The sequence below is a fragment of the Hordeum vulgare genome, chromosome 1H (assembly GCF_904849725.1).
Source record: "Hordeum vulgare subsp. vulgare chromosome 1H, MorexV3_pseudomolecules_assembly, whole genome shotgun sequence".
NCBI classification, from domain to species: Eukaryota; Viridiplantae; Streptophyta; class Magnoliopsida; order Poales; family Poaceae; genus Hordeum; species Hordeum vulgare.
In genome coordinates, this window is record NC_058518.1 from 77907194 (window position 1) to 77979282 (window position 72089).

The window sequence follows — 72089 nt, forward strand, 5'->3', positions numbered from 1 at the left end:
AGCACTACTGGCTCGTATAGGCAAATGGCTTCCTTTTCTTTAGGCTGGTCACAATGAAAGGTATCATAACCTAGTATCGTCTATATGATACAAGTATATGATATTGCCTTTAAAATGCATAGTATGATAACTCAATATCATATTAACATAATTTATTGATATGATGATACAAATTAGTACATCATTTAATATGATATTGTATCGTATTATGATACTTAACCTTCTTTTTTCTTATTTAATCGATTGGCATCTCAAAAAAAATTCTTAATTGACATACATGATACTATTTATGATACGTTTATTGTGACCAGCATAAGGCTAACTCGTCCATGCAGAGTGCGACCACCTTAAGCAATCGCAGCAGCCAGGACTAGGTTCTTCTGTTGTCGTCGTTGTTGTTGTTTCGTTTTTGTTACTACTCCTACTTGTTTGCAATGATTTGTACTACCAACAAAGAAATAGATTTTTTTTCTTCTCTTAGTGCAATCATCCTGCGGATACCAACTGTTCGACAAAAGTATAAGTCAATTGTAAATTTTACTCCGCTAAACTTAGTGGATCATCTAAAAACGATCAAAACTTAGTGCGTTGAAAATAAACCCACTACGGTTTACTTAGCCGTTTAGTCCTCTATATTTTAGGAGATTGGCTAGAGATGCTCTTAGGACTTAATTTGAGGCAGGGCATGGGGAGTTGCGTATTGGGGGGCTAATCACGACTCCATGAGCCCAATTTCCTGTTTAGGTATTTGTTTTAGATAATTTTTATTAACTTAAAATTTGGAGTCATTAAATTTTTGAGATGAGGAGGTTTTTGCTTTATTGAAGTGTTGGAAATGTGAATGTAAATGTTGTGCAACCGGAGGCAAAATACGTTTCTGGATTGAAAGTTTAGTGCTATTTTATACGTTGTATATCTGAACACATGATTTTAATTTTTAGATTAGACACTTAAGTTCAAACTTGCCTAGGCTTCATAAAAATCCTGGCTCCGCCACTGGTTGTTGCTTTTTATATAAAACGGAACGAAAGCCTGTTTTGAGAGAGTTGATGCACCACTAGTGGGGACAGGGCCTATAGCCCCGGCCCGTAAGGGGCTTTAGTCCCGGTTCATCAACCGGGACTAAAGGAGCGGGACTAAAGACCTAACCTTTAGTCCCGGCCCTGTTCCTAGCCGGGACCAAAGGTGCTCCACGTGGGCGCCTCGGAGCGCCCTCAGGGGCAGTCCTTTAGTCCCGGGTATTAACACGGACCGGGACTAAAGAGTTTCTGCAGATTTTGTTTATTTTTTGGTTTTAGGGTTTTAAGGTTTAGGTGTTCGGGAGATTAACGTGATGCCTCGTTTGGTGTTCGGGAATTAGTTTTCATATAATTCTAAATAGAAATAATTATGCATATATATAAGATTAACTTATCTTACAAGCGAGCATATATATACAATTATATGGAGATCTGAATTATCGGGACTAGAGCCCGTCTATTTGATTACATGGACCAACATCAGTAATGGCCCCTAGCTACACTAAATCGTCCTTTGTCATCTATAGCTTCCGTCCTCAGAAAGGTCGCAAGCTTCTCTGCAACAGCAATCGCGCGTTGCTCTGGTAGGGACTTCTCCCTCATGGCCGTGTACTATATAAGAAGAGGAGATGAATATGAATATCAATCATGATAACAAAGAATGACGGGTAAAAATAGAGGTGTGAATGTTCATTGCTTACGTCGTATCTGTGATCCTTGTGCTCAGAGGTAAACGTGCGAATGGTCTCGCAAACATAGTATCCGCATAGATGCGTCCCTCGTGGCTGCTGGTCGCACATTACGAGAATAGAATATATATAATCAAAATAATAATCTAGCATCATAAATGTATTGAAAATAGAAGTATATCATACTACTACTTACCTGAGCCGCTCTAAAGGTCAGCTTCTCAGGCTCGATACCGGGAGTCACGCACTTGAACCGCTTCCAAACCCTGCCCGATAAGGAAAATGATTTGCTAAGTTTTTCATTAATTGATATATCAGAAAATCATCGAAAGAGACCGATAGAGCGCAAGAATGATTGAAATTACCCTTGTAGCATGTCCTGCGGGCTTTGGAACTGTTCCAAGGGTCTCGATAATGGGTCGAAGGCATCAACTCTTCCCTTATCAATTTGAATGTCCAACAGAATCCAATGGAAGCTGCACATGTGTGTGTATATATATATATATATATATATATATATATATATATATGTCAGTAACTTATCAATTACACTTATAAGTGAATGGACACAACAGAGTAAAGACCCTCACCTGAAGTTGTATGGAAACAGTATGTGGTCACAGAAATTTTGATCTGTTAGAAACCTTACAAGGTTTTCCTCCGTCTCCTTGGGTTTATCAGTTAGCGTCGCTATATGTATTTTATCTCGGTCAATAAACCCAATATTTAGGATGTTCCTATTTTTACAATCCAGAATCTTCATTCTGCATAATAGAGTACAAGTTATATGTAGACAATGAATTGAAATAACTAAACAAGTTATATGTAGACAACGAATTGAAAAACTTACAGACAATAGCAACTCATAAGCGATTTGTCGAGGGCGTCGGAATTGTACATCTGGAAGAGTTCATCAAAGTCGATATGGATTTCTTCGGGGCGGCCGTAGTACTCCCGTGGGACACTCACCACGATCATCGTTGTCCCATTCTTTGATTCACTTAAGTACCATGTATGCAAGTAACGCATATTTGTTGGGAGATCATCTTTGCTGACCAAAGGCGCTCCCATGACAAACTGTGGCTTAGGGGCTACCACAGCCTTGGGTAACCTGTCGTCTTGGGAAGCCAGAACGTCTTCAACCGGGATACCCCATTCATCCGCCCACTTCTTTGCTAATTCCAAATCTTGCCCCTGCACCAGAGGGGGGAAATTCTCGGGTAACACCCTGAGGGGTGGGATCGACTGTTTGGCCTGTTGTCCAAGCTGAGGAACGTCTAATCTTTTTTTTGCTTGTAGTTGAAATTGATTTGCTCCCACTTGCACTTGCACGTGATCTTCTCTTTTTCACTTCCTTCTGCAATGTGCGTGTATAGTCATCAGGCTTATGGTGTAAGTCATACTGTGATGGAAGGTTCGTGAAGTATTTTGCAAATGCTATTTGCTTCTTGGTGTATTCCGGACGGGGCTTGGGTTCCTTCTTTTTCATCTACGCATCATGATGTTCCTTTGCTATCCTGGCGTTTTCCTCGACGGTACAATCATAAGGTCTGATAGGAAGATTAGCATGAGTTACCTTTGGGAGGGGTGACAGTTTGCGCTTTGGGGAGCTCCGTCGCTTAGAAATCATCGGCGGAGCGTTCTTGCTGGCACGCTTCCGCTTAGTATCCGGAGCGGGCGGCGGCGGAGACGGACGACCCAAGTCCGGCGGTGGTGATCGAGATGGACTCGTGTTGTGCTGGCCGTCGTTATGTGGAGGGCTTGGAGGTGATGGAGGTGTAGGTGACCTGCGACGACTCAGAGGCGGTGTTGTCCTTGGGGCCGAGCCTGGAAGCTTGATGTAGTTCTTGTCCCATAGGATGACTCCACCCAGTACTTCTCCGAGTGTCCTCTCATCTTCGGGTCCAGCTATGTCGAGCTCCATATCGTGAAACCCCGCCATGATTTCATCCACCCCGACTTTAGCAAAGCCAGCTGGAATCTCACGGCCATGCCAGCGTGCATCAGGGCCAGAAGGTAAAGCTTGTCCGACGGCCACCTTCATGGATATGTTCTTGAATTTCTGATGGAGTTCACATGATGTTGACTCCTTGATTCCATCCACGGGGTAGCCGTGACCGCCCTCTATCATTCTTCGTGCATCGTCGGGCGGGGCCTCAGATTCAGCCACGCTGCTTTTCCGCTTAGATGGGGCACCGGTAATATCGAGTGCTGGATCTTCCTGGCGCGCTACTCCTCTAAGCTCATCAATCTGCTTCTGTAGCTCGTTAATCCTGGCAAGCAACTGGTTGAACTTGTCATTCTCCTCATCCTGCTGTCGCTTCTTTGCTCTCGCTCGGCTTCTGTAAGTGTCTTGGTCTCTGGCAAACCCAAGCCACCACGGGTAAGAAGGACCGAAGCCTCGCGTTCGTCCTCCATGTTCGTCATTGCCGAGGACCAGTGTGAGCAAATCTTTCTCTCTATCTACAGTGAACTGTCTTTTTCCCTCCTTAATTTCTTTCACTATCTTTTTCCAATTCTCCCTGGGTATCCTAAGACCGTCACTGCAGATGAGGTCCCCTGTTTCTTCGTCGTACGAACCACCATGCGCAAGGAACCAATTTCTTGCTCTCAATTCCCACTCATCACGGAGTGGTTCAGGTATGATGGCTTTAGCTAGCAGATCTTGCTCTTTCTTATCCTACTTTGGGATGGCAGTCTCATAGCCCCCTCGCCCCAGCTTGTGGTGATATTTCTTCTTGTCGGCATTTTTCTTGTTCTTTTCTGATAATGCCTGGGCATCTTCTGACTCCTTATACTCTTGAAATGCCTTCCAGTGATTCGCCTGCTTGGCTAGATACCCCTCGAATACTGGCACTTTCTTTGTCTTCAGATAGTTTTTCCATAGCTTCTTCTTCCAGCTACGAAACAGTTCGGCCATCTTCTTTAGAGTCCACTGCTTGACTTTGGCCCTCAGTTTTTTTGCGGCGTCTTCATTCTCACATTCTGGCAGGTTGAAATGTGACATGAGATCATTCCAAAGATTATCTTTGTACCTTTCGGCGACATAGTCACTATCGGTTGCCCCTTTGCGCTTGTTCCACTCCCGAACGCTGATCGGGACGTGATCCCTAATGAGAACTCCGCATTGCTTCTTGAATGTGTCAGCAACATTCTTAGGAAGCTTGGGTTCGCCCGTAGGCAATACCACCTCAAAGGTGTAATGCGTCCGTGCATCCAACTTTCTAGTCGAGCCTCGTTTCGTAGCTTTGCTCGATGTGGAGGCCTAAGAGGGAGAAACATTCGTCAAATGAATGTATATGTATACAATATAGAGCTATCTCCAATATTTTTCACATATTACAAGTGATTGTCGAACTTCATATGTATACCTCGCCGGACTTTATTATTTCTCCACCGGCTTCTCCACCGGCTTATCCATCAGTGGAGCTATCACCTTCTCCTTCATTGGACATATCTCCTGCCCCATCGGCTTCATCTTCGTGTCGGTCGACCTCCATTCCATATCCGGAGGGGTTTAGATATGACGACGGAGATTCAGCTGGTTCAACGTCGGGCCGTCTTTGATTATATCTTCGAGAAGTTCTTCCTCTTCGAGGTTCCTGATATGTGGATCCATAGTTCTGCAAAAAACGGACATTTGATTAACTAATAAACTAACAAACTATATAAGAGGGTTGGAAACTTTGAAGTGTCATTTTATATAGGAGGATCTTTAGTCCCGGGTCTTGGCTAGAACCTAAACTCTAAAATATGTCTAACGGATTCTCTTAACCTTTAAGGATTTAACAAAATGGCGACATTCTAGATGTGTAGAAAATGATCCTATTTTTCCTGATCTCATCTACCCTTCTATATGTCACATTGTCTAGTGTCAAAGGACTTTGTTGAACTTTGTACCAAAAAAGAATTATTCTATCAGGAACTCCGTTCCAAAACAACTTTAGTCCCGGGTCGTGGCTCCACCCGGGACTCCTAGATTTCTGCATAGTATTCAAAGTAGGAGTACTTTTCCAATTTGAAAATTCAATAAGCAAAACCAAATCGTAAAATAAAGTAGTATTCAAATTAGTATGCATTCAATTATAAGCAAAAATACATCATCTCTTTTGTCCGTACATCGTCGAATATTATCACTAATACTCCTCGAATACTATCATACATATAGCATCACTGATACAGCTAGAACCGTAGCGCCCGATGGGTATCGTCGCGGGCGGTGGACACCCAAAGAGAAGGAACCATCACAGGATCATAGCTCCAGTGAGATCCCTGAAGAACCTGCCAGGTATGCTCGAACCTGCCCTCCAACGCAACCATGTAGGGACGGACGTGCTCATCCTCCTCGCTGACACGGTGACGTACCACCTCCGCGGTGTCCGAAAGCCTCGGCACCGTCACTCGCCCACGCGACCGCCACCAAACAAGGATCGGGTCAACAATGGGCTGGCTCCTCACCAACCTACACCCCCCGGAAGGTAGCACCTCCCAATACCAGCCGGGCGGAGCCTAGTCCCGGACATGGCCCCTCTGATCAAGCAGGTGTCCTCCGCCGAGTCGACGACGAGGATGCGGGATAGGCATCTTAAAATGAACTAAAAAATAAACTAGTTCTATTAATTTTCTTGTTAAAAATAAACTAATTGTATATATAGTAAAATAAACTATTAACACTTAAGCATATACAATAGCAAAATTAAGCAATAATCTAAGAAACACTAATTAAGCATCTATATACGTAGAAATGTCTTCTTCTTCTTCTTCTTCTTCTTTCTTATTTTCGTCTCCGCTTCTTCTTCAACTTCTCTTCTTCTACTTCTCTTCTTCTACTTCTCCTCTTCTTCTATTTTTCCTCTTCTTCTCCTCTCCTCCTCTTCTTATTCTCCTTTTTCTTATTTTTTTCTCCTCCTCTTCTTATTTTCCTTTTTCCTAATCTTATTTTCTTATTTTTGTTCATCTTTCTTCTTCTTGTAACCCTAATAATCTAGCACAAACCTAATAACAATAGGAATTAAATGACAAAAAAAAATCTTTTCTTCTCCTTTTTCTTCTTTTCTTCTCCTTTTTCTTCTTTTCTTCTCCTTTTTCTTCTTTTCTTCTCCTTTTTCTTCTTTTGTTCCCTTTTTCTTCTTTTCTTCTCCTTTTTCTTCTTTTCTTCTACCGGCCAGAGTGTTGGGGAGGAGGGGGCGGGGGGCTTACCGGCTGGAGTGGGAGGGGAGGGCGTCGACGACGACGAGGAGGACGGCAGGCGACGGCGAGGAGGACGGCGAGGAGGAGGACGACGACGGCGGCAAGGAGGACGGCGGGCAGCCTGGCGGCGTCGAGTTCGTCGGTGCCGCGCCAGGCAGGAGAGTCCGAGGAAGAAGAACGAAATGGCGATTTGGGTTGGAAATTTCCAACTCCCACTTATATAGTAGGATCTTTGGTCTCGGTCCGGGGCTCGAACCGGGACTAAAGACACCCTTTAGTCCCAGGTGGAGCCACGACCTGGGACTAAAGGCCCTTTGTCGGCAGACCAAAAGGCGGGAAGCAGGGGCCTTTAGTCCCGGGTCGGGGCTCGAGCCGGGAGTAAAGACACCCTTTAGTCCCGGGTGGAGCCACGACCCGGGACTAAAGGCCCGTGCTGGGCAGGCGGCACGCGAGGGGCTTTAGTCCCGGGTCGTGGCTCCACCCAGGACTAAAGCCCCTCCGCTGGCTGCACTATAAGTTTAGTCCCACCTCGCCCGGCGAGGGGGACTAACACTAGTTTATAAGCCCCGTCGCAACATCTCCATCGAGCTCCTCTCTAAAGCAGGCTTACGGGTCTAAACTGACTGTAAATTTAAAAATTGAAACTATATTTGAAATTATGGAGAAAATTAAACTTGAATTCAAAGTGAGGTCACTTTGAATTTAGGTTTAATTTTCTCTATAAATTCTCATATAGTTTCAATTTTTTTCTATTTTCAAAATTAACTATTATGTTATTTTCAATAAAAAACTATGTTTATTAAAATTCTTTTTGCATATTTGAGAATTTGACAAAACTATGATAATGAAAAGTGTTTGAAATTGAATAAATAATTCAAAACTATTTTCTATTTTGAAAATTAATTATTTTGACTATCCAAACTATTAACTATTTTGTTATTTTCAATTAAAAACTATGTTTATTAAAATTCTTTTTACATATTTGAGAATTTGATAAAACTATGATAATGAAAAGTGTTTGAAATTGAATAAATAATTCAAAACTATTTTATATTTTCAAAATTAATTATTTGGACTATCCAAACTATTAACTATTTTTTTATTTTCAATTAAAAACTATGTTTATTAAAATTCTTTTTTCATATTTCAGAATTTGACAAAACTATGATAATGAAAATTGTTTGAAATTGAATAAATAATTCAAAATTATTTTCTATTTTCAAAATTAATTATTTTGACTATCCAAACTAGTAACTATTTTGTTATTTTCAATTAAAAACTATGTTTATTAAAATCCTTTTTGCATATTTGAGAATTTGACAAAACTATGATAATGAAAAGTGTTTGAAATTGAATAAATAATTCAAAAATATTTTCTATTTTCAAAATTAATTATTTTTACTATCCGAACTATTAACTATTTTGTTATTTTCAACTAAAAACTATGTTTATTAAAATTCTTTTTGCATATTTGAGAATTTGACAAAAAAATAATAATGAAAAGTGTTTGAAATTGAATAAATAATTCAAAACTATTTTCTATTTTCAAAATTAATTATTTTCACTATCCAAACTATTAACTATTTTGTTATTTTCAATTAAAAACCATGTTTATGAAAATTCTTTTTGCATATTTGAGAATTTGACAAAACTATGATAATGAAAAGTGTTTGATATTGAATAAATAATTCAAAACTATTTTATATTTTCAAAATTAATTTTTTTGACTATCCAAACTATTAACTATTTTGTTATTTTCAATTAAAAACTATGTTTATTAAAATTCTGTTTCCATATTTGAGAATTTGACAAAACTATGATAATGAAAAGTGTTTGAAATTGAATAAATAATTCAAAACTATTTTCTATTTTCAAAATTAATTATTTTGACAATTCAAAGTATTAACTATTTTGTTATTTTCAATTAAAAACTATGTTTATTAAAATTCTTTTTGCATATTTGAGAATTTGACAAAATTATGATAATGAACTCCATACTTTTTGTGTCTTCAAAATGCACCATTCAAAGGCACATCAAAAAATTTCAACAATTTCTGACTTCATTTGGTATTCTTCGTGCATTTACTTATCTTTTTTTGAGCTAGTTGACCCTGAAATTGAAAAGCACTACAAATGAACTCTGAAAATGTGGAAAGTTGGCATGCTATCATCCTTTCACCCACATAACATGTGTTAAAAAGTTGAGAGAGCTACGACAAAAACTGGATACACTTCCTGTACAAAACGGACAATCTCTCTCGAAGTATCACGATTTCGAACGAGAACTCATCTCTTACAAAGGAATTTCATTTTTTTGAACTTATTTGAACTCCATACTTTTTGTGTGTTCAAAATGCACCATTCAAAGGCACATCACAAAATTTCAACAATTTCTGACTTCATTTGGTATATTTCGTGCATTTACTTATTTTTTTTTGAGCTAGTTGACCCTGAAATTGAAAAGCACTACAAATGAACTCTGAAAATGTTGAAAGTTGGCATGCTATCATCATTTCACCCACATAGCATGTGTTAAAAAGTTAGAGGGCTACGACAAAAACTGGATGCACTTCGTGTACAAAACGGACAATCTCTCTCGAAGTATCAGGGTTTCGAACGAGAACTCATCTCTTACAAAGGGATTTCATTTTTCTGGACTTATTTGAACTCCATACTTTTTGTGTGTTCAAAATGCACCATTCAAAGGCACATCACGAAATTTCAACAATTTCTGACTTCATTTGGTATTCTTCGTGCGTTTACTTTTTATTTGAGCTAGTTGACCCTGAAATTGAAAAGCACTACAAATGAACTCTGAAAATGTTGAAAGTTGGCATGCTATCATCATTTCACCCACATAGCATGTGTTAAAAAGTTGAGAGGGCTGCGACATTATTACATTATTGCACCAATATTCCTATCTATTATTTCTGTTTTCTTCTGGGTCGTAGCCATGCTTGGGTCAGTTTTTACTTTGAAGGGCGAAATTTCATGAAACTTATTATAATCTACTGACATGTCTGTCTTGTCATCTACTCCCACGATGTTTCTTTTCCCTGAAAGAAATATGTGGCGTTTTGGCTCATCGGACGATATCTTCTTTTGCTGATTTCTTTTTCTCGTTTTTGTAGACATGTCCTTCACATTGAAAACCTGAGCGACATCATTGGCTAGGACAAATGGTTCGTCCATGTACGCAAGATTGTTAAGTTCCACTGTTGTCATGTCGTACTTTTGGTCTACAACCACCCCGCCTCCTGTCAGCTTCACCCATTTGCACCGAAACAAAGGGATCTTAAAAGTAGGTCCATAGTCAAGTTCCCATATCTCCTCTATGTACCCGTAATATGTTTCCAAACAGTGCCCATTCTCATCTGTTGCATCAAAGCGGACACCACTATTTTGGTTGGTGCTCTTTTTATCTTGGGCAACCGTGTAAAATGTATTCCCATTTATCTCATACCCTTGGAAAGTACATATAGTCGAAGATGGTGGCCTGGCCAAACAGTACAGCTGATCTCCAACGGTGTCGTCATTCATGAGATGTGTCTACAACCAACTGCCGAAAGTCTTCTCGTGTTCCCCTTTAATCCAAGAGTCAGCCTTCCCCGGGTTTTCGGAGCGTAGAATATTCTTGTGTATCACGATATACGGAGCCACCACGGTGGAATTGTGTAGAACTGTGTAGTGTGCTTGAGAGAAAGAATGCCCGTCCATACATACTTTTGCTTTCCTTCCTAGTGTGCCTTTTCCTGTCAGCCTACCCTCATACCAAGATTCAGGAACACCAATCGGCTTAAGGTCAGGAAGAAAGTCCACACAAAACTCAATGACCTCCTCTTATCCATAGCCCTTGGAGATGCTTCCTTCTGGCCTAGCACGGTTACGAACATATTTTCTTTAAGACTCCCATGAACCTCTCAAAGGGGAACATGTTGTGTAGAAACACAGGACCGAGAATTCTAATCTCTTCGACTAGGTGAACTAGGAGGTGTGTCATTATATTAAAGAAGGATGGCGGGAACAACAACTCAAAGCTGACCAGACATTGGACCACATCAATCTGTAACCCTGATAGACTTTCTCGATCGATTACCTTCTGAGAAATTGCATTGAGGAATGCACATACCTTCACAATTTCCAGACGAACATTTCCGATAGAATTCCCCTCAATGCAACCGGAAGCAATTGCGTCATAAGCACGTGGCAGTCATGAGACTTTAGGTTTTGGAATTTTTTGTCTTTCATATTTACGATTCCCTTTATATTCGACGAGAAGCCAGTCGGGACCTTGATACTGAAAAGGACTTCAAAGAAGATTTCCTTCTCTTCCTTAGTAAGAGCGTAGCTGGCACGCCCTTGAAACTGCCCTGGATGCATGCCATCTCTTCCTTTATGACGTTCCTGGTCCTCCCGTGCTTCCGGTGTATCTTTTGACTTCCCATACAAGCCCAGGAAGCCTAGAATATTCACGCAGAGATTCTTCGTCAGGTGCATCACGTCGATTGCCGAGCGGACCTCATGGACTTCCTAGTAGGGTAGCTCCCAAAATATAGATTTATTCTTCCACATGGGTACGCGCTTATCAGGGCCGTTAGGAACAGGTTGGCTGCGAGGACCCTTTCCAAAGATTACTTTTAAATCTTTGACCATCTCAAATACTTCAGCACCAGTACGGATCACAGGCTTCCCCCGGGGTTCTGCCTTGCCATTGAAATGCTTGCCTTTTTTCTTTAAGGGATGCTTGGGCGGAAGAAACCGACGATTGTACGGGTACACATTCTTCCTACATTTGTCCAGATATATACTTTCTGTCTGATCCAAACAGTGCGTGCATGCATTATATCCTTTGTTTGACTGTCCTGAAATGTTACTAAGAGCAGGCCAATCATTGATGGTTACGAAAAGCAACGCTCGAAGGTCAAATTCCTCTTGTTTGTGCTCGTCCCACACACGTACACCTGGTTCGGGCCACAGTTGTAAAAGTTCATCAACTAATGGCCTTAGGTACACATCAATATCGTTGACGGGTTGCTTTGGACCTTGGATAAGCACTGGCATCATAATGAACTTCCGCTTCATGCACAACCAAGGAGGAAGGTTGTAGATACATAGAGTAAGGTGTTGTGACTGCAACTCTGCTCCCCAAAAGGATTCATGCCATCTGTACTCAGACCTAACCATAAGTTCCTTGCGTCAGCTGCAAATCTCGGGAACTCTCTCTCGATTTTTCTCCACTGCCGACCATCAGCGGTGTGCCTCAACTTATCGTCTTCCATACGATCTTCCATGTGCCATCGCAACAAATTCGCATGATCTTTATTTCTGAACAGACGTTTCAACCGTGGTATTATAGGAGCATACCACATCACCTTGGCAGGAACCCTCTTCCTGGGTGGCTCGCCCTCAATATCACCAGGGTCATCTTTTCTGATCTTATACCGCAATGCAGTGCATACCGGACATTTATCCATATTCTCGTACTTCTCACCGCGGTAGAGGATGCACTCATTAGGGCATGCATGTATCTTCTGCACGTCTAATCCTAGAGAGGAGACAAGCTTCTTTGCTTCGTACGTGCTGGCGGGCAATTCGTTCTTTCTTGAAAGCATCTTCTTCATCAGTACCAGCAACTTTTCGAATGACGAGTCAGTCACACCGGTCTATGCCTTCCACTTCAGCAATTCCAGTGTGCTACCCAGCTTCTTCTGGCCATCTTCACAAGTTGGGTACAACAATTTGTTGTGGTCCTGTAACATCTGCTCGAACTGCAACCTCTCCTTTTCTGTGTCGCAACCTCGTCGTGCATCAGAAATGACCCGGCCAAGATCATCAGCGGGCTCATCTGGTTCCCGTTCTTCATCCTAATCTTCTTCTTCATTGTCTTCCATTGCGGTATCAGCATACTCAGGGAACATAGATCGGTAGTTGTCATCATCGTTCTCTTCTTCTTCATCGTCGTCTTCCATCATAACCCCTCTTTCTCCGTGCTTGGTCCAAACATTATAGCCCGACATAAAACCGGACCGAAGCAGGTGGCTCTGAATAACTCTTGAGGAAGTGTAATCCTTCTCATTCCGACATTTAACACATGGCCAAAACATATAGCCACCACCATGCTTGTTCGCATCGGCTGCATCTCGAAAAGAATGCACGCCTTCTCTGTAAGCGGTTGTGCGTCGATCACCGTACATCCATGGATGGCTCATCTGCGTTATACGATAGTATATCAAATACAATGACGATCCTAAAAATTAGTACCGCACGGTCTAAACGAGGAAATATAGTTGCTAACCTTTTAGAATAAGTAGAAATAAAGAGGAAGAGGTTTAAGCGTGGCTCGGGCATCTCATATCGTAGTTGTGTTCGCTGAACTGAAGCGGCATCGCTCTAACACACATTTCAACAAACACCTCTAGTGCATCAAAAAAAATGGAGAGCTAGCACGCACCCACACTCTTCCATCCAAGAAAAATGCAAGGAAGAGGGGAGAGGGGAGTTGTGCTACATATAGGCAGAGGACTTTAGTCCCGGTTTAAGACACAAACCGGGACTAAAGGTGGCGCACATGCGGGCTGCACACCGCGTAGCCCTTTAGTCCCGGTTTGAGACACAAACCGGGACTAAAGGCTCCTTACGGGCCGGGACCAAAGCCTCATGGGCGGCATTGCGATTTGGGGCGACGTGGCCGGGCCTTTAGTCCCGGCCCAGAGGGAGGCCAGGACTAAAGGGTCCAGGCCAAATGCCCGTTTTCCACTAGCACGTGTTTATGGGGATAAGTGTGTATGCAGGTGAGTTTATAGAGATAAGTGTATGATCTGTATTGTGTTAAGAAAAACATAATGTGCATTTGAGTCCAACATTTGACCTGATAGCTCGTTTAGGCTAGGCAGTTGGGGACTGTGTCCACAGTTTACTTCTTCGGACGCAAGCAGTGACGCCAAGAACACACGTACTACCACGGATTCACGATCAGCAGGCGCGCACCTATTTAATCATGAACTCGGCTATGTACCACAGTCAACTCCAAGAAGCGGACGCGAGCTATCTCGACAGGCAATGGCGCCGGCGCTGAAAGTGTACGGGTGGGCAGTCTCACCGTTCGTGGCGCGCGCGCTACTGTGCTTGGAGGAAGCAGGCGTCGACTACGAGCTCGTCCCCATGAAACGTGAGGCCGGCGACCACCTCCTGCCGGACTTCCTCGCCAGGAACCCCTTCGGCCAGGTCCCCGTTCTCGAGGACGGCGACCTCACCATCTTCGGTAATTCCATCATCGTCTCTTCTCTGTTTACACCACAGATCGTCAAGCAGAACCTGTACCAGTGATCAGAAATTTCCACGCAGAGTCGCGCGCAATCGCTAGGCACGTGCTTCGCAAGTACAAGCCGGAGCTGCTGGCGGGCGACGGCTCGCCGGAGGCGGCGGCGATGGTGGACGTGTGGCTGGAGGTGGAGGCCCACCAGCACCACCCCGTGGCGGGCGCCATCTCGATCCAGTGCCTCCTCGTCCCGTTCCTCGGCGGCACGCGCGACCAGGCTGTCGTCGACGAGAACGTGGTCAAGCTGAGGAAGGTGCTGGAGGTCTACGAGGCGCGGCTGTCGGCGTCCAAGTACCTCGCCGGGGAGTCGGTCAGCCTCGCCGACCTCAGCCACTTCCCGCTCATGCACTACTTCATGCAGACGGAGTACGCGGCAATGGTAGAGGAGCGCCCGCATGTCAAGGCGTGGTGGGAGGAGCTCAAGGCCAGGCCCGCAGCGAGGAAGGTCACGGAGTTCATGTCGCCGGACTTTGGGCTGGGGAAGAAGGCAGATCAGTGATTGTAACGCCGGCATATATATTGTGCGCCTATGGCTCGATGTTTTTAGATTGTTTATATCCACATCTGAACGAAATAAAAAAATGTTCCGGGTCAGTGTAATTTCTTTCAAATTCCAAGTTCAAACTTCAAACCATTACAAAATTGTGTTTCAAACTAGTTTGGAAATGAGCAAACAATTGGAGAAGGAAATGCAATATCCATACTGACGATTTGGACAGCTTAAGGGCATCCCTATTTTAAAGGATTTCCAAAGGAATTTTGAAGGATTCTGATCCTTATTGTTTTTTCTTACAATAGTTGTTTGATTCACAGGATTTCAATCCGAGGATTATTTTCTCCTAAAACTCTGTTGTAGTACGTACTAGTTTTTATAGAAAAGATAATAATCCACTCCAACCTCATGTAAAAGATCCTAGTCATGCATGAATCAAACGTCTATATTAAGATGCCATGTCATTTCATCCCTGTGTTTTAGAAATCCTTCAACTCAAAGAGCTCAATTATGATGAAGTCACCAATTTCTTGTAAGGGAAGGAAGCTCAACTTATGCAACAAGTCTGATCTACAAGAAAAATTGTACTTCCTTTGTCTCAAAATAAGTGACTCAAAATGATTTTTTTATAATAACTTTAATACAATGTTGAGTCATTTTTGAGTCACTTATTTGGGGACGGAGGGAGTAAGAAATAGAAGTGTAAGCCACGGCCAGGAACGGCTCAGGTGTGTGTGCGTGCGTGCGCCGGGGCGAGTCCGGTGTAGCCGTGGTGGGCGCGTCGGGTGCGTGTGTGCGTAAACGCATGCACAACACGGGGGTGTCCGTGCGGGTGCGCTACGTAGGCACGAGAATAGGGCTAGGCCATTGGCGAGTCGTGCGGTCAACGCGCACGAGCTGCAGGGCTCGGCGTGGACCGTGCGCGCCGGAGCACGTGGTGGGCACGCGCTGAGCGGGAGGATTGTGGGACGTGAGTGAGTGAAGACAGTTGGGGAACGTCGCATGGGAAACAAAAATTTTCCTACGCGCACGAAGACCTATCATGGTGATGTCCATCTACGAGAGGGAATTTCCGATCTACGTACCCTTGTAGATTGCACAACAAAAGCGTTAAGAAACGCGGTTGATGTAGTGGAATGTCTTCACGTCCCTCGATCCGCCCCGCGAACCGTCCCACAAACCGTCCCACGATCCGCTCCAATCTAGTGCCGAACGGACGGCACCTCCGCATTCAGCACACCTACAGCTCGACGATGATCTCGGCCTTCTTGATCCAGCAAGAGAGACGGAAAGGTAGATGAGTTCTCCGGCAACGTGACGGCGCTCCGGAGGTTGGTGGTGATCTAATCTCAGCAGGGCTCCGCCCGAGCTCCGCAGAAACGCGATCTAGAGGAAAAACCGTGGAGGTATGTGGTCTGGCTGCCGTGGCAAAGTTATCTCAAATCAGCCCTAAAACCTCCGTATATATAGGTGGAAGGGGAGGGGCCTTTCCTTGGGGCTCAAGGAGCCCCAAGGGATTCGTCCGAAGCAAGGGGGGAAGTCCTCCCCTTCCAATCCTAGTCCAACTAGGATTGGAAGGTGGAGTACTTCTCCACTTTCCCACTTCCCCTTTTTTTTTCTTTGATTTTTCTTTCTCCTGCACATAGGGCTTCTTGGGCTGTCCCACCAGCCCACTAAGGGCTCGTGTGGCACCCCTAAGGCCTATGGGCTTGCCCCGGGGTGGGCTGCCCCCCCCCCCCCCCCCCCGCGGTGAACATCCGGAACCCATTCCTCATTTCCGGTACATTGCCGGTAACTCCGAAAACCTTCCGGTAATCAAATGAGGTCATCCTATATATCAATCTTTGTCTCCGGACCATTCCGGAAACCCTTGTGATGTCCGTGATCTCATCCGGGACTCCGAACAACATTCGGTAACCAACCATATAACTCAAATACGCATAAAACAACGTCGAACCTTAAGTGTGCAGACCCTGCGGGTTCGAGAACTATGTAGACATGACCCGAGGGACTCCTCGGTCAATATCCAATAGCGGGACCTGGATGCCCATATTGGATCCTACATATTCTACGAAGATCTTATCGTTTGAACCTAAGTGCCAAGGATTCATATAATCCCGTATGTCATTCCCTTTGTCCTTTGGTATGTTACTTGCCCGAGATTCGATCGTCAGTATCCGCATACCTATTTCAATCTCGTTTACTGGCAACTGTCTTTACTCGTTCCGTAATACAAGATCCCGTAACTTACACTAAGTCACATTGCTTGCAAGGCTTGTGTGTGATGTTGTATTACCGGTGGGCCTCGAGATACCTCTCTGTCACACGGAGTGAGAAATCCTAGTCTTGATCCATACTAACTCAACGGACACCTTCGTAGATACCTGCAGAGCATCTTTATAGTCACCCAGTTACGTTGTGACGTTTGATACACACAAAGCATTCCTCCGGTGTTAGTGAGTTATATGATCTCATGGTCAAAGGAATAAATACTTGACACGCAGAAAACAGTAGCAACAAAATGACACGATCAACATGCTACGTCTATTAGTTTGGGTCTAGTCCATCACATGATTCTCCTAATGATGTGATCCCGTTATCAAGTGACAACACTTGCCTATGGTCAGGAAACCTTGACCATCTTTGACCAACGAGCTAGTCAACTAGAGGCTTACTAGGGACAGTGTTTTGTCTATATATCCACACAAGTATTGTGTTTCCAATCAATACAATTATAACATGGATAATAAACGATTATCATGAACAAAGAAATATAATAATAACTAATTTTTATTGCCTCTAGGGCATATTTCCAACAGTTTCCCACTTGCACTAAAGTCAATAATCTAGTTCACATCACCATGTTATTTAAATGAATCCAACACCGATATAGTTCTGGGGTCTAATCATGTCTTGCTCGTGAGAGAGGTTTTAGTCAACGGTTCTCAATCCTTCAGATCCGTGCGTGCTTTACAAATCTTTATGTCATCTTATAGATGCTGCTACTATGTGCTATTCGGAAATACTCCAAATATCTACTCTACCATACAAATCTGTTTCACTACTCATAGTTAGTGTCAAAGCTTGCATCGACGTAACCCTTTACGACGAACTATTTAACCACCTCCATAATCGAGAAAATTTCATTAGTCCATTTAGTTACTAAGGATAAGTTTGACCGCTGATCAGTGATTCAATCCTGGATCACTCTTTGTACCTCTTAACAGACTTGCTGCAAGGCACACATCAGGTGCGGTACTCAGCATGGCATACTTTAGAGTCTACGGCTAAGGCATAGAAGACGACCTTCGTCTATTCTCTTTATTCTGTCGTAGTCGAGTTTTGATTCTTACTCAAATTCACACCTTACAACACAGTCAAGAACTCCTTCTTTGCTAATCTATTTTGAACTCCTTCAAAAACTTGTCAAGGCATGCATCTTGTTGAAACTTCTATTAAGCGTTTCGATCTATCTCCATAGATCTTGATGCTCAACATTCAAGTATCTCAATCCAGGTATTCCTTTGAAAAACTCCTTTCAAACAACCTTGTATGATTTACAGAAATTCTACATTACTTCTGATCAACAATATGTCAACCACATATACTTATTAGAAATTCTATAGTGCTCCCACTCACTTCTTTGGAAATACAAGTTTCTCATAAACCTTGTACAAACCCAAAATCTTTGATCATCTCATCAAAGTGTATATTCCAACTCCGAGATGCTTGCACCAGTCCACTGAAGGATCGCTGGAGCTTGCATACTTGTTAGTATCCTTAGGATCGACAAAACATTCTCATTGTATCACATACAATCTTTCCTCAAGGAAACCGTCGAGGAAACAATTTCCTGACTTCCTATGTGCAATATTTCACAAATAATGCAGCAACTACTAACATAATTCCAACAGACTTTTAGCATTGCTATGAGTGAGAAAGTCACATCACAGTTAACTCTTTGATCTTGTCGGAAACATCTTTGCGACACGTTGAGCTTTTCTTAATAGTGACTTATCATCGTCTGTCTTCCTTTTAAAGATCCATCTTTACTTAATAGTCCTACGACCATCAAATAGTTCTTCCAAAGTCTATACTTTGTTCTCAAATATGGATTCTCTCTCGGATTTCATGGCCTCCAGCCATTTTGTCGGAATCTGGGCCCACCATTGCTTCTCCATAACTCGCAGGTTCATTGTTGTTCAACAACATGACATCCAAGACAGGGTTACCGTACCAATCTGTAATAGTACGTGACCTTTGTCGACCTACGAGGTTTGTAGTAACTTGATCTGAAGCTCTAATGATCACCATCATCAACTTCTTCTTCAATTGGTGTAGGCGCCACAGGAACATCTTCCTGCGCCTTGCTACACACTGGTTGAAGTGACGGTTCACTAACCTCATCAAGTTCCACCACCCTCCCACTCAATTCTTTCGAGAGAAACCTTTCCTCGAGAAAGGACCCGTTTCTAGAAACAAACACTTTGCTTCCGGATCTGAGATAGGAGATGTATCCAGATGTTTTGGATATCCTATGAAGATGCATTTATCTGCTTTGGGTTTGAGCTTATCAGACTGAAACTTTTCCACATAAGTGTCGCAGCCCCAAACTTTCAAGAAACGACAGCTTAGATTTTTCTAAACCTCGGTCTATACTGTGTCATCTCAACGGAAATACGCGTTGCCCTATTTAAAGTGAATGTGGTTGTCTCTAATGCATAACCCATAAACGATAGTGGTAATTTGATAAGAGACATCATAGTATGCACCATATCAAATAGGGTGTGGCTATGACGTTTAGACACATCATCACACTATGGTGTTCCAGGTGGCATGAACTGCGAAACAATTTCCACATTGTCTTAACTGCGTAGCAAAACTCGTAACTCAGATATTCATATCTATGATTATATCATAGACAGTTTATCCTCTTGTCACGATGATCTTCACTCTGAAATTGCTTTGAACTTTTCAATATTTCAGACTTGTGATTCATCAAGTAAATACTCCTGTATCTACTCAAATCGTCAGTGAAGTAAGAACATAATGATATTCACTGCGTGCCTTAGCACTCATTGGACTGCACACATAAAAAATGCATTACTCCCAACAAGTTACTCTTCTTGTTTCATGTGGCATGTTTTGCATGTCTCAAGTGATTCAAAATCAAGCGAGTCCAAACGATCCATCTCTCATGGAGTTTCTTCATGCATTTATACCAACAGGTATGGTTTGCATGTCTCAAACGTTTCAAAAATGAGTGAGTACAAAGATCCATCAGCATGGAGCTTCTTCATGCATTTCACACCAACATGACTCAAGTGGCAGTGCCACAACTAAGTGGTACTATCATTATTACTTTGCATCTTTTGGCACCAATATTATGAACATGTGTAACACTACGATCGAGATTCAATAATCCATTGAGGGTATTTATTCAAGCTAATAGAACAACTATTATTCTCTTTAAATGAATAATCGTATTGCAATAAACACGATCCAATCACGTTCATGATCAACGCAAACACCAAATAACAATTATTTAGGTTTTACCACCAATCCCGATGATAGAGGGAGCGTGCGACGTTTGATCATATCAACCTTGGAAACACTTCCAACACGTATCGTCACCTCACCTTTAGTTAGTCTCCGTTTATTCCGTAGCTTTCATTTCGTGTTACTACTCACTTAGCAACCGAACCGGTATCCAATACCCTCCCGCTACTAGGAGTACTAGCAAAGTACACATCAACATCATGTATATCAAATATACTTCTTTCGACTTTGCCAACCTTCTTATCTACCAAGCATCTAGGGTAGCTCCGCCTTAGTGACCGTTCCCCTCATAACAGAAGCACTTAGTTTCGGGTTTGGGTTTAATCTTGAGTCTCTTCATTAGTGCAGCAACTGCTTTGCCGTTTCACGAAGTATCCCTTCTAGCCCTTGCCTTTCTTGAAACTTAGTGGTTTTACTAACCATCAACTATTGATGCTCCTTCTTGATTTCTACTTTCGCAGTGTCAAACATCGCGAATCACTCAAGGATCATTGTATCTATCCTTGATATGTTATAGTTCATCACGAAGCTCTCACAGCTTGGTGGCAGTGACTTTGGAGAACCATCACTATCTCATCTGGAAGATTAACTCCCACATGATTCAAGCGATTGTCGTACTCAGACAATCTGAGCACACGCTCAAGGATTGAGCTTTTCTCCTTTACTTCGTGGACAAAGAATCTTTTCGGAGGTCTCATACCTCTTAACAAGGGCACAAGCATGAAATCACAATTTCATCTCTTTAGAACATCACTTATGTTCCGTGACGTTTCAAAACGTCTTCCGCGCCTTGCTTCTAAGCCATTAAGTATTTTGCACTGAACTATCGCGTAGTCATCAGAAACGTGTATGTCGGATGTTCAAAACATCCACAGACGACGCTCGAGGTGCAGCACACCGAGTGGTGCATTAAGGACATAAGCCTTCTGCGCAGCAACGAGGACAATCCTTAGTTTTACAGACTCAGTCCGCAAAGTTTGCTACTATCAACTTTCAACTAAATTTTCTCTAGGAACATATAAAAACAGTAGAGCTATAGCGCAAGCTACATCGTAATTCACAAAGACCATTAGACTATGTTCATGACAATTAGTTCAATTAATCATATTACTTAAGAGCTCCCACTCAAAAAGTACATCTCTCTAGTCATTTGAGTGGTACATGATCCAAATCCACTATCTCAAGTCCGATCATCATGTGAGTCGAGAATAGTTTCAGTGGTAAGCATCTCTATGCTAATCATATCAACTATATGATTCATGCTCGACCTTTCGGTCTCATGTGTTCCGAGGCCATGTCTGCACATGCTAGGCTCGTCAAGTTTAACCCGAGTGTTCCGCGTGTGCAACCGTTTTGCACCCGTTGTATGCGAACGTTGAGTCTATCACACCCGATCATCACGTGGTGTCTCGAAATGACGAACTGTCGCAACGGTGCACAGTCGGGGAGAACACAATTTGAGCTTGAAATTTTAGTGAGAGATCACCTCATAATACTACCGTCGTTCTAAGCATAATAAGGTGCATAAAGGATTAACATCACATGCAATTCATAAGTGACATGATATGGCCATCATCATGTGCTTCTTGATCTCCATCACCAAAGCACTGGCACGATCTTCTTGTCACCGGCGCCACACCATGATCTCCATCATCATGATCTCCATCAACGTGTCGCCATCGGGGTTGTCGTGCTACTTATGCTATTACTACTAAAGCTACATCCTAGCAATACAATAAACGCATCTACAAGCACAAACGTTAGTTTAAAGACAACCCTATGGCTCCTGCCGGTTGTCGTACCATCACGTGCAAGTCGATATTAACTATTACAACATGATCATCTCATACATCCAATATATCACATCACGTCGTTGGCCATATCACATCACAAGCATACCCTACAAAAACAAGTTAGACGTCTTCTAATTGTTGTTGCATGTTTTACGTGGTGACCATGGGTATCTAGTAGGATCGCATCTTACTTACGCAAACACCACAACGGAGATATATGAATTGCTATTTAACCTCATCCAAGGACCTCCTTGGTCAAATCTGATTCAACTAAAGTTGGAGAAACCGACACTCGCCAGTCATCTTTGAGCAATGGGGTTGCTCGTAGTGATGAAACCAGTCTCTCGTAAGCGTACGAGTAATGTCGGTCCGAGCCACTTCAATCCAACAATACCGCGGAATCAAGAAAAGACTAAGGAGGGCAGCAAATCGCACATCACCACCCACAAAAACTTTTGTGTTCTACTCGAGATGACATCTACGCATGAACCTAGCTCATGATGCCACTGTTAGGGAACGTCGCATGGGAAACAAAACAATTCCTACGCGCACGAAGACCTATCATGGTGATGTCCATCTACGAGAGGGGATTACCAATCTACGTACCCTTGTGGATCGCACAGCAGAAGCATTAAGAAACGCGGTTGATGTAGTGGAATGTCCTCACGTCCCTCGATCCGCCCCGCGAACCGTCCCACGAACCATCCCGCGATACATCCCACGATCCGCTCCGATCTAGTGCCGCACGGACGACACCTCCGCGTTCAGCACACGTACAACTCGATGATGATCTCGGCCTTCTTGATCCAGCAAGAGAGACGGAGAGGTAGATGAGTTCTCTGGCAGCATGATGGCGCTCCGGAGGTTGGTGGTGATCTAATCTCAGCAGGGCTCCGCCCGAGCTCCGCAGAAACGCGATCTAGAGGAAAAACCGTGGAGGTATGTGGTCGGGCTGCCGTGGCAAAGTTATCTCAAATCAGCCCTAAAACCTCCGTATATATAGGTGGGAGGGGAGGGGCCTTTCCTTGGAGCTCAAGGAGGCCCAAGGGATTCGGCCGAAGCAAGGGGGGAAGTCCTCCCCTTCCAATCCTAGTCCAACTAGGATTGGAAGGTGGAGTCCTTCTCCACTTTCCCACTTCCCCTTTTTTTCTCTTTGATTTTTCTTTCTCCTGCGCATAGGGCTTCTTGGGCTGTCCCACCAGCCCACTAAGGGCTCGTGTGGCACCCCTAAGGCCTATGGGATTCCCCCGGGGTGGGCTGCCCCCCCCCCCCGGTGAACATCCGGAACCCATTCGTCATTTCCAGTACATTCCAGGTAACTCCAAAAACCTTCCGGTAATCAAATGAGTTCATCCTATATATGAATCTTCGTCTCCGGACCATTCTGGAAATCCTCGTGATGTCCGTGATCTCATCCGGGACTCCGAACAACATTCGGGAACCAACCATATAACTCAAATACGCATAAAACAACGTCGAACCTTAAGTGTGCAGACCCTGCGGGTTCGAGAACTATGTAGACATGCCCGAGGGACTCCTCGGTCAATATCCAATAGCGGGACCTGGATGCCCATATTGGATCCTACATATTCTACGAAGATCTTATCATTTGAACCTCAGTGCCAAGGATTCATATAATCCCGTATGTCATTCCCTTTGTCCTTCGGTATGTTACTTGCCCGAGATTCGATCGTCACTATCCGCATACCTATTTCAATCTCGTTTACTGGCAACTCTCTTTACTCGTTCCGTAATACAAGATCCCGTAACTTACACTAAGTCACATTGTTTGCAAGGCTTGTGTGTGATGTCGTATTACCAAGTGGGCCCCGAAATACCTCTCCGTCACACGGAGTGACAAATCCCAGTCTTGATCCATACTAACTCAACGGACACCTTCGGAGATACCTGTAGAGCATCTTTATAGTCACCCAGTTATGTTGTGACGTTTGATACACACAAAGCATTCCTCCGGTGTCAGTGTGTTATATGATCTCATGGTCATAGGAATAAATACTTGACACGCAGAAAATAGTAGCAACAAAATGACACGATCAACATGCTACGTCTATTAGTTTGGGTCTAGTCCATCACATGATTCTCCTAATGATGTGATCCCGTTATCAAGTGACAACACTTGCCTATGGTCAGGAAACCTTGACCAACGAGCTAGTCAACTAGAGGCTTACTAGGGACAGTGTTTTGTCTATGTATCCACACAAGTATTGTGTTTCCAATCAATACAATTATAGCATGGATAATAAACGATTATCTTGACAAAAGAAATATAATAATAACTAATTTATTATTGCCTCTAGGGCATATTTCCAACAAAGACGTGGGTGTGTGCCCTGGTGCCGGCTCGGCTATAAAGCCGACACGACCATCGTTGTAACGGCTGTGGCGACATAGTTCGAGCTGTGGGAAAAAACGTTGTCTTGCGTGTGGCGTTCGTTCATGCGCCGAAAACCATTGTTCTTCTTCCCCCTCGCCGGTAATGTCTCCAGCGACCGGGCGGCTCCGGCGAGTCCATTTTTTGCGTGAACATTTGGTATCAGAGCCACGTGTGAGGGAGTGTTCGCCGGCGATGTCCCTCGTGTCGTACATCGGCGGTTCGGGCGGGTCGCTGTCCCGGAACTGTCCGGTGCTCACCGATGAGAACTACACCGTGTTGGCGATCAAGGTGGAGGCGAACCTTGATGCGACTGGGATGTGGGAGGCGGTGGTTCCGCAGAGGACTCAGCACCGGCGATCGTCGCCAAGAAGGACAAGTCGGCGCAGGCGTACCTGCTCGGGGGCGCTCTCCGAGGAGATCTTGTTGCAGGACTCCGCGAAGAAGACAACGACGGAGCTGTGGAACGGCCTGAAGACAAGGTTCGCCGGCGTGGACCAGGTTCAGGTGGTGTGGCTGGCCACTCTTCACGGCGAGTGAAAGGACGTGGATGTCGCCTAGAGGGGGGGTGAATAGGCGCTTTAAAATAATTAAGGTTTAGGTTGAACAAATGCGGAATAAAACTAACGTTTAATATGTCAAGCACAAAACCTCAAACAACTAGGCTCACCTATGTGCACCAACAACTTATGCTAAGCAAGATAAACAACTAAGTGATAGCAAGATATCTGACAAGAGACAATATGGCTATCACAAAGTAAAGTGCATAAGTAAAGGGTTCGGGTAAGAGATAACCGAGGTACGCGGAGACGATGATGTATCCCGAAGTTCACACCCTTGCGGATGCTAATCTCCGTTGGAGCGGTGTGGAGGCACAATGCTCCCCAAGATGCCACTAAGGCCACCGTAATCTCCTCACGCCCTCGCACAATGCAAGATGCCGTGATTCCACTAAGGGACCCTTGAGGGCGGTCACAGAACCCGTACAAATGGCAAACCTTGGGGGCAGTCACCGAACCCGTACACGTGACAACCCTTGGGGGTGGTTACCGGTACCCGTACAAATTGCTCGGGTTAATCTCCACAACCTAATTGGAGACCCCGACGCTTGCCCGGAGCTTCACACCACAATGATTGAACTCCGAGACACCATCAAGCTTCTAGGACGCCAAAGCATCCACAAAGAACAATATCTAGGGTACTAAGTACCAAAGGTAATAAGCTTCTCAAACTTCACTTCCACGTATCACCGTGGAGAACTCAAACCGATGCAACCAATGCAATGGCAAGAACACACGAAGTGGTCAAGTCCCTCACACTCAAATCGCCCCACAACAACGAAAGCTATGGAGAAATATGAGAGGAAGAACAAGGAGCTCACAAAGAACTCCAAGATCTAGATCTAAGGGGTTCCCCTCACATAGAGGAGAAAGTGATTGATGGAGATGTGGATCTAGATCTCCTCTCTCTTTTCCCTCAAGAACAAGCAAGAATCATTGGAGGGATTGATTGTAAGCAAGCTCTAAGAATGTCAACAATAGAGGTAGAACAAGAGCTCAACGGATAGATAAGGCCAAGAGGGAAGAAGACCCCCTTTATATAGTGGGGGAAGGAATCAGACCGTTACCCCCACTTACAGCCCGAGCCCAGTGGTACTACCGCTGACCCTCCGGTGGTACTACCGCTGGCTGCAGTGGTACTACCGCTGGCTGCAGCGGTACTACCGCTGACCCTTCAGCGGTACTACCGCTGGCTGTAGCGTTACTACCGCTGAACCCATGGTAGCGCAAAGATACTACCGGGCCAACCACCACCAAGAAAGTCTTCGCAAAAATGTCCGACGTAGTACAACCGAAAAGATGACGGTACTAAAAACTTGGAGCGGTACTACCGCTGGCCAGGGGCGGTACTACCGCTGGGACAGCGGTACTACCGCCAGCTCTAGCGGTACTACCGCTAGGTCCAGCGGTACTACCGCTCGCCACTGAAACGGCCATAACTTTCGCATACGAGCTCCGAATCGAGCAAACCCAAGCTTGTTGGATTCAGGACGACAAGAGCTATCCAAACAGTGACTGGAAATCTTAAGACCATGCAGATATGAAAATGCCAATGATATAGAGATGTGAGTCCTCTATGAATGAAGAACCGGCAAAAACTCCAACATCGAAAACATCATAGTAGATGCATATGGACTCCGTTTTCGATGAACTCGAGCTTGTCACGAAGATGACCATAAGCTCTAAAACTCACAAAGAGAAACACCAAACAAGAACCAAGAAGTATGATGCAAGGATGCAAATGGTTTGAGCTCTCAACGAACGATACGATCAAGCTAGTCACTTGAGAGCCCCCCTTGATAGTACAACAATCTATCCTAAACAAAAAACCTATCAAGGGCAAACCTATACCTTGCACCTCGTCCTCTTGAGCTAGATGATGATGATCTTGGCTTCCTCAAGATGGACCACCTTTCTTGATTGCGTTGGCTTGATGAAGACTAGTTGATTGCTCCCTCATACTCACTATGGGTGAGCCACTCTTCAGCATATCTTCACAAGTCCATTGCCACCACAACGGACGGCAAGCTTCAAGCATGATATCTTCGTGCTGATCCGCTTGAACTTGCACATCGCAATCTTGATGACGATCACAACTTGACGTCATACTTCATGGGTTGTATGAGATCTTTCCTTTGACGCAAGCCCATGGAAACACACCTAACCCCCACATAGAACTCTCACGAAGCCCATGTGTTAGTACACAAACACGTAATGGACAATGCTTACCATACCATGGGATCACTTGATCCCTCTCGGTACATCTTGTATGCTTTGTGTGTTGATCATCTTGATTTACTCTTTGTCTGAGATCTTGATCAACCATGTGTCTCTATGACCATTCTTTGGATAATACCTTGAATACCATCTTGGTCATCATATAAACTCCTTGAACCCAACAGATGGACTTCAAGAAGTGCCTATGGACAAATCCTATAAATGTAACTTAAGGCAACCATTAGTCCATAGGAATTTTCATCAATTACCAAAACCACATATGGAGATATATGCTCTAACAGCGAGTTCGAGCGGCTACGAATGGCAGAGGCGGATACGTTGGACGGGTTCGCCGGCAGGATCGACGGGATGACGCGTGCTACGCTGCGCTCGGGTCAACGATGGACGACGCCGCCATGGTGAAGAAGCTCCTTGATTCCATGCCGGACCGCCTGTATGCGGCGGTGGCCAGAATCGAGCAGATCTGCGACGTGCGCGCCTTGGCGTTCGAGGAGGCGCTCAAGCGGCTCAAGACGTTCGAGGAGAGGACGAGGCGGCGCATGCAGGCTGGTGGCGAACGGAGGGACGAGTAGCTGATTCTGACCATTGCTCACTGGGCGGCTCGGTAGCGGCAGCAGGGCGGGGGCGGCTTCCACGACAACGACGACTGCGGCAGCATGGTGCTGGGCAGGGGAGGCAAGTGTCGTGGGCGCTGCTACAACTGTGGGCAGTGGGACCACTTTAAATGGGAGTGCCCCAAGCCACGAAAGGCGCTGGCCGCGGTCGCCGACATGCATGCCAACTGGGCCGTAGCTTAGGGGGTAAGTGTAGGAAATAAAAGTGCAAGCCATGGCCAGGAACGGCTCGGGCGTGTGTGCTTGCGCGCATCGGGGTGAGTTGGGTGCGGCCGTGGTGGGCCATCGGGTGCGTGTATGCATAGACGCGTGCACAAGACGAGGGTGTCCGTGCGGGTGCGTTGCGTAGGCGCAAGACTAGGGCTAGGCCGTTGGCGAGTCGCGCGGTGGTCACGCGCGATCTGCAGGGTTCGGCGTGGACCGTTTGCGCCGGAGGGCGTGGTGGGCACGCGCGAAGCGGGCGGAACGCGAGGCGCTAGTGGGTGGAAGTGTGTGCCCTGGCGTCAGCTCGGGTATAAAGCCGACGCTGCCATCGTTGTAACGGGCTATGGCGACAGAGTTGGAGCTATGGGGAAAAAATGTTCGTGTACGCGCGACGGGCGTTCATGTGCCGAAAACCATCATTGTCCTTCTTCTCCCTCGTCGGTATTGTCTCCGACGACCGGGCGGCTTCGGCGTGTCCATTTTTTGCGTCAACGAAAATCTCTGGGTTGACTTCCATCTTCCATGAAAAAGAGAAAAAAATATCAGCAGCGCAAAAGCCATTCTCCTCCCAAGTGCAAATGCACCTAGGTAAACAGTAAATTTCATAAAATAGCAATACAAATTCACGAAACCGTTATTTCTTTAAGAGATCACATTTGTGATGCTTTCAGTTAAAAAACAAGACAAACACCCCCCAAATGCTTCAAAAATTAGCTTTTTCAGAGTGTGATTTTGTTTATTTTCTCACGAGCACATCGAATATTAATAGTAGAACAATCAAACACGTGTGCTATAAAAGATCTGATTTTTTTATTTTATTTACTACTAGTATCATTTGTTTGGATTTTTACTGTTTGGACAAAAACTCCCTTTCCGCAATAGCGACACTACTATGTCATTTTGGTTTAAAAAAAAATCTGAATTCCGATATTTTGGCAGTAAATATCTTCACAAGTACTCACCTCGTTTCAAAATTCTTGCCTTACGTTTGTCTAAAAATGGATGTATCAAAGAACTAAAACGTGACTAGATACATTCATATATAGAGAAATCTAAGACAAAATTTTTGAGACGGAGGGAGTATTCAAATTCAACACTTCAAAAGCGTATTCTTCCTGTCCCTAAATATACTTGTAATTGGAGAGAAATAGGTCAGAAGGAGTAGATGAGAATTTGCCTTACAAATAGACACAGAGCATGCAGTTTCTATTAAATTTTCTAAATATATTGCTACAGAATTTGATGTTCAAACATAATCCCTTCGTTCGTAAATATAAGTCTTTTAAGAGATTTTACTAGAGGACTACATACGAAACAAAATGAACGAATCTACACTCTTATGTTTATATACATCCGTATATAGGCCCCTAATAGAATCTCTAAAAAGACTTATATTTAGAAACGGAGGAAGTATGTATTAAAGGCCATGATGATAAGGATGGAGCCAACATAAACGCATTGAGGAAGCAAGTTTGCTCATGAAGGGGGTAAGGCTTTCATGTTTTAAGAAATTTTGACTGAAATAACTACTCCCTACATTACAGTATATTGGGCGTATCTCCAAAACGATAATTTTTGATAATTAGAAGGAAATAAAACGCATGACATTAATTAGCCTATTAATTTGGGTGTTTTGGAAACCATCTCCACCAATGCATGCAAGGAAGTCGCTCGTTTAGTGGACGGGTTACTAATGTGTCATTTTTTGACTAATTAGGCGTTTTTATAGCTTGTTGTCCCGGTTTTTCCTATCAATAGAAAAACATCTAGGTCCTATAGCCGGGTGTGATATCCTCAATATACTATGATGGAGGGAGTACTAAAGCATAGGACGAGGTTGAGATGCTCAATTATTGTTCACTGCTATGCCCATTGCCCATCAGTGCAAAGCTCAGTTTTTTTTCTGAATACATACGAAGCAGTTCAAATTCAGAAAAGAACTCAGACGACTACCCTCAGTTAACCCACCAGAGTCTCAGTTACAACAAGTAGCATCGATCTGAACAGCAGAACAGGGGAGGTCGAACTGAAACCTACTGGAGTAGATCCATGCAGCGAGGTGAAAAATCCAGCTGATCAGGAGCAGATGGGGCAGAGCACGAGGCCGTTCTCGTTGCACTCTCGGCACCGGAGCACCACGCCCCTTTCCGGGCGCCCTTTCACCGCCGCGCCGGCGCCGGACAGCACCTTGCGGCTGCCGGAGCAGTCGAAGCAGGGGAGGAACCTCATGCCGCCGCAGCCGTCGCAGCAGCCGTGGGAGCGCGCGCGGGGGAGGCCCTCAAGCAGCGGCGCCAGCGCGCCCTCCTCGTCCAGCCGCAGCACCTCCTCCGCGCCTCCCACGTGCCGGCCCCGCACGAACAGCCGCGGCAGCGCCGCCGGGGCGCCGGGGGGCAGCAGCGCGCGGAGCTCGTCCCGGAAGCCGCGGTCCATGGAGACGTCGCGCTCGCGGAAGGCGACGCCGTGGGACTGCAGCGCCGCGCGCGCCACGTTGCAGGCCTCGAAGGTGGCGCGCACGGCGCGGAGCGTGGTGGTGTAGAGCACGGCGCAGCGCGCGCCGCCGGGCGGGCAGCGCTGCTGCGGCGGCGGAGGGGGGAGGATGCGCGCCGCGGCGTTGCCGTCGATGGCGCGGAGCGGGAAGCGGATGGGGCGGGGCGGGCGGTCGCCGGCGTCCCTGCGGGCGGGCCCGCGCGGGGACCTGGATTTGGCCGGGGTGGAGGGGTCGTGCAGGCCGGCCATGAGCTCCCACGAGTTGATGACCTCGGCCTCCGGTTGCTCGTCGGAGGGCGGCTTGGGCTTGGCCCTGCAGGAGGGGAGCGAGAGCGGTGTGGCCGGGGGAGGCGGCGGCGGCGGCGGCGGCGGGGGTGCGGATTTGGTGGAAGGGGAGGTGGCGAGGTTGTAGGTGAGGATGCCGTAGGTGGAGGAGGTGAGGGAGACGATGTGGGACGCGGAGGCTGACACCCCGATGATCCGGCGCTCGTCGTCCTCGGTGAACGTCGACGACGCGCACCCCATCGATCTATCTGCTGAGTGCGGGCTCGACTAGACTTCTCCCCTCTGCTCCGGCCTGCTCTGCGGGCTGCGGCGCGGTGGTGGAAGCCTGGGGCAGGAGGAGGGGAGGGGAGCTGGGAAGGGAATGGGAATGGGGGGAAGAGGATTCAAAATTTCAATTGGAAGAGAGACAGACTGCCGCCCGCTCCACCGCGCTCCGCTCGAGGACAAAGTGATAATAAAGGACGGGGAGAAATGAAGCGTGGGTCAAATAGCATTTTCAGCTGGGTACAGATGGTGTTGCCGAGGATAAATGCTTGTCGATGGGGAACACACTGCAAATCAAAACTACTCAGCGCGACTTTGACCTAATGGCCTCCGTTCGCTGGAATCCTTGCTCCTTGCATGATAATCGGAGTTTTCTTTCTTTTGAAGGGGGTATGATAATCGGATGGGATTTTGTCATAGGATAGGCTGTGCGGCCGGTTCTTTTGGACTTAAGAGCATCTACACCCATGACGGTGCAAATCCGGTTCTTGAAACGTTCATCAATGCATTGGACGCGTCCGCGGACACGGATGAGGCACGTCTTAAATAATGTCTTTTATATTCAAGTTCTTCATATTCGAACATTCAAAATCATACAAATCCATACAACGCTATGTAAAAGTTGATCATCACACATATTTCATTGGATCACCATTTCATCATCACACAAAATAAGGATAGCTCATCATAGTTCAACGACGTACAGTCCAAACTAATTTAAACATAGATAAAATATAAACACATGGCGAAGGACGGAGGAAATCACCATTTCCTCGTCGGTCCCTTCCCCTTCTGCTCGTCCACGCGTTTGTGCCCCTCCTTCGTGTAGGCGTCGGCGTGCGGTGGGGCATCGTCGCCGTCAGAGCTGCACCGCATGTCCGAAAGCCTGTGGAGGAGGCGGTCTTGCTCCTTCACGTGGCGGGTTGCTTTTGCCTTCGCCGCCGCCTCTTTTGCTGCCTCGCGCTCCGATAACTGGATGACTAGTCGGAGCGCGTCGACGTTCTTGGGACGGAGCTCCGCCGTAGTCAGCGAGCGACAAAGGACGCCCACAAGAAGCGCGTCCTCGGGGGCGACCGGCGAGCTCAAGGTCGAGTGCCATGATGCCAACGCCTCCCACCTTTCCCTCGCATGTTGCCCCTCGCGTCGGGCTGCGCGCGCCCGAGGCTTCGACGTTCGTGTGTGCCCCGTCCTTGACGTGGGCACGAGGACCCAGTGGTGACCGGGCACAGCTTCCGGAGCAGAAGGTGGTGGAGGTGGGCGACGTACCTGACTTGGAGCGGACCGGCCAGAGATGCCCGCCTCGCGGGGAGGGACTGCGACGTCGTCGGTGCTCCGTCGACGTGCGACGGGCACGGATGATGCAGATCCACTGTCGCCGAGGACGTCTTGGTCCTATAGTGACCGGTGCAACGCGATGCGGAGGGCTACCTCCTCCACATCGACGTTCGATCCGTTGGAGTTGCTTCCGTCGCCGGCCATCGGATTGAAGTGTGGGGGATTGGAAGTGGAGTGGATGGATAGTGAACTGTCGGATGTCTAGGGTTTTCGAATTGAGGTATTTAGTGGGGGAATGGTAGGCCAAACTAACGTGTCGGTGGGGTTGATGGTGGGCTGGACCTGTCACGCGGGCGCGCGTGAGCATGCCCGGGCCCGCCCATATTCGCCCCATATTTGGGCAGGTGTATGAGGGATGTTGGTCAACCTGGACGTTTGAGGCCCATTTAGGGTGTCCGTCTCGAACGATTTTTCCTGACGCGCTTATCGATGGCCTGCCTGGGTCCGTGTTTGAGACATGTATAAGGGGTTTGGTTGTAGATCCTTTTAGAGCATCTACGGTCGGCCTCCTCAAATGTTTACACATTCGGTGAACGGAGAGCTATTAATTAATTATTGAGGGAACTAACGTGTGGGTTTGGTTCGGCTAGTGGCGAGAAATCCTAGCCGCCGCCGCTTCGCCAAGACAGCCAATTTCCGGCGTCGTTTTTCCGCGGCTCTCCTCCGCCAGCGACCTCTTTGTCGTCGATCGTGAGAGGAGTCACCGAATCTTGCGCGTGCGAATCATTTTTGCTTTAGGTTTTAGGGGCCTAGTAGCTTAGATTTTTTGATCGTCCGACGTTATGCCTTCGGCGGCGGTGACGACGATGGTGAATAAAGAAGCTTCGGTTTCTTCCCCGATGAGGAAAACGTCTCTATGGTCGGTGATGGATTTGGGAACCAGTCTGTTCAAGCGGGGGTATCATGGCAGCGACGACATCCTTGTGGTGGAGATGTGTCCTCGGGCTCCGCCATTGCGACGATGTGTGATCCAACATCGGTGCGAAGCTTGGGAGGTAGTTCAGGAGCGGATGCAGATTGTCATCTACATCGACGACATCTGGAAGACAGAATGTGTGCTCGGATCGTGTTTAATGGATGGCATGGTTGGGTGATAGATCTGGAACTCGATGACGTGTCCCGGGTGTTGCCCCGTCTGATAGGTTCAACGACAATGGCTTCATATTTAGTGAGCCACCTTGGAGGTCCGCAAAACAGCATATCAGCGATGAAACCGCATTGAGCTCGAGTGAGGAGGTGATCGGCCATTTTCCTCTTTGGTGGCTGCTAAGGTGGTGCCGGAGCCACGTGACGGACGTTGGTGTCAAGCTCAACGATGGTCAGCTAACTTTTTTGTTTTGTCATGTTGGTTTTTATGTGACTGATATTTGATTTATGTGATATGAATAAGACACGTATTATCATGAAAAAAAGCTCTTAATTAGTGCACGGGTCCGCAAGGCAGTCTCTTATCACAAACCAATGTATGTCAGCTTCGCGTTGGGCCGACTTGTGGAGGGTTTTTTCACCGTTTTGACCTTCTCGGGTTAAGTTAATCACGCAACGAACTCGTTTTGAAAGAATTTCACGTTTTGACCCTTTTGAAACTACGTAGATCGTGGCGTTGCAGCCCTACGTACAAACGCCACTCTAATGTGGCGTTCCTGGACATGCACAAAACGCCTGTCTATTATGGCGTTTCTGGCTGCGTGTGAAACGCCAGCCGTTGTGGCGTTGCAGGCCTGACATGAAACGCCAGGCACCATGGCGTTTCTTACCTTTATAATTTGCCAGCCCGACCCGGTCGGCCACCAACCTCCTTTCTCCTCTCTCTGGTTTGTTTCTTTGGCGAAAAAAGAGAGTCTCGGCCTCCAGATCCCCCCTTCAATCTCCCTCCTCCCTCAACCATTTTGTTGGTTCTTTGGGGCAAATCGAAGAGGCCGGTAAGCTCCTCCAATTCCCCCAATTAGTTTTTGCAATGATTTTGTATTTGTGTAGATTTTATTTGCACTAGGTGTAACGTATGTTTTGAAGTAAAAACTATTTTGTGATGGTTAATAGGTGTAGTTTATGGTGGTTCTAGGTCTAGTTTATGGTGGATGTAGGTATAACCTAGTTGTACTTCATATTATTGATATTAGATGAATGCCTAGGTTTAGTTCATATTAGTGGCATTTTGGTGTATGTCTAGATTTAGTTCATATTAGTGGCACTAGGTGAAGGCCTAGATTTAGTTCATATTAGTGGTAGTAGGTGAATGCGTAGCTTTTTTGGCACACTAGTTTAATGCCTAGATTTAGTTCACACTAGTTTAATGCCTACAAGAATTTTGTTCATATTATGTAGGATGTTTCAGCCGGATAAATATCCGGGACTTGATGAGTTCTACGAGCAAAAGCATCGTGCGGTGCTGGTTGAAAGAGGAGAGGTAATTATGATTGTCTTGATGATTATTTTTCTATATTCCATGATTTTCATATTGTGACAAATTATGCGTTTGTTGATTTAGGTTCCTCCAGTACTTCGTTTGAGGGGGCACAACCCGAATGAATCTCTTCTATATGACCCTCGGTACGAGCCTTATTTTAGAAGAATGGATCTTCTTCAGTTTGTGCTTAACTTTAAAGGCACACCACCATGGTTGAACGCCACGGCCCTTACCGCCCTTACGGACCGTTGGAGGCCGGAGACGCACTCTTTTCACCTTCCTCTTGGTGAGATGACAATAACTCTGGAGGATATTGGTATGATCACCGGGCTACCTATCGAGGGTAGGGCTCTTACAGGGAAGGTTAGGTCCGATGGATGGCGACAACGGGTTGCAGCATTGGTTGGTGTTGAACCCGAGCCATGGACTAATGAAGCCCGGAAGGATCCTAGGCCATCCGGTGTGTTGTTCTCTTGGATACAAAGATATTTTCGCAAGTGCCCAAGGGATGCTAGTCCGCTTGTTGTGGAGAGGTTCGCCAGGGCTTACCTCTGGAATATTTTGACCCAAGTGTTGTTTCCGGATGGCACGGGGGACACAACCTCATGGATGTTTTTGGATGCTCTTCGTGACTGGGATGTCAAGTGGAGTTGGGGTTCGGCGGCACTAGCCTTCTTGCACCGTCAGGTACGGTTTAATATCATACATTTTTGTTTTATTCAATTGGTATATGATGCATTTTCATTATATTAAATGGGTATATGATGCATTTTCATTTTACTAAATTTGTAGTTGGATGGAGCATGTATGAGGAGCAAGCCAACGTCCACTCTTGGAGGTTTTGTTTGGGCCCTACAGGCTTGGATGTGGGAGCATATGCCTGTTGGTCGTAACCCCAGCCTTCCTCCGGAAGAACCTTGGACGTACCCGTTTGACGGAGATGAGGAGCGGTACCCCACTATCGCACACACATGGGCTAATGTCCACTGGACGAGTATCACAACTATGGGGCGGTATAAGGCATACATAAGCGAGCTAGACATGCTGACTTATGAACAAGTAAATGCTTTTGCAAATTTGTCTGGAAATTTTTCATGGATGGTCGAGTGACTTGTTGTTATGTAGGTGAATTGGAGGCCGTACACGGTACTTAGGAAGTTTCCTCTGAGCAACATGTGCCTTCGTGACCAGCATCTTTGGCGTGTGCGTTGCCCCATGATATGCTTCTTTGCGGTGGAGTGGCATCTTCCTCATCGTGTTTCAAAGCAGTTCGGGGTACAACAACGCACCCTGCCGGATTACGTCGAGACTAGTGTGCAGCTAAATAAGTGAGTATTTTGTATCACGTGTTTATCCTATTGATCAATGTCTAACACGAAAAAATGTAAGTGATATAGTATTGAACTATTGCTTTGTAGGACAAACCGGCAAACCAATAAGAGTGTCATCAATTGGGAGGAGCACCACATGATTTGGGTGGACATGTGGAATGCTCAGAGACATGCTCGAGTTGAAAATGATCAAACACCCGAAACTGACGAGGCGACATATTTAAGGCATTTGGAGTGGATGCGTATAGAGTATAGAGTTATCCATAAGGCAGCCTGGACTCGTTCCGATTGCTTGGACTTACTGCCGAGTGAGGCTGCTGATGCTGCATTCAACAATTCTATTAGGGAGACAGTTGGAGCACATCTTGACTATGGCCCTCTTCATGACCGAGTGGTACGTTTATTCTTGAAAATATGAACAAGTGTCATTTATTCATGGGTGGTATGTCACATATGTTTTATCCAGGGCACGGAGCTATGGAGATGTATCAACGATAGTAACGTGGCCCTTGGCCGTGCCCCATCTTCACAAACGGACGGGTTTATTAGAACTACTCTGCAGGTTAGATGCCTTGTTAACCTTTGTTTTAGTTGTCGTAGCTTTGTTAGCATATTAACATGTCATTATCTTTTCCTTGCGCAGAAGGTCGCCAATTGGTGTCGCACACTAGCGGCTTTACTTTCTTGCCATGGTGTTTCGTCCACCGATGTGAGGGCACGTGCGCAGTACACGATGGATGTGCAGTCTTCCGCTCGTCCATCAGCCAGCCGTCCACGGGCCTCTTCCGCTCGTACGTGTTCGAGTCGAGCACGTGCTTACTCTAGCCGAGCACATGTTGAGGAGTTTGAAGAAGAGGAAAAGGAGTCAGACAACGAGGCCGCTGATCCAGACTTCATCGAGTTTGGGGCTCTGCAGATGGAAGATGCTCCGCAGCCAAGTCAACCCACTCAGATGACGAAAGAAACACGTCGAGCTAGCTCAAGGAACGTCCGACGTCCTAGCTGGCAGAATACTCCAGAGGGCTACGTCACTAAGGGCAAGATGGCTGCGAAGAGAGGAAGGAAATGAATTATGAACTATTAGTGTCATGTCATGCTAGTATGGAGTTTTATGTACTTTGAAGTTTGAAGTAAGAACTTGGGTTATGTAGTTTTAAGTAGTATGGAGTTTTATGTACTTTGAAGTTTGAAGTAAGAACTTGGGTTATGGAATTTTAAGTATTTTGAAGTTTGAATTAAGAAAGGCCTGTAGTGTTTGACGGCATACTCACACAACCACATCTTCAATTCTAGAATGTCCTCGAACATCAAACCTTTCCTTAGGTAAGACATACAAATCGCGTTGGGTGTGCTACTTGGGAATATTCTATCCTCAATTGTCTTGCTCATGCCATCGTCGACTAAAGCCTTATCTGCAAGGCTAACATCACAAAACAAGGGAACTTTGTGATCCCTACCGGTGATTTTTGTATACCACTCCGCTTCTTTCTCAGTGAAGCCATCCTCATCCAACTCATTCACCGGGCCTTCATCATCCGACTCATCCACACAAGCACGCTGATAAACAATGTCAGGATCCATGTCATCATGCCTTACTTGAGCCTCTACGTCACCAACAATGTTGTGTTGCCTTTCATACTCTTCGTCGGACTCATGACCATCATCTTTGATCGGTGCACTACCTCCAAACTCATATTGGGGATATTCATTGACTTGCACTTCTACTTTATGCTAAACAATAGGTGCCACACCATTATACGGGCTCAAATCATCTACTATGGGTTGGTTCAAGTCAACATGAAGAGGAGCATTGAGCACCGTACTAGCAAACACTTCGAGTGACTTGTCTATCGAGGATGCAACAACCTCCTTGTATGCAACCCAATGCAAATTAGACTTGATAGACATTGTCTTCATTCGACACTTGTGTGCCGACCCAACATCATATCTTCCTAATAATTCTACTTGGTTACTTGGATCAACCCACTTCAATCTTATCCGAGTTTCTTCCACAACCTCTTCATAAGTAGGACTATCAAGAAATGTCAACACTTCCTCATATTTTTCAACAATAGCAACATTCATGAATGCCTCTTTGTCAACATGATGAATATTCACAATCTTGTCCATCTAAACCAATTCTAAGTATAACAAAACAACTAACAAAACATTACCCTAACCATTTGCATTCAAATTAGGCATTAACACAAACCCTAACCCTAAACCTTGTCCATCCAAATTAGGCATATCACAAAACCTAACACTAACCCTAACCCTTGTCCAACCAAACTAGGCATAACCCTAACCATAACACTAAATCTCCTCAATAATAAGAAACCAACCAATACAATGCAACATAAATAGAACACCTAGTGCAAAAAAATCTACACAAATAAAAAATCATTGGAAAAACTAATTGGAGGGATTGGAGGAGCTTACCGGCCTCTTTGATTTGCCCCAAAGAACCAACTAAAAGGTTGAGGGAGGAGGGAGATCGAAGGGGGGGATCTTGAGGACAAGAGAGAGCTTTTTCATGCAAGGAAGAACAAGAGGAGAGGAGAAATGGTGGTTGGTGGGCGAGGGGGTCGGGGTGGTAGAATATAAAGCCAAGAAACGTCATAGCACCTAGCGTTTCACCTCAGGCCTGCAACACCACATTAGACAGACGTTTCAAGGAAGGTCTGCAACGCCACAATAGAATGGCATTTCCTAAGAGGGCTGCAACGCCACGGTCTATGGCGTTTCAAAGAAAGGGTCAAAACGTGAAATTCTTTCGATACGAGTTCGTTGCGTGATTAACTTACACCCCTCGGGCCAAAACAGTGAAAAAACCCACTTGTGGATGCGGTTGGTGATATTATCATTATTGTTTCGTCTATTTTCTATTTTCGGCTTCATTAAAAATGTTCAAAAATTCAAACAAAATATGGATTTCAATGAGGATTTAGCTAAGCACAATTGGTGACAGGTTTCCAGGATTGGCAAATCAAACTTTTTTACGAAAAACATTTGTTTGTGGTACAAAAATTCCTTTCACCGCTCATGGAAAATCGTAGCCATGTTCAATTTTTTCACAACATCTGCCATGGCATGAGAACATAATTTATCTAAAAGAATGTTCTATATGCCATGCTTAAACATCTGATGTTAGATTATTTATCATTCTCAACAAATCTTCAATAATTTTTAAAATATTTTTGAATTAAAAAACTCTCGATTTCTAGAAAACATTCACGAATTTGGAAAAATGTTCGTAAAGTCAACAAATACTTCAAAATTTCAAAGTTGATTACAAATTCAAAATATATTCATTAAATTCATAACTATTTGAAAATTTAAAATTATTTTCCCTAGTTCAAAACATGTTCATCGATATGAAAAGAAATGTGTGAAAAATTCAAAAAATGTTCACAAATTTGATACAATATGTCCATGGCTTTCAACAAATGTTCAAGAATTAAAATAATCATGATTTCTAAAAATGTTCAATAATTTCACGAAATGTGAGTAAGTTTAAAACGTGTTCACAAATTAACCAAAAACTTTGTGAAATCCCTAAAATATTCACAAATTCTACAACTGTTGACGAATTTCAAAAACATATATGCAAGTTATAAAAATGTCAATGAATTTAAAAATTGTTTTCAAAATTTAAAAATTCACAACTTTAAAAATGTCATTGATTTTTTTTTTCTAAAATAAAAAATTCACAACTTTAAAAATGTTATTGAATTTGATTTTTTTTTTGTGATTTTAAAAAAGTTCATGAATTATGAAACTGTTCATGATTTTGCAAAGTATTACTAATTTATAAAAATGCAATTTTGAAAAGGAAAATGAAAGAAAAAATGAAATGAAATGAAGAAATTAAAAAACGAAAAAGGGAGAAAGAGAAGAAAAGACAAAGAAAAAAGCAGGTTGAAGGAAGGTTCTAGAAGCTTCCCAAAACGAAATTGGGGCCGGAATGGGTTGGCCCATATAGAGGAGCACACGTGTGGGGTACGAAGATCCCGCGAGAATCGATCTCAGCACCCCCCAAAAACAGAACATATCTTAGCATTGCTACGAACTCTCATCGATCACGACGTTCACCTAGCAAGACTTGTATGGGGCCATAACCGAGGGAGCTAAATCCGACATATCACTAAATAGCGTATCCTAGTTAGGCGATTTTGGCACGATGGTGACACTGGAAGGGGGTCTTCCAAGTTCAGTCTCTCATGAAGGAGATAATACCTTATGTCGTGCTCTTTGCTTTTATTGTGTTTGAGTGTACAAAATACAGAGTACCAACGGATTGTGATTCTGTTCTACGACGAGTCGGACCCCTTGCTTTATATAGCATACCAAAGGTCCTAGTGTTTACAAGACTAGGTCAACTATGTCGATGGAGCTAGAATCCTCCACGACTCTTTCTTCATGTCATATACGTCAAGCCTTCCAGAATCATCGTGTATACCACCATGGGCACCCAAAATGGCCGAGGACAAAACCGACAAAGGGGTCCTCATCCCGGCCCACTATGTCGGGAACCGACATCATGACACGCCCCTTGGTTGGTAATAGAGGACGCAGGCTCACTCTTCCCTCTTAAATTGTTGATGTACTTGTGGTCTATTTTATGTATGTGTATTTTTTTGAGGACACCTCAAGAGGGGCACGGGTATTGCATTTCATTGAAAAGAAGAGAGTTGGTACAGTTTATAAGGAAAACCGGACCCGAAGACCTATCATTCTCGGCTAATCAGGGGTGAACGAAAAGCCAAAAAAGAAAGAAAAAAGAGAACAAGAAAAAGAGGCACAAGAACTTGGGGGTAGGGACAAGACAATTTATGTATGTTTCCGCCTCCCCAAAAAGAGGATCTAAAAGTATGCCCACCTTGTGCATGACTTTTTATGAACTGAAGAGGAAACATGCACTAATGCTAAGTGTTTTATTGCTTGAAAAAGTTTGGAAACAAAAAATATATGGTGGTGTAGGCATTAAAACTTGCACATTTAAAGTGGTTGTTTTCTTATGAAATTTGCCTCCAAACTACTACAAAATCCTTTCATTCCATGGGTACAATGGTATCATCTAAAATAAATCCACAAATACAAGACCTAAACCTTCAGGGCCCTCTTTTCTCTAGAAAATAGTCAACCAACAACTACAAACAACAGCCAATCAACCTTTTGGGCTAAGACTCTTGGTTACCAAGCACTCCACTCAAGCAAGCCTTCCCACACCTATTGAAAGGATGTGGATGTCGCCTACATGGGGGTGAATAGGCACTTTAAAATAATTACGGTTTAGGCTTAAACAAATGCGGAATAAAACTACATTTAATTAGTCAAGCACAAAACCTAAAACAACTAGGCTCACCTGTGTGCACCGACAACTTCCGCTAAGTAAGATAAACAACTAAGTGATAGCAATGTATATAACAAGAAACAATATGGCTATCACAAAGTAAAGTGCATAAGTAAAAGGCTCGGGTAAGAGATAACCGAGACATGCGGAGACGATGATGTATCCCGAAGTTCACATCCTTGTAGATGCTAATCTCCGTTTGGAGCAGTCTGGAGGCCAGGGACGGATCCAGGAATTTGGTATAGGGGGGAGACTTCCACACGCGAGGTCTTACAGACTAATGAGCATTGACCCACCCTATAAAACATTTAGACCATGAAAGGGGACTAAACTGAAATCATGTTTTCACTGATCTAAAGATTGAAAGACAGACTAACGAATTGTCCATTTTTGACAAGGCATATATTTTGATATAGAAAAATTGGTAGACTGTATTATAAATAATTGATTCCAATCCAATTTTCATGTCCATGAGTAAACGGTCATCAGTCATGTTAGGCAAAAAAGAAAGATTTGAAGTTCATCGGAGGGACCGTACCGTGCTAGCATAGAGGAGGTCATTCATGCTTAGGTGTTAGGACCATGGTCACTCATGGTGATGCGCTTCCCCTTAATCCCTCTCTACCTTGTCATGTCTACACAAACACAATTAGACAATTGAAAATTTTCTAATTAGTTTCCAATGTCTACACAAAGTAAACTGATCTTGAAAATAAACAAACCTTTCTATTTCTCGTTTGGTTGCTCGTTCGTGTGGCCGGCCGGCCGGCTGGAATAGGCTCGTGGATCGGCAGGATGGTGCTTGCCTGTCGCCTTTCCTTCTCGACGGTACACAATCTTCTTGGAGGCCGGCGGTAGCGACCAGGTTTTTTTAGATTGCAAGGACTAGCAGATTGGAAACGAAAGCGCCTAGACGAGATGGAGAAACTACCATGTACGTGCATCCTCATTGAGCTTGAGTCCTTCTGTACCATGGTGGGCTGTTTTTCCTTTTTTCTTCTCCTGAGATTTGGGCCTATGATCGGCCGACTGGGATGCATAATACATACATGAGCTTTTTGAGTTTTGACAATGGGAGGCACTCAGGGGGGCGAGATAGGCCACAAATTGTGTGCATACACAAAAAAAGCTTCTACTACCTGATCGCTATCACGGGCGATGTGATCGTTGGGGGGGGGGGGTCTTGCCCCCCTCGTCCCCCCTTGGAACCGTCTCTGGTGGAGGCACAATGCTCCCCAACAAGCCACTAGGGCCACCGTAATCTCCTCATGCCCTTGCACAATGCACGATATCGTGATACCACCAAGGGACTGTTGAGGGCGGTCACCGAACCCATACAAATGGCAACCCTCGGGGGCGTTCACCGAACCAATACACTTCGGTAACCCTTGGGCCGGTCACCCAACCCGTACACTTTGGTAACCATTGGGGGCGGTCACTCGGACCCGTACAAATTGCTCGGGGGCAATCTCCGCAACCTAATTGGACATCTCGACGCTTGCCCGATGCTTTACACCATAATGATTGAGCTCCGAGGCACCACCAACCGTCTAGGGCGTCAAAGCACCCAAGAGGAACAAGATCTAGGGTACCAAGAACCCAAGAGTAATAAGCTTCTCAACTTTTAACTTCCACGTATTAGCATGGAAAACTGAAACCGATGCCACTAATGCAATGGCAAGAACACACAAAGTGGTCATGTCCCTCGCTCCCTAATTTCACCACAACAACAAAAGCTATGGAGGAATATGAGAGGAAGAAGAAGAAGCTCACAAAGAACTCCAAGTTCTAGATCAAAGGGGTTTCCCTCAAATAGAGGAGAAAGTGATTGGTGGAAACGTAGATCTAGATATCCACTCTATTTTCCCTCAAGAACTAGCAAGAATCATTTGAGGGATTGAGAGTTAGCAAGCTCTAAGAATGTCAACAATGGGGGGCAAACACGAGATCAGAGGATGAGGTTCAATGGGAAAGAAGAACCCCTTTTATAGGAGAGAAAAAATCTGACCATTACCCCCTCAGCCTGCTCATACGTCTCCAACGTATCTATAATTTTTTATTGTTCCATGCTATTATATTATCAACTTGGGATGTCTTTGTAGTGCCCCAGATGTAAACCTTGCCATATTTGGAACCTAACTCATGTGGGTCCACCTTGTCATGCAATGAGAGAGCCCATGCTCATTATTTCATGTGATGTCACCTTATTATTTTTCTCTTCCTTTGTATGCATGCATTCCTTATCATGCCATGTGTTCTTGTTGTTAAATTGTGTTCTTTTGATTTCATGTGTTGCCTTGTGATGATGTTGCATGTGGTGTATAGCTTGTGTGGGGTGATGCTTGTGATAGTATTTGCTTAGGTTGCAAACCATCCTCCCTCTCCCTCTAATTTCTACTCTATGTCAAGATGCACTTCTTCCTTTCCCTTTCAAAAATGCTCATGTGTTAGCTTTGAATTGTGGTGGATGAGAGATGTGAATTGCTGGTTTTCAATGGGTGTTTAAAAGGTGCATAAAAATTACAAAACAGATCAACTAATGCTGTTTTGTAAAATATTTACGTGCTCCTAAATTCTTGTTCTTATTTTTATTGATTAGGTCTTGATTTTCCATGCCCAGGGTTGTGCTTGTGTTATTTTTATCACTGGTATACTACCTTGGGCATTTCTTTCTTCCCTATTTGTTTCTGTAAATAAGATACCAGCAGGGAGAGGTTTTCCCCTGATCTGCCGCCCTGGTGGGCTGGCTCCCGCGCAGGAGGCCCATCTACCCCCACCTTGCGCATGGGAGCCCAGTCCCACGACGCCTCCCTCCTTTCTGACGCCGTTCCCCCGCGCCCTTCTTTCCGTCAGCAGCCGAGAGCCGAGAGAGTTGATGGTGCCATTGCACGAACGTCGAGGGGCCCCCCTATTTAGCCTGGGCGTCCGTGCCTCCCCCCTCGCCTAGGGTTCCCTCCATTCCCTCAGCCGCCGCCGCCACCTCTCCCCATCCCCATCTCCATCTCTTCTTTCTTCCCTGGTAAGGTCTGTAGCTAGCAGCAGTGAGAGAGAGGAAGAAGCTCGCCGCGTCTACCCCGCGTACGTCGCCGTCCGGCGAGTCCGCCATGTCCAGGAGCTCGGGGTTCGACCCCGCGTTCCATTCCCGTCGTCGGTAGGGTTGGGGAGCGACTACACCGACAAGCTCGACCTCGTTAGCACCTCGGTCCCGGTGCACTTCGTCCTGCTTCGGTCTACGGCAGGAACTCCCTCATCACGTCTTCTTCCCTCCGGTCCGGCTTCCTCCCCTTTAGATTGAAGCCCTCCTTCCTTCCCAAGGTGAGGCCGCACCTCCCCCTTCCTTCCTCCTCCGGGGTCAGCCCGGATCCGACGAGGGCGTGGGCGTTCTCGCTGCTCGAGCAGCAGCAGTAGCAGGTTGACGCTATGTGGTAGTAGATGCCTGAGTTTTTGTGTGTGGGTGTGTTGTGTGGAGGGGGGCTTCATCCCTCCTCGTGCTAGCAGCGCCACGGCCAGGGCGTTCCCCTCATCGACGTTGGGCGTGGGCAGTCTGCACCGCGTACGTTCTCTGTCTCCGGCGAGCACGAAGTTCAGAGTAGCAGATAGGCAGGAGGAAGGCTCTTTTTCTGTTTTTATCACGCACTTATGTCAGTCGTCGAGCCGTAGCGTAGTGGTAGTGGTGCATGTGCGTGATAAGGAGGGCGTGGGTTCGAGTTCCCCCCTCGGCACCTTCTTTTTGTTGTTTGTTTTCGGGACAGAGATCTACAGGGAAGCCTTACCCTGCTTATTCCACCCCTTTGTCAAAGGCAGTAGCAGTAGCGCCGTGGTTGTGTGTGGTGTGTTGCACTAGGGTCTCTGGGGTTCGAATCCCAGAGAGACCCCATTTTTTCTTTCCTTCTTTCTAATTTTTGTTTTCCCTTGCTTTGTTTGCTACACTTGTGCCTAGATCAATGGGTTACAAGTGCCCTCATATATTATTTTCCTGTTGTTTGATGGAGTAGTGAGAGAGAGCATGTATGTAGTGTTCATGTGAGTTATGGTAGATGTGTGTGTTTATGTGTGGGTGTGTGAGTGCTTGAAAGTGAGTGTGTGTGCAAGTGTGTGTGTGGCTCTACACACATGCTTGTGCAATTGCACAAGCACTTGAGATGAGCCTTGTGTTGTGTGTTCTAGTAGATTCATGTGCATGTGAAGATAGTGTGGTGATATGATGGTTCCATGTTTTATCTTGTTTAATAGATCCCCTTCATTTTGGTTCTTGCAAGTAAGTGCTTGCCTTGAGGTAGTGGTGGTGATATGTGTGTGGTGAGGCAGCCCCACTTTGCAACACTTGTGCTCCTCCTCATGTTCATATGAAAGAGGGCATGAGGTGTGTGTAAGATCTATGTGGTAGTAGTGTGTGGGTTGTTGATGTGCATGACACAAACATGGGGTTCAAACCCCCATGTCACTTTGTCATTGTGCACATGAGCTCCACCTTTGTAGTTGTTGTTCTAGTAGGAACTACATGGAATGATGCCCATTACCTAGGCATGATTTGGAGTAGTTTCCTCTTCCTTAATTTGTGGTCATTTGTTCCAAGTAAGTGTCCACATATTATAGATGATTTTGGGGTATAATCTCCCAAGGAATATAGTGGTGAAGTTACTTTTGCCATTGGGAAACTTTAGGGAGTTGACATATTCAGTTTTGTTGCAAGTTTGATCTTTGATTCCATGGAATAGGTGGAGCCTAAGGGCATGAGTTTTATAGGTGATAGTAGTAGGGGTTTTGCTCTACACTATATTGGTGTAATTTATCACTTGGTGTTATGTGTGTGCAAACTATGCCTAGACAAAGTGGGCATGTGGCTTAAAAATTCCAGTTTAGTGAAATCTGAAATTTCACTAAGTCAGTGATTCTGGAAACAATTTCTTCTCTTATAGATGAGGATGTGCTGGTCATTGTATTGAGAACTAGCCTTAGTTCATTGCTAGGATTTTGAACCTGATATGTTTGTGAAGCTCCCTGTCAAATTAAAAATCATTTGGAGTCCAGTAGGTTGTGTTTTGGTTGCTGTCAAAAAGCTTCAGAACAACGACAGAAACTCAGGTGCAGGAATTTTCACTAAGCCCCTGAGATCTGATGGTTTTTGGAAAGTTTGTGGCCTTGTATCATCTAGAGTTTTATTCCTTTTGCTGTGATTCATGCTGGTGTTGGTAGTGTTCGTGGTGGGCTACAGCCACATATATTATTTTTCATGTTTGGAGGCCTGTAGCTATGTTGCATGTAGCTCCCAAAGAGCTAAGATGCAGATTGTGGCAGATTATGTAGTATAGTCATTTTGATCAATGTGTGTGCTTAGTTGATGATGTGGTGTTCTTCCTTGCTCCAATCCATTCATGTTGGGTTGTTATAGGTCTTGGCAACCTGGGAATACCAGATTTGTGCAAAATGTGAGTGTGGTGTTGAATCTTCCACGTAGAGCTTCATATCTTGTTTCGTTGATTCCCGTTGATCCGTAGCTCCGTTTGCAATGTTCTTTATATGGTTTTGCACCGTTTTCTCGAGCCGCATCTGTTCATGTCATTCTCATGCATGTCAAAATAGCTTAGTATACAGTTCTGTCCAGAAACTTGCAGTAGTTTATTTTGCTTGTGCTAGTGATATAAATAGTGGTGCATGCTCAATTTTCATCTCATGCATCATGTGATTGTTGCATCTTGTGGTGCTGGTGTTCATTGGCTGTTATTCTTATGTTGGGTAGCACCGGGTTCGGAGAACGAATACGTGGAGTCAGGAGAGTACGTGCAGGACGAACCAGAGCCATTCCAAGCTGAGGATATCACAGGCAAGATGATATGACCTTGATTCCATATGTAGACTTGTTATGTTAGTTTCGTTTCCATGTCATATTGCTTGCTGCCTACCACTGAATTAAATTGCCTCTTGAAATGCCATGAGCCCAAACACCGTTCTCCTTCGTAGCGAACTTGTGTGGCTGTAGGCTTGCTCAGCTACTAATGTTAGCATTGCTAGTTGCAGGTGTTTTTTGACTCATGTGATAACATGATCTTGATATCATTATGTTAAATTCTGTTATTTAATTAATGCACCTATATACTTGGTAAATGACGGGAGGCCTAGCCTTTTGCCGGGTGCTTTGTTCCGTTCTTGCCGCCTTAGTTACCGGTTACCGGTGTTTGATTCCATAATGATTGCTCCTAACACGTTCGAGGTTGTTATGGGGATCCCCTTGATAAATCGCGTAGTGCTAAGACTTGTCCGGAAGGACCCAACTTTGGTGTTAATTTGCTAATCACTTAATAATAAACTGCATAGGGAATAGCTACCCCGAGGATTTTAATCAACAACCCGGGCCAGTGCTCCTCATGAGTGTTGGTCCAAACTAGAGCACCGTGCGGGGCCATCCCGGGGCAACTCGGGAGATTTCTCTGGCCACCGTATGCTTCGCTTATCCGGCGTGTCCTGAGACTGAGATACGCGGCTCTTATCAGGGTTGTCGACACGTCGGGAGGTCCTGCTAGTCTTGTCTTACCTTAGCGGTATATCTTGCGTATAGAAATCCCAGTGAAGCTTTGGTTTCCCCCAGGGTTGAGGTTTTCCTCTTAGGAATCCGACGAGATCACGAGATTCGTGATAGAGGATGCCTTTGCGGCCTGTGTTCGTTTGTGATGGACTAGTTGGAGCACCCCTGCAGGGTTTAATCTTTCGGAAAGCCGTGCCCGCGGTTATGTGGCAACTTGGAATATTTTGTTAACACCCGGTATTAGAGAACTCAAACATAAGCTAATAAAACTGCCAACTGTGTGCGTAACCATGACTGTCCCCTCGAAGATCTCTCTTCGATCGGGAACACGGTGGGGTTATGAATGCCGTAGGTAGGTGTTCGGGATCATTTAGTGATCAAGTAATCCCGACCGCTAGTGTAGACCACCTTCACAATTACTTCGCGTAAGTTAGCCACTTAATCAAGCTTAGGATGCTGCAGCCTGATACACCTCACCCTTACCCTACCTAATAGCATGACTAGTTCTGGCACCAAGGTCTTAGATTGCTGAGGCCCCGTGGCTCACGGATTCCTCCGAAACTCCCAGCAGGTACAGGTACCCCAGAGACAGATGATCCCGACGGCACCCAGCTGGCGTGGCAGTACGACGAGGAGACAGACCGCCTCTACGTGAACTATCCAGAGGACTCAGGCGTGGTCGTGATCGTGGGCCTGCAGCAGGGTAGCATAGCATTTTCCATGTTTTGTAGTCCGTAGCGGAACTACCTTGATTGTATCTGTGTTGTACTCTGAGTTATTAATAAGAAGACAGCTGAATCCCGAATTGTCTACTTTTATTATTATTTGTGCTATGTTACTTGCTTGCGAAACGCTTAGATGCGCTTCTTTCCTATTCGGGGGCCTCGACCCCCAGATCGGAAAGGACCGCATCTTGGTCGTTACAAGTTGGTAATCAGAGCCTTACGACGATAGGAGCCTTTGTGTGATCGTATTTGGCCGAGTCGAATCTAGAAAATGTTTTGAGTCTTAGTTATATCGGAGAGTAGGACTCTTTTTCTCCTCTTCTATGCTCTGGTGAGGTTCCCGTCTTAGGAAGTCTTTAACTCTACTGCCTTTTCTCGCTCAAATTTTTTTTAGGATCACGCGGGTATTTGTGAAATCTATATGATTTCGATGTGACGGAATCATGTCCTGGTGCCTCCTATCTGCTCTAAGTATCAGGGGAGTTGAGCTCCAAGGATTATCGCGCACATCGCCATCATTCAGATTTCTGAGTATCTAAGAACGGAGGGTGTTCGTTATTGCTTCAATACGGGTAGTGGTGATATAACCCCGATGTCCCCAGTACTGGTGTAGATTGTTCGGAGGTATTACCACACTTTGCATAGTTGTGATCACAAGGATCTGTTGTAGATGAAGGTCCGAGATGCTGGTTGTGTGTTGAAGGATGTGATACAGGTGACGGGTTAGTTTAGGAGTTGTGTGAAATACTCCTTGTATCCGTGTACCTGATTGCATGACCAGTTATTTCGGGAATTCATAGGTGGGATATCTAGTAGTATCTTATAGGACTATCTTCCTACACACCCTTGATTGAGGTTTGGGAAATCTCGGTCTTATGTTTGTTCCGAGCAGTTCCAGCTCACACTTGTTTGCAGTGGTCCTTATCGGAATTTTGTCGTCTGTTACTTTGAGGATGCACTCTTGCTATGTGGTTCGAGTGCAATGCTAAATTCTGTTCAGATATTCCTGTCTTCTGATTCAGCAATATCTTCAATTATTCTATGGACTAATATGCTGTCCGTCTTCAGGATGGCTCCACCGACTCGTCAGACCCCAGCGCTTAGGATATGCCGCCTCCACCTCCTCCTCCTCCTCCGTCGCCGCCTCCTCCTGCAGAGGCCTGGCAGGCGATGATGGCAGCTACTAATGCAAACACTCAGATGCTGTTGCAGTTGATCCAGGAGAGAGCCAATCATCCGCAGGGCAATTTCCAGCAGGGTGGCAATCACTTCGCCAGTCTGAGTCAGTTCCTGTCGAACCAGCCTAAGACGTTCACTTCTTGCGACCAGCCGTTTGATGCGGAAGATTGGATCCATGATATGAACAAGCATTTCAAGTGTAGCAATGTGCGTCCGGAGGACTATGTCAAGTTTGCAACGTTTCAGTTGAAGGGGCCGGCTTCTATTTGGTGGCAGCAGCTTAAGGACTCCAGAGGTGGCAGGGTGATGTCTTGGGACGAGTTTTGTCATGACTTCAGGTCCCACTACATCCCTTCCAGTTTTGTTGAGGAGATGCGTGAGAAGTTCAGGCGTTCGAAGCAGGGCAGCAATTCTGTGTACAAGTACAATGTCGAGTTCCACGAGCTGGCCCGTTACGCGTTGCAGGATGTCCCGGATCAGAAGAGCAAGATCTACCAGTTCAGGGGTGGTCTGAAGGAGGATTTGCAGTTAGCGCTTGCTTTGCACGATCCTGAGGAGTTTGACAAGTTCTAGAAGTTAGCTCTCAGAGCAGAGGTAGCCTTGCTCAGGGTGGAGAACTCCAAGAAGCGCTTCAGAGATTCCAGCTCTTCCTCGTCTTAGGTGGTTCAGAAGCAATAGAAGTTTTGGGTTTCTCCTCCTCCTCCTCGGCACTCACAGCAGCTGAAGCACTCAGGTGGACATGGTTCTTCCCACCCACCCAACCCTGGCTTCCAGCAGAGATACCAGCATCAGAAGCAAGGGCCTCCTCAGACTCAATTCCGGCAGCCATCAGATGTCACTTGTCACAAATGTGGGCAGAAGGGTCACTATGCCAACAAATGTACTTCTCAGCTCCGTCTGCCGCCTCCTCCTCTAGGCAAACCTCCAAGCAACGCTCTTGTCAAATTCAACCCCAGATCAGCTCGAGTCAACATGGTGAATGCAGCTGAAGGAGACAACTCCTCTGATGTGATCATGGGTAATCTCCTAGTCAATGATTTTCCTGCTAAAGTCTTGTTCGATTCTGGTGCTTCGCATTGCTTTATGTCAAAGTCATTTTTCATCAAGCATGATTTTCCCTCGACAAGTTTGCATAGACCTTTGGGTGTTGTTTCTCCAGCTGCTCAGATGAGGTCAAATTGTAGAGTTCCCGATGCTTCTATCAAGATGGGCAATTATTCCTTTCTGGCGTCTCCGTATGTCTTGGGCAATTCCGACATCGACTTGATTCTTGGTATGGACTGGTTGGCCATGAACAAGGCGTCAATTGATTGTGAAGATAAAGAAGTCAAGCTTACCCACTCTTCGGAGGATGTGATTATATTCGGGGCGCGCGATGACACAATCCGTTTGTTCTCCTTGAATGAAAAGGGTGAGATCAATCCTATTGAGCAAGTTCCAGTAGTCTGCGAATATCAAGATGTGTTTCCTGAAGAGCTGCCAGGCATGCCTCCGCACCGTGAAGTTGAGTTTGTCATTGAGCTTGAGCCAGGCACAGAGCCAGTGTGCAAACGGCCGTACAAGTTGGGTCCAGAAGAATTGAAGGAACTCAAGAGGCAACTCGATGAGCAGGAGCGTTTGGGTTTGATCAGACCAAGCTCGTCTCCGTGGGGATGTGGTGTTCTATTTGTCAAGAAGAAGGATGGTTCGGACCGGATGTGTGTCGATTACCGCCCATTGAACAAGAAGACAATCAAGAACAAATATCCACTTCCGAACGTAACTGAGTTGTTCGAACAGTTGAAAGGTGCTAAAGTATTCTCCAAGCTTGATCTCAGAATGGGCTATCATCAGATTCGCATTCGCGAGGAAGACATTCCGAAGACGGTATTCAGGACCAGTTTTGGCTTGTATGAGTATACCGTCATGTCTTTTGGTCTGGCTAATGCTCCTCCGACTTTTTGTCGATTGATGAACTATATTTTCTCACCATACAAGAATGAATTTGTCTTGCTCTATCTCGACGACATTCTGGTCTTTTCTGAGGATGAGGAAGAACATGAGAGACATCTCAGGTTGGTGCTTGATAAACTGAGAGAATACAAGCTGTATGCCAAGTTTTCCAAGTGCGAGTTCTGGCTGAAAGAAGTGGTTTATCTTGGGCATATTATCTTTGCCGAGGGCATTAAGGTTGACCTGTCCAAGGTTCAAGCCATTGTTGAATGGGAACCTCCGCAGAATGTGAAGCAGCTTCGAAGCTTTCTCGGTCTTGCCGGATATTGGAGAAGATTCGTTGAGAACTTCTCCAAAATCGCCAAGCTGCTCTTTAGTCTTCTTCAGAAGGGTGTCAAGTATGTTTGGTCTCCAGAGTGTCAACTGGCTTTCGATACACTCAAAGAGAAGCTTATCTCCACTCCGGTATTAGCTCCTCCGGATGATTCCAAGCCGTACCAGGTCTTTTGCGACGCTTCTCTCCAGGGTCTTGGTGTAGTCTTGATGCAAGATAGGAAGGTGGTTTCTTATACCTCCAGGCAGCTGACGCCTACAGAGAAGAACTATCCTGTGCACGATCTCGAGCTAGCAGCTGTTGTGCACGCCTTGATGACTTGGAGACATCTCTTGTTGGAATGTAAGGTTGAAGTTTTCACCGATCATAAGAGTCTCAAGTATATCTTCACTCAGCCTAACTTGAATCTTCGGCAAACACGTTGGGTGGAAATGCTCCAGGATTTTAATCCGAGTGTTGAGTACACGCCAGGCAAGGCAAATGTGGTGGCAGATGCATTGAGCAGGAAGGCATATTGCAACAGTCTGATTCTGCAACCTCTCCAGCCGGGTCTTTCTGAGTCTTTCAGGAAGCTTAATCTTCAGCTAGTCCCTCAGGGTTTTCTTGCGAACCTTCAGATCTCTCCTACCTTGGAAGATTAGGTCAGAGCAGCTCAACTACTTGACGCTATGGTGAAGAAGGTCAAGATTGGCGTGGGAAAGAGTCTTCCCAAGTATAAGTGTTTCACTGTTGATGCCAGGGACACATTGTTTTTCGAGGATCGCCTTGTCGTCCCGAAAGGTGATCTCAGGAAGGTGATCATGAAAGAAGCTCATAACTCTCTGCTCTCTGTTCATCCTCGAAGTTCCAAAATGTACCATGACTTGAAGCAGACTTTTTGGTGGACTCGTATGAAACGTGAAATTGCACAATTCGTAAACGAGTGTGATGTATGTTGAAGGGTGAAAGCAGAACATCAAAGACCAGCGGGCCTCTTGCAGCCTTTGCCGATTCCCGAGTGGAAGTTTGATCACATTGAGATGGACTTCGTCACCGGGTTTCCGAAGTCCAAGAAGCGCAATGACGCTATCTTCGTCGTCATCGACAAATTGAGTAAAGTAGGGCATTTCCTTCCAGTCAAGGAGTCCATTTCAGCAGCTCAGTTGGCAGAGTTGTACACCTCCAGGATTGTATCTTTGCACGGCGTACCTATGATGATCTCGTCAGATCACGGAAGTATCTTCACTTCCAAGTTCTGGGACTCCTTTCAGTTTGCTATGGGCCCGAAGATCCGCTTCAGCACAGCGTTCCATCCTCAGACTAGTGGTCAAGTGGAGAGAGTGAATCAAGTTCTTGAGGACATGCTGAGAGCCTGTGTTGTCTCTTTTGGCATGAAGTGGGAGGATTGTCTGCCTTTCGCGGAGTTCTCGTATAACAACAGTTATCAAGCTAGTTCACGCAAGGCCCCGTTTGAAATTCTCAATGGCAGGAAGTGTCGTACTCCGCTCAACTGGTCCCAGACAGGCGAGCGTCAGATCCTTGGCAATGATATGATAGAAGAAGTTGAGGAGATGTGTCGGATCATTCGCGACAACCTCAGGGCAGCGCAGTCCCGTCAGAAGAGCTATTACGATAGCAAGCACCGTGACATGTCGTATGAGCTTGATGACTTTGTCTATCTTAAGGTGTCACCTATGAAGGGTATGCAACGCTTTGGCATCAAAGGCAAGCTTGCGCCTCGTTTCATTGGTCTGTTCAGAGTGGTTGGCAAGAGGGGAGACCTTGCGTACCAGCTCGAACTTCCGTCAACCTTTGCAAATGTCCATGATGTGTTCCATGTTTCTCAGCTTCGGAGGTGTTTCAAGACCCCCGAGCGCACTGTGCATCTTCAAGATATCGACCTTCATCATGACCTTTCTTATCGTGAGCATCCAGTTGCGGTTCTTGAGGCGACTGAGCGCAAGACCCGTAACAAGACTGTCAAATTTCTCAAAGTGCAGTGGTCACACCATTCCGATAAAGAGGCTACGTGGGAACGCGAGGATCACCTCCGTTCCGAATTCCCCGATTTCTTTCAGTCTTAGATCTCGAGGGCGAGATCTTCTTTGTGGTGTGCGAGAGTTTGTAGTGCCCCAGATGTAAACCTTGCCATATTTGGAACCTAACTCATGTGGGTCCACCTTGTCATGCAATGAGAGAGCCCATGCTCATTATTTCATGTGATGTCACCTGTTTATTTTTCTCTTCCTTTGCATGCATGCATTCCTTATCATGCCATGTGTTCTTGTTGTTGCATTGTGTTCTTGTGATTTCATGTGTTGCCTTGTGATGATGTTGCATGTGGTGTATAGCTTGTGTGGGGTGATGATTGTGATAGTATTTGCTTAGGTTGCAAACCATCCTCCCTCTCCCTCTAATTTCTACCCTATGCCAAGATGCACTTCTTCCTTTCCCCTTTTAAAAATGCTCATGTGTTAGCTTTGAATTGTGGTGGATGAGAGATGTGAATTGCTGGTTTTGAATGGGTGTTTAAAAGGTGCATAATAAATTACAAAACAGATCAACTAATGCTGTTTTGTAAAATATTTACGTGCTCCTAAATTCTTGTTCTTATTTTTATTGATTAGGTCTTGATTTTCCATGCCCAGGGTTGTGCTTGTGTTATTTTTATCACTGGTAGACTACCTTGGGCATTTCTTTCTTCCCTATTTGTTTTTGTAAATAAGATACCAGCAGGGAGAGGTTTTCCCCTGATCTGCCGCCCTCGTGGGCTGGCTCCCGTGCAGGAGGCCCATCTACCCCCACCTTGCGCATGGGAGCCCAGTCCCACGACGCCTCCCTCCTTTCTGACGCCGTTCCCCCGCACCCTTCTTTCCGTCAGCAGCCGAGAGCCGAGAGAATTGACGGCGCCGTTGCACGAACGTCGAGGGGACCCCCTATTTAGCCTGGGCGTCCGTGCCTCCCCCCTCGCCTAGGGTTCCCTCCATTCCCTCAGCCGCCGCCGCCACCTCTCCCCATCCCCATCTCCATCTCTTCTTTCTTCCCTGGTAAGGTCTGTAGCTAGCAGCAGTGAGAGAGAGGAAGAAGCTCGCCGCGTCTACCCCGCGTACATCGCCGTCCGGCGAGTCCGCCATGTCCAGGAGCTCGGGGTTCGACCCCGCGTTCCATTCCCGTCGTCGGTAGGGTCGGGGAGTGTCCACACCGTCGAGCTCGACCTCGTCAGCACCTCGGTCCCGGTGCACCTCGTCCTGCTTCGGTCTACGGCAGGAACTCCCTCGTCACGTCTTCTTCCCTCCGGTCCGGCTTCCTCCCCTTTAGATCGGAGCCCTCCTTCCTTCCCAAGGTGAGGCCGCACCTTCCCCTTCCTTCCTCCTTCGTGGTCAGCCGGATCCGACGAGGGCGTGGGCGTTCTCGCTGCTCGAGCAGCAGCAGTAGCAGGTTGACGCTATGTGGTAGTAGATGCATGAGTTTTTGTGTGTGGGTGTGTTGCGCGGAGGGGGCTTCATCCCTCCTCATGCTAGCAGCGCCACGGCCAGGGCATTCCCCTCATCGACGTTGGGCGTGGGCAGTCTGCACCGCGTACGCTCTCTGTCTCCGGCGAGCAGGAAGTTCAGAGTAGCAGATAGACAGGAGGAAGGCTCTTTTTCTGTTTTTATCACGCGCTTATGTCAGTCGTCGAGCCATAGCGTAGTGGTAGTGGTGCGTGTGCCTGATGAGGAGGGCGTGGGTTTGAGTTCCCCCCTCGGCACCTTCTTTTTGTTGTTTGTTTTTGGGACAGAGATCTACAGGGAAGCCTTACCCTGCTTATTCCACCCCTTTGTCAAAGGCAGTAGCAGTAGCGTAGTGGTTGTGTGTGGTGTGTTGCACCAGGGTCTCTGGGGTTTGAAGCCCACAGAGACCCCATTTTTTTATTTCCTTCTTTCTAATTTTTGTTTTCCCTTGCTTTGTTTGCTACACTTGTGCCTAGATCAATGGGTTACAAGTGCCCTCATATATTTTTTTCCTGTTGTTTGATGGAGTAGTGAGAGAGAGCATGTATGTAGTGTTCATGTGAGTTATGGTAGATGTGTGTGTTTATGTGTGGGTGTGTGAGTGCTTGTAAGTGAGTGTGTGTGTGTGTCTCTACACACATGCTTGTGAAATTGCACAAGCACTTGAGATGAGCCTTGTGTTGTGTGTTCTAGTAGATTCATGTGCATGTGAAGATAGTGTGGTGATATGATGGTTCCATGTTTTATCTTGTTTAATAGATCCCCTTCATTTTGGTTCTTGCAAGTAAGTGCTTGCATTGAGGTAGTGGTGGTGATATGTGTGTGGTGAGGCAGCCCCACTTTGCAACACTTGTGCTCCTCCTCATGTTCATATGAAAGAGGGCATGAGGTGTGTGTAAGATTTATGTGGTAGTAGTGTGTGGGTTGTTGATGTGCATGACACAAACATGGGGTTCAAACCCCCATGTCACTTTGTCATTGTGCACATGAGCTCCACCTTTGTAGTTGTTGTTCTAGTAGGAACTACATGGAATGATGCCCATTCCCTAGGCATGATTTGGTGTAGTTTCCTCTTCCTTAATTTGTGGTCATTTGTTCCAAGTAAGTGTCCACATATTATAGATGATTTTGGGGTAGAATCTCCCAAGGAATACATTGGTGAAGTTACTTTTTCCATTGGGAAACTTTAAGGAGTTGACATATTCAGTTTTGTTGCAAGTTTGATCTTTGATTCCATGGAATAGGTGGAGCCCAAGGGCATGAGTTTTATAGGTGATACTAGTAGGGGTTTTGCTATACACTATAGTGGTGTCATTTATCAATTGGTGTTATGTGTGTGCAAACTATGCCTAGACAAAGTGGGCATGTGGCTGAAAAATTCCAGTTTAGTGAAATCTGAAATTTCACTAAGTGTGGGGTTCTGGAAACATTTTCTTCTCTTATAGATGAGGATGTGCTGGTCATTGTATTGAGAACTAGCCTTAGTTCAGTGCTAGTATTTTGAACCTGATATGTTTGTGAAGCTACCTGTCAAATTAAAAATAATTTGGAGTCCAATAGGTTGTGTTTTGGTTGCTTTCAAAAAGCTTCAGAACAAAGACAGAAACTCAGGTGCAGGAATTTTCACTAAGTCCCTGAGATCTGATGGTTTTGGGAAAGTTTGTGGCCTTGTATCTTCTAGAGTTTTATTCCTTTTGCTGTGATTCTTGCTGGTGTTGGTAGTGTTCGTGGTGGGATACAGCCACATATATTATTTGTCATGTTTGGAGGCCTCTAGCTATGTTGCATGTAGCTCCCAAAGAGCTAAGATGCAGATTGTGGCAGATTATGTAGTATAGTCATTTTGATCAATGTGTGTGCTTAGTTGATGATGTGGTGTTCTTCCTTGCTCCAATCCATTCATGTTGGGTTGTTATAGGTCTTGGCAACCTGGGAATACCAGATTTGTGCAAAATGTGAGTGTGGTGTTGAATCTTCCACGTAGAGCTTCATATCTTGTTTCGTTGATTCCCGTTGATCCGTAGCTCCGTTTGCAATGTTCTTTATATGGTTTTGCACCGTTTTCTCGAGCCGCATCTGTTCATGTCATTCTCATGCATGTCAAAATAGCTTAGTATACAGTTCTGTCCAGAAACTTGCAGTAGTTTATTTTGCTTGTGCTAGTGATATAAATAGTGGTGCATGCTCAATTTTCATCTCATGCATCATGTGATTGTTGCATCTTGTGGTGCTGGTGTTCATTGGCTGTTATTATTATGTTGGGTAGCACCGGGTTCGGAGAACGAATACGTGGAGTCAGGAGAGTACGTGCAGGACGAACCAGAGCCATTCCAAGCTGAGGATATCACAGGCAAGATGATATGACCTTGATTCCATCTGTAGACTTGTTATGTTAGTTTCGTTTCCATGTCATATTGCTTGCTTCCTACCACTGAATTAAATTTCCTCTTGAAATGCCATGAGCCCAAACACCGTTCTCCTTCCTAGCAAACTTGTGTGGCTAAGTAGGCTTGCTCAGCTACTAATGTTAGCATTGCTAGTTGCAGGTGTTTTTTGACTCATGTGATAACATGAGCTTGATATCATTATGTTAAATTCTATTATTTAATTAATGCACCTATATACTTGGTAAATGACGGGAGGCCTAGCCTTTTCCCGGGTGCTTTGTTCCGTTCTTGCCGCCTTAGTTACCGGTTACTGGTGTTTGATTCCATAATGATCGCTCCTAACACGTTCGGGGTTGTTATGGGGACCCCCTTGATAAATCACTTAGTGCTAAGACTTGTCCGACAGGACCCAACTTTGGTGTTAATTTGCTAATCACTTAATAATAAACTGCATAGGGAATAGCTACCCCGAGGATTTTAATCAACAACCCGGGCCAGTGCTCCTCATGAGTGTTGGTCCAAACTAGAGCACCGTGCGGGGCCATCCCGGGGCAACTCGGGAGATTTCTCTGGCCACCGTACGCTTCGCTTATCCGGCGTGTCCTGAGACTGAGATACGCGGCTCTTATCAGGGTCGTCGACACGTCGGGAGGTCCTGCTAGTCTTGTCTTACCTTAGCGGTATATCTTGCGTATAGGAATCCCAGTGAAGCTTTGGTTTCCCCTAGGGTTGAGGTTTTCCTCTAAGGAATCCGACGAGATCACGAGATTCGTGATAGAGGATGCCTTTGCGGCCTGTGTTCGTTTGTGATGGACTAGTTGGAGCACCCCTGCAGGGTTTAATCTTTAGGAAAGCCGTGCCCGCGGTTATGTGGCAACTTGGAATATTTTGTTAACACCCAGTATTAGAGAACTCAAACATAAGCTAATAAAACTGCCAACTGTGTGCGTAACCGTGACTGTCCCCTCGAAGATCTCTCTTCGATCGGGAACACGGTGGGGTTATGAATGCCATAGGTAGGTGTTCAGGATCACTTAGTGATCAAGTAATCCCGACCGCTAGTGTAGACCACCTTCATAATTACTTCGTGTAAGTTAGCCACTTAATCAAGCTTAGGATGCTGTAGCCTGATACACCTCACCCTTACCCTACCTAATAGCATGACTAGTTCTGGCACCAAGGTCTTAGATTGCTGAGTCCCCGTGGCTCACGGATTCCTCCGAAACTCCCAGCAGGTACATGTACCCCAGAGACAGATGGTCCCGACGGCACCCAGCTGGCGTGGCAGTACGACGAGGAGACAGACCGCCTCTACGTGAACTATCCAGAGGACTGAGGCGTGGTCGTGATCGTGGGCCTGCAGCAGGGTAGCATAGCATTTTCCATGTTTTGTAGTCCGTAGCGGAACTACCTTGATTGTATCTGTGTTGTACTCTGAGTTATTAATAAGAAGACAGTTGAATCCTGAATTGTCTACTTTTATTATTATTTGTGCTATGTTACTTGCTTGCGAAACGCTTAGATGCGCTTCTTTCCTATTCGGGGGCCTCGACGCCCTGATCGGAAAGGACCGCATCTTGGTCGTTACAGTCTTATATGCATTTATATGCCATTTTATATCATTTTTGGGACTAACCTATTAACTCAGTGCCTAGTGTCAGTTTCTGTTTTTTCCGTGTTTTTGACATTTTTCAGAAAAAGAATATTAAATGGAGTCGAAACCGAATAAAACCTGTGGGATGCTTTTTTTTCATAACAGAAGATACGTAGAGGACTTGAGAATCAAGGCAGGAGGTCTCGTGGGAGGTCACGATCCCTCTAGGCGCGCCCTAGGGGGGAGGCGCGCCTAGCAAGCTCGTGGGCCCCCCTTGCCTCGTCTGCCCTAACTCTTTCGCATATAAATTCCCAAAAATCCCGAAACCTCCAGAGAGAGCCACGCAAATACTTTTTCGCCGCCACAAGCTTCTGTCTCCGCGAGATCCCATTTGGGGACCGTTCTGGTGCCCTGCCGGATGGGGATTCGGACACGGAGGGCTTCTTCATCAACACCATTGCGTCTCCGATGATGCGTGAGTAGTTCACCACAGACCTTCGGGTCCATAGCGAGTAGCTAGATGGCTTCTTCTCTCTCTTGGATCTTCAATACAAAGTTCTCCGTGATCTTCATGGAGATCAATCCGATGTAACTTTCTTTTGAAGCGTGTTTGTCGAGATCCGATGAATTGTGGATTTATGATCAGATTATCTATGAATATTATTTGAGTCTCCTCTGATTTTTTATATGCATGATTTCGTATCCTTCTAATTCTCTTCGAGTTATGGGCTTCGTTTGGCCAACTTGATCTATAATTCTTGCAATGGGAGAAGTGCTTGATTTTGGGTTCATACCATGTGGTGTCCTCACCTAGTGACATAAGGGGTAGCGAGGCATGCATCGTGTTGTTGCCATCAAGGGTAAAAAGAATGGGTTTATATCATATTGCATGAATTTATCCCTCTAAATCATGTCATCTTGCTTAAGGCGTTACTCCATTTGTTATGAACTTAATACACTAGATGCATGCTGCATAGCGGTCGATGTGTGGAGTAATAGTAGTAGATGCAGACAGTATCGGTCTACTTGTCTCGAACGTGATGCCTATATGTATGATCATTGCCTTAGATATCGTCATGACTTTGCATGATTCTATGAATTGCTCGACAGTAATTCGTTCACCCATCATTATACTTGCTATCATGAGAGAAGCCTCTAGTGAATACTATGGCCCCGGGTCTATTTTACACATTATATATTTAGATCTACATACAAAAATACCAAAAATACTTTGCTGCACCTTTACCTATTTACCTTTCATCTCTCTCAGATCTCACCTTGCAAATAATGGGATTGACAACCCCTTTATCGCGTTGGGTGCAAGTTTGTTTGTTTTTGCGCAGGTTCATTGGTGCCTCGTCTTGATACTCCTACTGGATTGATACCTTGGTTCTCAAACTGAGGGAAATGCTTATTTCTACTTTGCTACATCACCCTTTCCTCTTCAAGGGAAAAACCAACGAAAGCTCGAGAAGTAGCAAGAAGAATTTCTGGCGCCGTTGCCGGGGAGTATTCAAGTGAAGCATATCTACCAAGTACCTATAGCAAACCCATCTCTTGCATTTACATTATTTGCCATTTTCCTCTCGTTTTCCTCTCCCCCACTTCTAAAACTATTTTCCAAAAATACCAAAAAGAATTTCCTTTTTATTCCCTCTTCTTCCGTTCGCCTTTTTGTTGCTATGTTTGCTTGTGTTGCCATGTGCCTTCTATTTGCTTGCATCTTCGCTTGCTAAAAATCTATTGATATGGATCCTCATCCACTTGCTAATCTTTTGAAAAGACCAAATTATGATGAACAATTTGCTAGTGAGTTGAGTGCACTTGACTATGTCTATGGAGTTTTGTTTGAAAATCATCAATCAGAAAATTTTGATGAAGTGTTGAAAGAAGAAAATTATAAAGTGGTTCATGATATCAGATTGAATGAAAAACATGATTGCCATGTTGTTAGTATGAATTCTCTAAATATCTATGATGCTAATGATATGCAAAGCCACAAGCTTGGGGATGCTACGCTTGATGAAGATGATATTTTTTGTTTCCAAAGTTTTGGTAATGGCCCTTATGCTATAGTTGATCATGAAAAGAATGCTTTGTGTGATATTTATATTGTAAGATTCCTTCATGATGTTACTGAAAATTACTATGAGAGAGGAACATATGCTTTTACATATTGCAATAATATCAAGCTTCCTCTCTATGTGTTCAACGTTTTGAATTTATGCTTGTTTTGCCTTCCTATGCTAGTTAATTCTTGTTCGCATAAATTGTTTGCTCACAAAATATCTATGCATAGGAAGTGGGTTAGACTTAAACGTGTTTTTTTTCCATTCATGATGCTCTTTTGCATATCTCAACTACTACTTTTTATGTGAGCATCATTGAAATAGTTATGCCTAGCTAAGGGCGTTAAACAATAGCGCTTGTCGGGAGGCAACCTAATGAATAAATTTATTTTTTCTTTTCACTTTCTGTTTTGTTGAGTCCACACCATCATGATTCTGTTATGATTGTGTTTTAATTAGTGTTTGTGCCAAGTAGAACCTTTATGATTAGTTTTGGTGATAGTTGTTTAATCATGCTAAAAAAGACAGAAACTTTGTGCTCACGAAATTATTTTTATTTCATATTCAGAAAGAGCTTTCGAGTTGATTCTTTTTGCGGATGATTTATATGCAAATTTCCCTAATTTTCAAAATCGTTCAGAATTTTTGAGATAGCAGAAGTATACGAAATATACATATTACCACAGACTGTTCTGTTTTTGACAGATTCTGTTTTTGTTGTGTTGATTACTTATTTTGATGAAACTATGGTTAGTATCGGGGGGTACGAGCCATGGAAAAGTGATAACAAAGTAATATAACATCAATCTAAATGGAAATCAAGTTTACTACAGTACCTAAAAAGTTGATGGTTTGTTTTCTTATGCTATTGATATCACGAGTTTCTGTTTAAGTTTTGTGTTGTGAAGTTTTCAAGTTTTGGGTGATGTTCTTATGGAAAATGGAATAAAGAGTGGAAAGAGCCTAAGCTTGGGGATTACCAAGTCATCCCAAACAAAATTCGAGGACACCAAAAAGCCTAAGCTTGGGGATGCCCCGGGAAGGCATCCCCTCTTTCGTCTTCAATCCATCGGTAACGTTACTTGGAACTATATTTTTATTTACCACATGATATGTGTTTTGCTTGGAGCGTTGTGTATTATAGGAGTCTTTGCTTTTTTTATTACAATCATCCTTGCTGCACACCTTTTTGAGAGGGACATGCAGTCATCGTGAATTTGTTAGAATACTCAATGAGCTTCACTTATATATTTTGAGCTAGGCAGTTTAGCTCCCATGAGCTTCAGTTATATCTTTTGAGCTAGATAATTTTGCTCTCATGAGATTCACTTATATCTTTTGAGCTAGATAATTTTTCTCTAGTGCTTCACTTAAATCTTTTTAGAGCACGGCGGTGTCATATTTTGTAGAAATAAAAACTCTCGATCTTCACTTATATCATTTTTAGAGTACTCTCTCTAAGTAACTTGGTAATTGGTGTGTGCTATGAAATTAGTCCTAAATATGATAGGCATCCAAAGAGGATATAATAAAAACTTTCATATTCAAGTGCATTGATTAGTAAGAGAAGTTTGATTCCTCACAATTAGGTTTGAGATATGGATATGTTAATATTAGAGTTATGATAGTAGGGTGTTGTGAATCTATAAATACTTGTGTTGAGGTTAGTAATTCCCATAGCATGCACGTATGGTGAACCGCTATGTTAAGAAGTCGGAGCATAATTGATTTATTGATTGTCATCCGTTGTGTGGCAGTCGGGATCGCGCGATGGTTAACACCTACCAACCCTTCCCCTAGGCGTATGCATTTAGCACTTTGTTTCAATTACTAATAAAACTTTCGCAATAAGTATATGAGTTCTTCATGACTAATGTGAGTCCATGGTATAGATGCACTCTCACCTTCCACCATTGCTAGCCTCTCTAGTGCCGCGCAACTTTTGCCGGTGCACAAACCCACCTTATACCTTCCTCAAAACAGCCACCATACCTACCTATTATGGCATTTTCATAGCCATTCCGAGATATATTGCCACGCAACTTCCACTGTTCCGTCTCATGACATGTGCCGTCATTTTCATTTTGCCTTTGCATGATCGTAAGATAGCTAGCGATATGTTTCAACGCCATATGCTAAGCTAGATCGTTGCACATCCCGGTACACTGCCGGAGGCATTTCATATAGAGTCATTATTGTTCTAAGTATTGAGTTGTAAGTAAATAAAAGTGTGATGATCATCATTATTAGAGCATTGTCCCATGTGAAGAAATAAAAAAATAGGCCAAAGATGCCCACCAAAAAAAAGAGGAGGCCAAAGAGCCCAAACAAAAAAATGATGAGAGAAAAAGAGAGAAGGGACAATGCTACTATCTTTTCCCACACTTGTGCTTCAAAATAGCACCATGTTCTTCATGATAGAGAGTCTCTTGTTTTATCACTTTCATATACTAGTGGGAATTTTCATTATATAACTTGGCTTGTATATTCCAATGATGGGCTTCCTCAAAATTTCCCTAGGTCTTCTGGAGCAAGCAAGTTGGTGCACACCCACTAGTTTTCTTTTTGAGCTTTCATACACTTATAGCTCTAGTGCATCCGTTGCATGGCAATCCCTACTCATTCACATTGATATCTATTGATGGGAATCTCCATAGCCCATTGATACGCTGATATGTCCATTTTGCATCATGCTTTTATGTTGATATTTATCGCTTCTTGGGCTGTTATTTCTCTTCACGGTACAATTATTATGCCCTTTCTCTCTTATTTTGCAAGGTTTACATAAAGAGGGAGAATGCCGGCAACTGGAATTCTGGCCTGAAAAAGGAGAAAGTTTGAGATACCTATTCTGCGCAATTCCAAACGCCGTAAAAATCAACGCGGATTTTTTTTCCGGATTTATAAAAAATACTAGGCCGAAGAAGTACCAGAGGGGCGCGAGCACGTGGCCACAGGCCTGCTAGGCGCGGCCACCCCCCTGGCCGCGCCTAGGGGGCTTGTGGGCACCCAGCTGGCCCTTTGGCCCACGTCTTCTACTATATGAAGGGTTTCGTCCGGGAAAAAAATCAGGAGGAGGCTTTTTAAAGGATTCGCCGCCGCCACGAGGCGGAACTTGAGCAGAACTAATCTAGAGCTCCGGCAGGACGATCCTGCCGGGGATACTTCCCTCCCGGAGGGGGAAATCGTCGCCATCGTCATCACCAACACACCTCTCATCGGAGGGGACTCATCACCATCAACATCTTCATCAACACCATCTCATCTCCGAACCCTAGTTCATCTCTTGTAACCAATCTCCGTCTCGCGACTCCGATTGGTACTTGTAAGGTTGCTAGTAGTGTTAATTACTCATTGTAGTTGATGCTAGTTGGATTAGTTGGTGGAAGAGTTTATGTTCAGATCCTTAATGCTACTCATTACCTCTCTGGTCATGAATATGATTATGCTTTGTGAGTAGTTACTTTTGTTCATGAGGACATGGGATAAGTCATGCTAATAGTAGTCATGTGAATTTGGTATTCGTTCGATATTTTGATGTGTTGTATGTTGTGTTTCCTCTAGTGGTGTTATGCGAATGTCGACTACATAACACTTCACTATTATTTGGGCCTAGAGGAAGGCATTGGGAAGTAGTAAGTAGATGATGGGTTGCTAGAGTGACAGAAGCTTAAACCCTAGTTTATGCGTTGCTTCGTAAGGGGCTGATTTGGATCCACTAGTTTAATGCTATGATTAGACTTTGTCTTAATTCTTCTTTCGTAGTTGTGGATGCTTGCGAGAGGGGTTAATCATAAGTGGGATGCTTGTCCAAGTAAGGGAAGTACCCAAGCGCCGGTCCACCCACATATCAAACTATCAAAGTAACGAACACGAATCATATGAACATGATGAAAGCTAGCATGACAGAAATCCCCCTGTGTCCTCGGGAGCGTTTTTCCTCCTATAATACTTTGTCCAGGCTTGTCCCTTGCTACAAAATGGATTGGGCCACTTTTCTACACCGTTGCTACTTTTGTTACTTGTTGCATGCTACGAATCATCTCAGCACACAATCACTTGTTACCGATAATTTCAGTGCTTGCAGATTTTACCTTGCTGAAAACCACTTGTCAGATCCTTCTACTCCTCGTTGGGTTCGACACTCTTACTTATCGAAAGGACTATGATTGATCCCCTATACTTGTGGGTCATCAAGACTCTTTTCTGGCACCGTTGCCGGGGAGTGAAGCGCCTTTGGTAAGTGGAAATTGGTAAGGAAACATTCATATACTGTGCTGAAATTTATTGTCACTTGTCACTATGGAAACTAATCCTTTGAAGGGCTTGTTCGGGGTATCTTCACCTCGAACGGAAGCACAAAGAGTTGCTCCTCAACTTGCTGCACCTACTGTAATTTTTTGCTTTGAATTTCCTTTGGGTATGCTTGAGAAACTGCTGGCTAATCCTTTTACACGAGATGGAACATCAGATCCAGACTTGCATCTAATCTATGTAGATGAAGTTTGTGGTTTATTTAAGCTTGCAGGTTTGCCCGAGTATGAGGTCAAGAAGAAGGTCTTTCCTTTATCTTTGAATGATAAGGCGTTGACATGGTATAGGATATGTGATGATACTGGATCATGGAACTACAATCGGTTGAAATTGGAATTTCATCAAAAGTTTTATCCTATGCATTTAGTACATCGTGATCGGAATTATATTTATAATTTTTGGCCTCATGACAGAGAAAGCATCGCTCAAGCTTGGGGGAGGCTTAAATCAATGTTATATTCATGCCCCAACCATGAGCTCTCAAGAGAAATTATCATTCAGAACTTCTATGCTCGGCTTTCTCATGATGATCGCACCAAGCTTGACACTTCTTGTACCGGTTCTTTTATGAAGAGAGATATTGACTTCAAATGGAATTTTCTGGAGAGAATTAAACGCAACTCTGAAGATTGGAAGCTTGAAGAAGGTAAGGAGTCAGGTATGAATTTCCAGTTTGATTGCATTAAATCCTTTGTTGAAACAAATAGTTTTTGTGACTTTAGCGCTAAGTATGGACTTGACACTGAGATAGTAGCTTCATTGTGTGAATCTTTTGCTGCTCATATTGATCTCCCCAAAAAGAAGTGGTTTAAATATCATCCTCCCTTAGAACTAAATGTAGTTAAACCCAATCCAGTTGAAGAGAAAGTCATTGCCTATAATGATCCTATTGTTCCGAGTGCTTACATTGAGAAACCACCTTTCCCTGTTAGGATGAAGGATCATTCTAAAGCTTCAACTGTGATACGTAGAGGCTACATTAGAACACCTACACCCCATGAGAAAATTAGAGTTGAACCTAGCATTGCTATTATCAAAGATCTTCTGTCCGACGATGTTGAGGGACATAATATTCACTTCTGTGAAGATGCTGCTGGAATTGCTAAACCTCATGCTAGAGACAAACATAGGCCTGTTGTTGGCACGCCTGTTGTTTCTGTCAAGATAGGAGATCATTTCTATCATGGTTTATGTGACGTGGGTGCTAGTGTTAGTGCAATACCTCAATCCTTATATGATGAAATTAAATACGAGATTGCACCTGTTGAGATAGGACCTATTGATGTCACTATTCAGCTTGCCAATAGAGATACTATCTGCCCTGTGGGAATTGTTAGGGATGTTGAAGTCTTGTGTGGTAAAACGAAGTATCCTGCTGATTTCCTCGTTCTTGCTACCACTTAAGATAGATTTTGTCCCATCATATTTGGTAGACCTTTTCTCAATACTGTCAATGCTCATATTGACTGTGAGAAGAAAACTGTCACTGTTGGCTTTGAAGGTGTGTCACATGAGTTCAATTTCTCCAAGTTTGGTAGACAACCTCATGAAAAAGAGTTGCCTAGTAAGGATGAAACTATTGCCTTAGCCTCTATTGTTGTGCCTCCTACTGATCTCTTAGAACAATACTTGCTTGAGCATGAAAATGATATGCATATGAATGAAAGGGATGAGATAGATAGAGTTGTCTTAGAACAATATCCCATCCTTAAGAATAATCTGCCTGTTGAACTGCTTGGGGATCCACCCCCACCAAAGGGTGATCCTGTGTTCGAGCTTAAACAGTTGCCTCATACTCTTAAGTATGCTTATCTTGATGAAAAAGAGATATATCCTGTTGTAATTAGTGCTAGCCTCTCGGAGCATGAAGAAAAGAAGTTACTAAAAACTCCGAGAAAGCATCGTGCTGCTATTGGATATACTCTTGATGATCTTAAGGGCATTAGTCCCACTCTATGCCAGCACAAGATTAAAACTGATCCTGATTCCAAACCAGTTGTTGATCATCAAAGGAGATTAAATCCTAAGATGAAAGAAGTAGTAAGAAAAGAAATACTAAAGCTCCTGGAAGTGGGTATCATCTATCCTGTTGCTCATAGTGATTGGGTGAGTCCGGTGCATTGCGTCCCTAAGAAGGGAGGCATTACCGTTGTCCCTAATGATAAGGATGAATTGATCCCACAGAGAATTATCACTGGCTATAGGATGGTGATCGATTTTAGGAAATTGAATAAAGCCACTAGGAAAGATCATTACCCTTTGCCTTTTATCGACCAAATGCTAGAAAGACTGTCTAAACACACACACTTCTGCTTTCTAGACGGTTATTCTGGTTTCTGCCAAATACCAGTTGCACAATCTGATCAGGAGAAAACCACTTTCACCTGCCCTTTCGGTACCTTTGCTTATAGACGTATGCCTTTTGGCTTATGTAATGCACCTGCCACCTTTCAAAGATGTATGATGGGTATATTCTCTGACTTTTGTGAAAAGATTGTTGAGGTTTTCATGGATGACTTCTCTGTTTACGGGTCTTCCTTTAATGATTGCCTCAACATCCTTGATCGAGTCTTGCAGAGATGTAAAGACACCAATCTTGTCTTGAATTGGGAGAAGTGCCACTTTAGGGTTAATGAAGGCATCGTCTTAGGACATAAAATTTCTGAAAGAGGTATTGAAGTAGATAAGGCTAAGGTTGATGCAATCAAGAAAATGCCATACCCCACAAATATCAAAGGTATAAGAAGTTTCCTTGGTCATGCTGGTTTCTATAGAAGGTTCATTAAAGACTTCTCTAAGATTTCTAGGCCTCTTACCAATCTCTTGCAAAAGGATATTCCTTTTGTCTTTGACAAAGATTATGAGGAAGCCTTCGAAATACTTAAGAGGGCTTTGATAACCGCACCTATTGTTGAACCATCTGATTGGAACTTGCCGTTTGAAATCATGTGTGATGCTAGTGATTATGCTGTTGGTGTTCTTCTAGGGCAAAGATTTGATAAGAAGTTGAATGTGATTCACTATGCTAGTAAAACTTTAGACTGTGCCGAAAGAAACTATGCTACTACGGAAAAGGAGTTTTTAGCAGTCGTGTTTGCATGTGAAAAGTTCAGGTCTTACATAGTTGATTCCAAAGTCACTATTCACACTGATCATGCTGCTATTAAGTATCTCATGGAGAAGAAAGACGCTAAACCTAGACTTATCAGATGGGTTCTCTTGCTACAAGAATTTGATTTGCATGTTGTCGACATGAAGGGTGCTGATAACCCAGTAGCAGATAACTTGTCTAGGTTGGAGAACGTTCTTGATGACCCACAACCTATTGATGATAGCTTTCCCTGTGATCAATTGAATGTCATCAATGCCTCACGCAGTGCACCGTGGTATGCTGCTTATGCAAACTATATCGTTGCCAAATATATATACCACCTAGTTTCACGTACCAGCAAAAGAAGAAATTCTTCTTTGACTTGAGACATTACTTTTGGGATGATCCTCACCTTTATAAGGAAGGAGTAGATGGTGTTATTAGACGTTGTATACCTGAACATGAACAGGGACAGATCCTACAGAAGTGTCACTCCGAGGCCTACGGAGGACACCATGCGGGAGATAGAACTGCACACAAGGTATTGCAATCAAGTTTCTATTGGCCCACTCTCTTCAAGGATGCACGTAAGGTTGTCTTGTCTTGTGACGAATGTCAAAGAGTAGGTAATATCGGTAAACGTTAGGAAATGCCTATGAACTATTCACTTGTAATTGAACCATTTGATGTCTGGGGCTTTGATTATTTGGGACCTTTTCCAAAATCCAACGGGTATACTCACATCTTAGTTGATGTTGATTACGTCACTAAGTGGGTAGAATCTATCCCCACTAGTAGTGTTGATCACAACACATCTATTAGGATGCTTAAAGAAGTTATTTTTCCTAGATTTGGAGTCCCTAGATATCTAATGACCGACGGTGGTTCACATTTCATTCATGGTATTTCCCATAAAACGCTTCCTAAGTACGATGTCAACCATAGAATTGCGTCCCCCTATCACCCTCAGTCCAGCGGTCAAGTAGAGCTAAGTAATAGAGAGATTAAAGTAATTCTTCAAAAGACTGTCAACAGGTCTAGAAAGAATTGGTCTAAGAAGCTCGATGATGCAGTGTGGGCTTATAGAACTGCCTATAAGAATCCCATGGGCATGTCTCCGTACAAAATGGTGTATGGTAAAGCATGTCATTTACCTCTTGAGCTAGAGCATAAAGCTTATTGGGCAGTCAAAGAGATCAACTTTGATTTCAAACTTGCCGGTGAGAAGAGGTTATTTGACATTAGCTCGCTTGATGAATGGAGAACTCAGGCATATGAGAATGCCAAGTTGTTCAAAGAGAAGGTTAAGAGGTGGCATGATAAGAGGATACAAAAGCGTGAGTTCAATGTAGGTGATTATATCTTGCTATATAACTCTCGTTTAAGATTCTTTGCAGGCAAGCTTCTCTCTAAATGGGAAGGTCCCTATATTGTTGAGGAAGTATATCGTTCCGGTGCTATCCAGATCAACAATACGGAAGGTAATTGTCCGAGAGTTATAAATGGGCAGAGAATCAAGCATTATATCTCAGGTACTCCCATAAATGTTGAAAGCAATATTATCAATACCATAACTCCGGAAGAATACCTAAGGGACATTTATCAGCCTGTTTCAGACTGTGAAAACGAAGAGGTATGTGATTCGGTAAGGAAGCAGACTCCAAAACTTTTCCAGTAGGAAATTTTCTCCGTTTTGGAATATTTGAAAAAATAGAAAAATTGGAAGTAGTCCGAAAAGTGCGCGAGGAGGCGACAAGCCTGCCAGGCGTGGGCCCACCCCCTGACCGCGCCTGGGGGGCTTGTGGCCACCTCGTGCACTTCTCGGACTCTGTTTTCGTGCGGAGTACTGCTTCTGGTCTGGAAAAAATCAATATATATTCTCCCGTGAGGTCAGACCCCTGCATCACGCAGATTTCCTCTGTTTTTGTTTCGAGCCTGTTTCTGTTGCAGATCTAGATCGCTATGACGTCCCCAAAAGCTCCGAAGGACAAGATCTTCGAGAAGGTCATCAATCCCTACCTCATGGGAGTGCTGCAACACCCTCAATCTATCGAGATGCGTGAGGGGATGTTGCACATCCATGATGTTGAGGGGCCCAAGAAGACCGGAAGCGTGGAGACGAAGCTCGAAGCAATGGAGAAACAAGTCTTCAAGTGCCAAGGGATGGTGGAGCATGGACTCAACGCCAACCACATGATGATCACGGAGTTCATCAACAAGCACAGGATTGATGCCAATGACATTGGGAAGCACCTCTCCAGGCTCTATGACATGATTGATCAACTCCAGGCCCAGATCTATGACCCGCAGAACCAAAATTATGAGTATCAGTATAGATTTAAATCAATACGGTTGGTTGTAGATTTAAGGATTCTGAAGACTCGTTCACCTTTCCATGATAGAGCACCTATGCCTTGGAAGACGGAGGATCAAGCCCATGTTGCAACAACTCCACCACCATCACCTCCAAAGGAAGACAACTAAGCATGGGTATGGGCAATCCCCTAGGCTTGTGCCAACCTTGGGGGAGTTGCCCCGGTATCGTATCACCATCACATCTTTTGCCTTTACCTTTGTTTTAGTTTGTTCCTTTTCAGTTTTCTTTTTCTCTAGTAGAATAAAAGTCTTAGTGTTTTAGTCTTGAGTTTTTCTTTGTGTCACCCCTGATGTATTCGAGCTCGTGAGCCATATAATAAAGAGTGTCTTAGTTGAAGGACTTTGCCTCATGCCATGATCAAAAGAGTGAGAAAAGAACAAAAGCATGAAAGATCATGTAATGATCGTATGGGAAGTGATGTCTTCACATATAAAAAGGATCATGATTGAAACTTGTTGAGGGTAGACAAACGTAGACCTTGGTCATTGTTGCAATTAATAGGAAGTGATAAAGAAGGAGAGGTTCACATATAAATATATCATCTTTGACACCATCTATGATTG

General features: G+C 44.7%; 2 protein-coding genes across 2 annotated transcripts; one reads left to right on the forward strand and one right to left on the reverse strand.

The window, feature by feature from the left end:
• Positions 1-13922: 13922 nt before the first annotated feature.
• On the forward strand, positions 13923-14853 carry LOC123407366 (glutathione S-transferase 4-like). The gene is made up of 2 exons (XM_045100483.1): positions 13923-14159; positions 14243-14853. The coding sequence occupies exons 1-2, from the start codon at positions 13958-13960 to the stop codon at positions 14713-14715; spliced, it is 675 nt and encodes a 224-aa protein (XP_044956418.1). The 5' UTR covers positions 13923-13957; the 3' UTR covers positions 14716-14853.
• A 15095-nt stretch (positions 14854-29948) lies between these two features.
• LOC123396864 (uncharacterized protein At5g39865-like) lies at positions 29949-31081 on the reverse strand. Its single transcript, XM_045091658.1, has one exon. The coding sequence runs from the start codon at positions 31079-31081 to the stop codon at positions 30146-30148; it is 936 nt and encodes a 311-aa protein (XP_044947593.1). The 3' UTR covers positions 29949-30145.
• Positions 31082-72089: the final 41008 nt, after the last annotated feature.

Bases quoted from the DNA above. Each gene is read 5' to 3' on its own strand.
- LOC123407366 (XM_045100483.1), top strand. From the start codon at position 13,958: ATGGCGCCGGCGCTGAAAGTGTACGGGTGGGCAGTCTCACCGTTCGTG. The intron at 14,160-14,242 runs GTAATTCCATCA...ATTTCCACGCAG, and splicing joins CGGCGACCTCACCATCTTCG to AGTCGCGCGCAATCGCTAGG.
- LOC123396864 (XM_045091658.1), bottom strand. From the start codon at position 31,081: ATGGGGTGCGCGTCGTCGACGTTCACCGAGGACGACGAGCGCCGGATC.